Source organism: Suncus etruscus, chromosome 5 (genome assembly GCF_024139225.1).
Source record: "Suncus etruscus isolate mSunEtr1 chromosome 5, mSunEtr1.pri.cur, whole genome shotgun sequence".
In the NCBI taxonomy this organism is placed as follows: Eukaryota; Metazoa; Chordata; class Mammalia; order Eulipotyphla; family Soricidae; genus Suncus; species Suncus etruscus.
Window position 1 is genome coordinate 149306005 of NC_064852.1, and position 72089 is coordinate 149378093.

Consider the following 72089-nt stretch of genomic DNA (forward strand, 5'->3'; position numbering starts at 1 on the left):
TGTGGGCCCCTGAACCAAACCAAACCAAACAAACAAAAAACTCTCACAAACTAAAAGGCAGTGGGGATAAAGAAAAGAACCTCACAGCTAGATCAACATCTTCCATTTGATTTCCAGGGGGACACTATTTCCTTCTGTTTTGTTTTTATTGTTTTTTTTGTTTGTTTGTTTGTTTTGTATTTTGGTTTTTGGGCCACACCCCGGCATTGCTCAGGGGTTACTCCTGGCTGTCTGCTCAGAAATAGCTCCTGGCAGGCACGGGGGACCCTATGGGACACCGGGATTCGAACCAACCACCTTTGGTCCTGGATCGGCTGCTTGCAAGGCAAACGCCGCTGTGCTATCTCTCCGGGCCCCACCATTTCCTTCTGAATACGTGCACAGCAGAGTTCACACCTGCAGAAGGCTCAGACAGTGTGGCAGTGTTTGGGGGGCCGCTTGGACCCCAGCAGAGAAAGCACAGTGGAACCTCCTGGGTTTTGGTACAGACTCCCCCTTTCCCAGGACTTCATTAGCAAAGAGAATCCAAAGAAGGTCTGGCACTCTCCCAAGAAAGGCTGGAAACCTGCGCTGCCAGTTCTGTCTCTTGGCTCAGTATCCGCGTGTTTTCAAGCAAGCACTAAAGTTCTCTGACCCCACACAGCACCGCCTGGCATGTGGTGGAGACGAGAGAATGGGCTCTCATTATTAATGCAAGATGGCCTCCAGCAGACCTGAGGAGACCAGGTTCAATCCCGGGCGGAAACCAGGATGGGCTCAGTCCTAGAGGTGAACCAGGCAGCTTCTCCTCTTTGGCCTTCACACACCACATTGGCGTCTGTCTATCTTGCAATTTCCGGCTGGGACGTGAGTGAGAAAGATGTTCTCCTCGGGACCCTGAGTCTGACTGTGGCTTCTGCCAGGCCCCACTTCTAGAACTGAGCCCCAAAGGCTTGCAAGGTGCATCCTTGTTTTATAGGACAGGACACAAATGGGGCTACTGGCTCTAAAGAACCTTCTCCTAGCTCTGTCTGGCACAACCATGAGGGAAAAAAGATCTGGACTCCAGGCCCACAAAGCCAAACCCATGGGGCTCAACCTGATACCACACTCACCATTAGAGGGAAATATACCTTGAGGGAAATATGCTTTGCCAACACAAATAACATCGATGACCCCATTTTACAGTTTCTGAAGCTCAAAAAAAAAAAATTGGAGAAAAACAAGAACCCAGAATGGGGGCCCTAGCAATAGCAAAACCTTCAGGGCAATGTACACTCTGCCCACATACATGACACCACATAAGGTCCCCGAGCCCCACCAAGCATGATCGCTAAGCAGAGAGCCAGGAGTGAGCTCTGAGCACTACTGGGTATGGCCCAAACAAAACCAAAAAATATAAAGAAATGGCTGTGGTATGTCCTAAATACATCGAAGACAGAGAAACTGGCCAGGGAATACACAAACATTTCTTGAGAATAGTAACTGGGAGACGTGGGGAAGGTCATATTTTCTTTACAGAAGCCTGTATTTGTTGGTGGTTAACAATGACTTGTGAAATAAAAAGGAATTTGAGACAGCTCATCTAAGCTCTGCAAGGGAAATGCAAACCCCACCTCTCTCTCTTTTTGCTAGGAGCACCCCAGAAGAGGCAAATAAAAATCTCCCTTGGGGTCAGGTATATCACTTATATATGGTATTTAGAGTAACTGCATGAGAGAATGCAGCGGTTTAAATGGGGGTTATTTAGAACACTCTTCATCCCATAGTATAGTGTGGAAAAGGAAAGAAATAGAGTGGAGGGGAGAAAACCATGTGAAATAATGGGGGACCGGGGCCACAAAGACTCAGTTGCATTGGTGGTGTTAAAGGACAGAACTAAATATCCAAACCATGAAGTCAACAACAATGAAATCATGAGAGTACTGGATGGACTCTGGAAACACTGGTGGAAAGAGGCTGACACTGGTGGTGGGATTGGTGTTGAAACATTGCATGTCTAAAACTTAACTATGAAGAACTCTGTACATCACAATGGCTTAAGTAAAAAATAATAACCAAAAAAAAAAAAATCACCATTTTGGCTGGGAGATACTCGAGGTGGGCAGGTGCTTCCAATACCTCTTCTCCCTCAGCTTGCCATCATAACAGGCACCTTTCTAAGTTAGGTGGTTAAAGCTTGGGTCTCATGATTTCATTGTTGTTGACTCCATGGTGCAAGCCCAGCATATGATCCCACCCCTGCACTGCTGGGTATGTCCCAAGGGGGGTACCCCATCATCTTGGCACCCAAACCAGAAACCATCTGGTCCAGTTGTCTATGTAGTGTCAAGAGAAGCTCCTTGAGGGCTTTGAGGATCACCCCAACCAACCAACCAACCAACCAGCCAAAAAACTATACTAAATAAATCCTTCATCTCAGAGGTTCTTTAAGGCCAGATTTTATTTTCAGAGGATGATGCAATGACCTGAATGTCAGGAGAAAGGATTTATGATTATCTCTAGATCCTAAAAGGGAAGCATGCTTGGATCGGGTCGAAGGCAGAAACTAGGAGTCATTGCAAGGTTTTGTTCTGAACAAGCCTGAGTCCTCACATGTTCAAAGGAAACCAACATATAAGGTCCCACCGGCATGGGCCTCCAGCTTGTGCTCCAGGAGGAATGGGGCCCAGTCCAGTCACACCCCAGCCACCTTACACTGCCCCACCTCAGTCTACACCCGCACCCTGAGCATCCAGCCCTGGCGGCACACCCCACATTGATCTACACTCTTCCCAAGGTACACATGTCACCACCACACACCTTTGCACAGGTAACTTTATTCTCCCCTGTGGATGGCAACAGTGCTCAAAGGTGGTAATTTGAAATATTCAGCAATCACATCACCTGAATATTGTCACATTTCTTTACATCACAATTCAGGAACTATGAAAACAGGGAGGTGAATCCAATGGCATACACACTTACACCAGTACCTTGTAAATAAGGTTGTTTTGTGCACAATAGCAATATGGAATGAATGCATATCACAAAATGGATGGGGAAAGGCCTTCTCTTTAAATAAACTATTCTGTTTATAAATAAACTCTGATATTTTTTTCCTTTTTTAGGATACATTTACAGACCTGACCAACAGAAAGAAACAAGATGCATATTTTTTTCTTGGGAAGAAAAAAAAAAAACTCTGCAGAGGAATGGACCATTGTGGGGGACTCACCGAGGAAAGGGGCTGAGAAGCAAAAGGAGGGAGCTAAGAGTTAGGGGTTGTCCTGCCGGTGCACATGGCCCCTACAAGGAGGGCTGGGCCGGCGCGGGAGAGCATCGTTTACTTGAATTCCAGCAAGTTGCAATCGATCTTGTAGTACACGTAGGGGTAATACTCCTGCTGGCTCAGGTTCAAACCCGGAATGTCCATTGGGGCCTAGGAAGAGATCAAGGAATCAGTAAAATGCTCAGGGAAAAAAAGACAAGGGGAAACCAAGTCTCATACCTACCTGCTGTTTCGGAAGGGGGGCTTTGGTGTCAGAAGGCTACTCCTGGCTCTGCTCAGGGGTCAGTCACTCCCAGCGGAGTTCATAGGACCCCCCCCCCCCCGTTGATGCTGGGGGACCAAAGTGGCCAAGAAGAGCCTGCACTTAGCCTGGAGAGGTGTCACTGCACAGCTTCTAGGCTAAATTCATGTAGCTCTTATCATTCCCATTTTATATGGAGGAAATTATCTCAGATTCATTTGTCTTGGGAAGCAAACAAATAAGAAAGGAAAGGTTTAAGGGCCCAGGATACAGCTCGGGAGCAGAGGACAAGTTTTAGCAAGTGAGGCCCAGTGTTGACACCAGCACTTCAGAAACTCAAAGCTACTTTCAAGCCATGTTCTCTGAATCTAGGGAGACTGGGGGTGTGATGAGCATGAAGTTAAGAGTGATGAGAGAGTGAATGGGGAAATTGGTGGCAGGATATAAACACATGTGTATAAATGGGTGTTAGAAGACTGTATGACTGAAACTCAGCCAATAACATCTTTTTAATTAAAAGGAGGAGGAAGAGGGCACAGAAGAAGGAGGAAAAACAAATTTCAAGAAGAAGAAGAAGAAGACTAGAATAAATTTCCAAGGAGAAAAGGAAAGAGAATAAATTTCTGAACCCTCTCCCACAAAAAGTCTCTGACTCCAAACCATGACCATACCATTCTTTTCATTATGTAGATATACTATAAAAATTCTGATTTTAAAATCCCAGACTTGCAGTACTGAGTTTATGGGCTACAGGGCATAGAAAATGTTAAAGTATGGCTTTCAAAATATCACTTATTATATAATTTATTGATGGTAAATTACGATTCAAATAGACTTAATATTTGAGGAAAATTTTCATGAACATAAAGTCATTACCTACATTTTCTTTGACCAAAAACCTAACTTTTCATAAGTATTTTTCATAATACGACCATTCAAAATTAAGGAAGACTCAAATCAGTGATATCGGAAAACAAAATTATATAATGGGATGGGGGAGGACAGCTGCAGATATAGTAGAGGTTAAGGTGCCTGCCTTGCACGCAGTCAACCTGGGTTCAATCCTGGCACTTGTATAGGGGTTCCCAAGTCCTGCCAGAAATCCCTGAATGCAGGGCTAGGAGCAAGCCCTGAGGACAATAAAAGTGCCCCGCTTCCATCAAAAATAACAAAACTAAAAAAAACTAAGGGGGGGGGCCAGGGAAGACAGTACAGCAGGTAAGATATTTTGCCTTAAACGTGGTAAACCCAGGTTTAATCCTTGCTATCTCCATATGATCCCCCTGTCCATCAGGAGTGATTCCTGAGTGCAGAGCTAGGAGTACGCCCTAAATATCACCAAGTGTGGCCCCCACAAAAACAAAACAAAACAAACACAAAAATTAAAACCTGAAAACAAAAGTTTACATTTTCCCCCTGGAGGCCACAGAGACAGTAAAGGGGTTAAGGCACTAGCCTTGCTCACAGCCAACCTAGTTTACTCTTCAGCATTGCATAGGATTCCCAAGCCCCTGAGCACAGCTCCAGTGAACCCTGAGCAGTCCTCTGTGTGGCCCACTAACAAACCAAAGATCCAAAACAACAGGGATAGGGAGACAACTGAGAGAACTGGAGGGCCTGCCTAGCACTCACAGGAACCCCAGTCCACTCCCCAGCATAGCACAGCTTCCTCAACATCACCACAACCAAAAATATTGATAAAATAAAAACCCCTGAATTTGAAACAGCAGCAACAACAAAACACATTTTGTTTAGACTGCCTGCTAAGATTAGCTCTAAACATCATTTCAGAAAGAAAATTCCCTTTAAAAGGCCCATCTAGGAACCCCACTGGTTCTACCAAAAAAAGTTACATGACTTTTCTTCCCTTCTACAATTTCTAGCTTTTGTAAACAACGGCAAACCAGTTTGTTTCTGTGTTTCTGCAGCTGTAAACATCTGCTCCACAACTACAGCAAGAAAATGACGGCAGCTTTGAAGCAAAACAACTTAGATAAAGGGGATGAACCAGGTCAATCATTTGCTGTTTATCAAACAGTAATCATTAACTTCAAAGCAATGTTTGCAGAGCTACAGCTACCATGATATTTACTATCCCTCTTTTTTTTTTAAATATGAACGCTTTACGAATTTGCGTGTCATCCTTGCACAGCGGCCATGCTAATCTTCTCTGTATCATTCCAATTTTAGTATATGTGCACTTTTTTTTTTTTAATTTTTCAAGCATTAACTGCTCAAACACCAATCTCACCTTCAGTGTGATTTTTCCCCTACCAGTGTCTTCAATCTCCCACCCACCATCATGGCCTGCCTCCTTGCAGGCACCAACAAATTTACTTCATGTTTGCTACAATGCAAAGGAAAACAGAATTATAAAAACTCAGATCAAGACAGGTAAATTTGAGATCACTGTTCTCTCCCCCTGGTGTTACTGATGTCAGTGTCTGAAATGACTGGGCCATAGTCCTTGCAAGTAGAACCTTCATTACTGTTTAGGCTCACTGAAATTGCGAGATTTCTAGGGAACTTTCCCATCCAGTTTCCCAAGACTATGCTTTTCTATCTTCCTCATATACATTTCTCTGAAATCCACTCTGGGCTGCGTATTCGATCCTTACATCAATGATAGCTGCGGCACTGCTGTCCAGATGCTTATACAACTCGTATAACACTTCTCGTAGCTTCTTCATCATTTTCTTGTTGGGCTGAAGGAGCATTGCCTGGAAGTTCACTGGTAAGCCATACCTGGTAAGGAGGCAGAGAGTTATCTGCACATACCTCACACACATTGTCATCTCTGAGTAAGACAATACCCTCCTGCTGTTCTTGAATCAGGAGAGGGGACAGGGAATCGATGCAAAGTTTCAACATGTTCAAGGTAAAGCCTGACATATTCAGGTCTATACCTATAAAACTTAGCCCCCTTTTCTAGCGCACAATCAGAATCTTTCCTCTAAAATGAGGATCAGGGCTGGAGTGCACATGGCTGCCTGATAGGAGGCCTGATTCCTAATTCTGGTACCGCATGGTCCCCACCATCTTAGGAGTGACCCCACTCCCCACCCCAGCCAAACATTGAGCTGCAAGTAGTCTCTAAATACCACTGTGGCCCAATAACCAAATTGAATGAGAGTCAACTGTCAACAGGGAATTGTTTTGCATTACTCTTCAATTTTGTTTGTTTGTTTTTGGGTCAACCCAGCAGCGCTCAGGGGTTACTCCTGGCTCTATGCTCAGAAATCGCCCTTGGCAGGCTTGGGGGACCATATGGGATGCCGGGATTTGAACCACCGTCCTTCTGCATGCAAGGAAAACGCCCTGCCTCCATGTATTTCTCTGGCCACTACTCTCCTACTCTTCATTTTTTAAGGCAATTTATGAATAAGAACAGTAATAGAAATGAACATTTTCTTTTTTTTCTTTTGGAGGGGGACCCACACCCGGTGACGCTCAGGCGTTATTCCTGGCTATACGCTCAGAAATTGCTTCTTGCTTGGACGACCATATGGGATGCCACGGACTGAACTGAGGTTCGTCCTAGGCTAGAGTGCACAAAGCGTGCACAAGGCAGCCACAGCTCCGGCCCCAAGAAATGAACATTTTCATTATAACAAGTAAGCATAAGATCACCTACATCTGTTTTTATTTTTATTTATTAATTTTTTGGAACATAACCCAGTGGTACTCAGGGCTTACTCCTGGCTCTGTATTCAAGAATTACTCCTGGCAGGGCTCGGGGACCATATGGGGTGCCAGGGATGGAACCTAGGTTAGGCGAATGCAAGGTAAGTGGCCTCCCTGCTGTGCTATTACTCCAGTCCTTCCCTACATCTATTTTTAAAAGTCAGAGGCAGTTTAAAACTGAGCAAAGCTAAGAAGCCACATTTTTAACTGCTTTAATAGTCCAGCCATAGGATCATATAAGATGACCAAGATCTAAAGTATCTCCAAATAATAAAATAGTCAAATTAATCCAAATCGAGTTCTAATAAGCCACTAATAGGCTGTGCACAAAGCTGTAAAAGAGCTGAAGACAGTTTGACTTCTCTTTTGCTTTTGTTTTGAGGCACAGCAGGTGGCTCTCACAGGTCTCTCCTGCCAGTTCTGCCAGTGTCCTGGATGGAACACAGGTCTCCTCCATGGTCTGATGTGCTCAGCCCATTGAGCTCTCCTGCCACCCTAAAAGGTCTTTCAAACTAACAGTTTGTATTTTACAATCTAGTCTACTCTATGAGTAGAGTCCCCTGAACCTCCTCTTCCTTGTGTTAAGGGAGAGGACTAATGATCTACAGTCAGGGATTCCCCCCAACTCAGAAGGCTGAGTTCCTCCATCCCCTAAAAGCTCGAGGTGCCCAGACCAGACGTTCCCCAGGGCTTCTATTCCAGGACCCCCACTGAATCCCCTTACCTCAGCACAGACTCCACGAACACTCGGAGGGCCTTCACGTGGATCCAGGCGATGAACGCCTCACTAAAATTCACTTTCAGCCACCGCACAAGTGGTCCCTACAATAAAGAGGCAGGAAGGACAAATCAGCACACATTTGGTCTTGAAAGTGGGAATCAGAAGTCATAGAATTGGGAAAAGGGAGGTGGGTCAGGGATTTTTTTTTTTTTTTTTTTGGGCCACACCGTTTGACGCTCAGGGGTTACTCATGGCTATGCACTCAGAAATTGCCCCTGCCTTAGGGGCACAATATGAGACACCGGGGGATCAAACCGCTGTCCATCCTACGCTAGCGCTTGCAAGGCAGACACCTTACTTCTAGCGCCACCTTCCCGGCCCCGGATCAAAGATTTGAGCCACAGTTAGTAATGCTCAGGGGTTACTCCTGGCTCTGCAACTCTGGCATTACTCCTAAAATGCTGAGGGTGGGGGATGGGGAGATCATATGGGGTCAGCGCATGCAAGCCAAGTACCCTCCTCAGTGTACTATCGCTCAGAGCCCCAAATTAAATGTTTTTAAAGGAATGTTTTTAGGTGAATCAAATCATACACTGGAATTCACTTTTACAATTTGTGTTACTTTCACCATCCTGGATTTTTGTTTGTTATTTCTGGGCTATACCCAGCATGATCAGGAGGGGTTAGTCCTGGTTCTGTGCTCAGAAATTACTACTGGTGGGATTCGGGGAAACCAGAAGGAATACTGGAGATCAAACCTGGATCAGATGCATGCAAGGCAAATGCCCGACTAGCTGTACTCTCTCCCAGGCCCCTAATCTGTTCTTTAAAAGGGTTTCTAAAACCTTGTTGACAGGTTGGCTTTGCTACACCAAATTTTGAGCTCCGTTTCTCCCACCTGAGACGGTGTGTGTGGCTTAGGAACTATTTCCCATGGCATCTGCTTCTGCGACCACTTTCCTGGTTAGGGGAGCATGTCCCCTCTTCTCAGTTCTGTTTTGCACTTGCCTTGGATCCCGCACACCCCATCCTATGCTGGACGCTGTCAAATGGACATTACCTGGGCATCTACATCCACCATCCCATCCCCCCAACACACACACACACACACACACACACACACACACACACACACAATGCCTAAACTAACTCTATAAAGGCATAAGAACATCAGTAGGATTTCTAGAATCACCCACACCAAATGAAGATGACTAACAGAAAAGAGAGAGGGATTACCCAAACCTCTCACCACAGGGCATCCCTCCAAACATGCCCTTTTAAGCTCCATCTCTGGGGACGAAGGGAGTTTTAAAAAAAATTAAAAAGCCAAACAAATATTAATTTTGATGGATCAGAGTGAGAGTTCAAAGGGCTAAGTAGAGGGTTTTTTTTGTTTTGGGGCCACACCTGGTGACGCTCAGAGGTTACTCCTGGCTATACACTCAGAAATCACTTCTAGCTTGGGGGACCATATGGAACACTGGGGAATCAAACCGTGGTCCATCCTAGCTAGGCTAGTGTGCGCAAGGCAGACACTTTACCGCTTGTACCAACGCTCTGGCTCTGAATAGAAGCTTTTTATGGGGGTTTCCAGGACTCAATCCCTGGTCTCCCATGGTCCTCCATCCAGTATCATAAAAAGTGAATCGCCCCTATCCTGCAAAGAACCAGAAGTAGTCCCCAAACATTGCAGGATGTGACCCAGCCCTACTGACCTAGAGAGAAAATTTCATTCTAAATGTCTCTAGGGAAAACTCATTCTAAGAGGAAAATAACACCAAAAAGCTAATAGCAGGGCTGAAGAACACTCAAAAAGTTTGGGCTTGTTAATTAATTAATTAATCATTTTGGTTTGGGGGCCATACCTGGCGCTGCTCAGGGCTTAATCCCAGGTCCATTGATCAGAAATTACTCTGGGAAGGCTTGGGGATCACAAGGGATGCCAGGGATTGAACCTGGGTCAGCTGCATGCAAAGCAAATGCCCTACCCACTGTGCTATTGCTCTGACACAGGTTTGGACTTTTATCCCTGTTACTCAGGGTATCCCGAGCACTGCCGGGTGTGGCTCCTAAACCAAACCAAGCATTTGCAAAGCAGAATCAAAGAAGGTTGGCTTGGAAATCACAGAGGAGAAAGATGCCCCTTCTCTCTGCTCCACACTTGGCAGCAACACATACAAACTGCTTCTTCTTGTCAGTCGAGAGTCGGGTCATCTCTTCTTTATCAGCTTTCATCTCCTCTTCATTATACTGGAAGTCACGAACAATGAACCTACATTTGAATGGGAAACACACAATTATCCCTAGGATGGTAGGGATGGGTGAGTTAACATGTAAAATCAAAGGGGCTGGTAAAGTGGGGAGGTGCTTGACTTGTACAGGGTCTACCCATGGTTCAATCCCTAGAATCCCATAAGGTCCCCCGAGTGATCCCAGAGTGTAGAGCCAGGAGTATGCCCTGAGCATCACTGGGGATGGCCCAAAAAGAAAAACAAACAAAACAGAAAGTCAGCCCTTACTTGTTTTCCCTGGCTTTGTGCCGGAAGTCATCAACAGCCTTTCTAAATAAAGTCACATTACAGAGGTAGCTATCCTGGTCCTCAGACAGAACACTGGGGAGACAAAGTCAGGGAGAAGTTAGAGTCTATAGCATTCCTAGGATCCGAGGGCAGAATTCAGAGCTAGGAAAGGGGTGAGAACAAGAGAGGGAGGACAAGGAAGGGGAGGGGCAGAAGGTAGGCAGAGAGGAGGCAGGGGAAGGGGGAAGAATGGAGAAAGGAGTACAGAAGAGGGAAAGGCCAAGGAAGGACCGTGGTTCGATCCCCCCAGTGTCCCATATGGTCCCCCCAAGCCAGGGGCAATTTCTGAGCGCTTAGCCAGGAGTAACCCCTGAGCATCAAATGGGTGTGGCCCGAAAAAAAAAAAAGAAGAGGGAAAGGGAGGAGAGGAGGAGAAACGAGGGGCAGAATGGGCAGGGAATGGAGAGGGACAAGACAGAGAGGAGGGCACAGAATGGGCAGAATGGGGAGACGAGGGGCCAAGGGGAGGGCACAGGATGGGCAGAGTAGGAAGCGGGGGGAAAAGAGGAGCTGGGTGGAGAGGTGCCGTGAATGGGGAAGCCCTTCCCTCTTCAATCCACCACCAGGTATTGCTCTGCACTGTCTCTAGCAGTGAGGACACTGAGGCTTTCAATATGGTACCTGGCCAGGAGTAGTCCTGAGCATAGCTGGGGTTGTGATTTCACAACACACACACACACACACACGCACGCACGCACACACACACACACGCACGCACGCACGCACACAGGTATGAGCAAGTAGCGAAGAGAGCAGATAGTTCCTTAAGCAGCAGGCGCTCTAGGGCAGAAAAAGGCTGTCCCCAGACCTTACTTGCTAGACCTGGGAACGACCATTTCCGACAGCGTCTCGTACTGCTTCATCCAGTCGTTGTGGTTTAACCTGAGGAAAGAGCCAGTAAGGACAGAAACAGAGAAATAAACCCAGAAAGGCAAAACACCAGAAGACGTCGAGGACAGGTGGCTGCTGTGAGTTTATTCTCAAACACTTCTGGCTGCAGAAATGCAAGTTTCCTTGGCCTTCAATGGGCCTTCATGTGTGCTGAGTAAAGCAGGAAATAGTTTTACCATGTACTTAGTTCGTTAACTTATCTATTATCCATAAGACATCTCCTAAAACCTGAATTGGAATGAAGGTAGAGCAAAATCAGAGATTCTATGCGATATAACAAGGAAGATGGGGGCCAGAATGATAGCACAGCAGCAGGGTGTTTGCCTTGCACGCTGCCGACCCAGGATGGGCCCAGGTTCGATACCTAACATCCCATATGGTTCCCTGAGCCTGCCAGGATTGATTTCTGAGTGCAGAGCCAGAAGTAACACCTGAGCATCATTGGGTGTGGAAAAAAAAGGAAGGATGACAAGATCACCCTTGACCTCAGAGTATATGGAAGAGGAAAGACATGCACAGAGAGAAAGGAATCAGGGGAGAAAGAAAATGAGCAACTAATGGGAGGGGAGACAAGGATCAGGGGCCTTAGGTACAACGGAGATATGGAAAAGTCGTATAATCCTACATCCAATGCACAATCTCAACAACACTGAAATGAGGTCCAAACTACAAACATCAAACTTTAATATGTGCTTGTCAAGGGTGAGAGAGAACTTAGGAACATTGGTGGAAGGGACCTAATAATGATGCTAGGACTGGTGCTAGAACCTTCAATGTCTAAAGCCAAGATATAACTTTGTAAATCATAGTTTTTAATCACGGAATTTAAATCACACTAAATGATAGTCAAACCTACAGAGAGATGGGCATGATTCTTCGTGTAATAAAAGAAAGAAAAAAAAAAGGAACATCAAAAGCACTATCGTTTCTCTCTGCAACCACAGAACGGGCCTGGTAAGGCATTTGGGGATAGAAGAGACGCACGTAAAACTAAGGAAGAAGAGAGAGAGAGGAGAGAGAAAGAGAGAGGTGGGGAGGGAGAGAGAGAACTTGTGAGTGTATTCCTTTGTGTGTGTACCTGTGTGTGTGTGTGTGTACCTGTACACAGGTCCCTCTTCTCTCACCAACACTAAGAGCTTGTTATTTTGCAAGGAAAAAAATCTATACATTATGGGTAGGATATAGCATAGAAAATAAGATTTTTGCCTTGTACATGGCTGACCTAGGTTCAATCTCCAATATCACAAATGGCTCAGGATTTGATCTTTGGAATCCTATATGGTCCCTCAAGACTGCCAGGAGTGATTCCTGAGCCTAGGTAGAGCCTAGAGTAATCCCTGAATATGGCCACTGGGTATGGCCAAAATAAAACAACAAAAATGGTTTCTTGAGCATCCCAGGACTGATTTCTGAGTGCAGAGCCAGGAGTAACCTGAGTACACTAAGTGTGGCTCCAAAACATAAACAAAAATCTATACATTGTATTTGAAGAAAATCTGCTTAATGCTATTTGGATTTTTGTTTGAATAAGGTAGCCACTGGGTATGGCCAAAACAAAACAACAAAAATGGTTTCTTGAGCACCCCAAGACTGATTTCTGAGTACAGACCCAGGAGTAACCAAAGTACACTAAGTGTGGCTCCAAAACATAAACAAAAATCTATACATTGTATTTGAAGAAAATCTGCTTAATGCTATTTGGGTTTTTGTTTGTTTGAATAAGGTAGCTTTACTAAATTGCTAAATGTGGTGCACATCTCAGATGATAACAACCAGACCTACTACCTAGCTACTGAGTTCAGAGAATATCTGCAGTCAAATGCTCTACCCCTAAACTATGGCCTCCTGTGAATTCAGAGATTATCTGAAAGGCAAACTGTTATATTATACTTTAGTTTACCTAAAACAAAGACCATCCCTGGTTTCTTCATATCTGTTTGTTTACAACTTGGTTTCACCACAAGCAAAGATTGTTTTATATATAAACTAGGTAGAACAGGCTCAGAATAGCTTGAGCTATCTACCCTTACTATGTCCTTCTGTCCTACCTAAGGTGGTATCTGTACTCAATAAAAACAGTTCTGGCAGGCAGCTTGTCCTATATACAAGGTAGAGGATTGCCAGACTATACGTGTTTCATCCTCAGATATACACGACAGTTTACAGAATGAAAAGAGCTATTCCCTGTATATTGAGCTTTATAGAAAACCTCAAATGAGAATATCAGAAACTGCTATCTATCTTGTACTTGAACAAATAAAAACCTAGAAAATAAAAAGCCATACTTGGGCACTACAACCAGTAGTGTGATGAGATACTCAGAATCGAGCACGAAGTCGTCCTTCTTCACGATTTCCGCTAGACTTCTAGTTAGCAAACTGCCCCTGAGGAGGCAGACAACAGGTCGTGAGAATCCCCTAAATAATCAGATGCTTCCATAACACAAATATAAGCACAGAAGTTCACTGTACAGTCCACAATTTTGCTAATATTTTTTTGCTTTATATAGAAAAAATGGTGCCCCACCCTACGTTCCAAGAAAGGTCAACATCGATCACTCTGCACCTCTGGGGTCCCCCTCTGTGACGGCTTTGATTTCTGTACCAAGGCTCTTCTCCTATTACCACACAGCGTCTTACAGAGGAGCCTGATGGCAACTAAAGCCTGTATTATGGCAATTATAAAATTTTGTCATCTAAGCACAGGCCATCCGGTTTCCTCCCTTCTCAAAGGGTATCATTTGCCACCAGGCAATTTGGGTGGGCAACCTAATAAATGGTTCTTGTTAGTCTGTCTCAGTGTGGCCTTCAAAGACTCATCTTTTCAGAACAAAATGAATGCCTGGCCCTGTTTGTCCCACCCAGAATACCCAACCAACTTTTCCTCTGGGGAATGCAAGCAAAATTTCAACAGGTAAGTATTAAAAAATACTTTTGTTTTTGTTAAAAACAAAAACAATGAAACAAACAAAAGAACCCAACACACACAGAGTTCTGTCATAGGGAAAACCAAAAATGTGTGTTCTGTTTTTAGAGGAAAAAAAAAACAGAAAAAAAAAATCTATACTTAAAACAAATGAAGATTAAAGTCCATGAGAAGTCTCTCAAGTAGCTGAGAGTTGGTATGCAATTAAACTATAATTTAATTGCACTTAATTTTAGACAACTTTCCAATGACGTACCCAAGAAGGGGACAAAGCAGCCTCTAATTCGCAAGTATCATTCACAAACATGATTCACAAAAACAAGAAAAATAAACCCGCTTGCAGTTTTGACTAACTTAATAAAGTGGCCAAGTGAAAAAAAAAATCACTGATTTAAGAACTAGAATAAACAATCATCAACATAAGTCCCAATACAACTTGTCACTTGGGGTATGCAGAAGCGCCACATCCTGATTCTCCCCCATTCCCCCCACCCCAGTTCTGAACATCTAATAAGCTTACGCATTCTTTCTTTCAAGGTTCTGAAGATTCCCTTTCAGGTTATTATAGGCTGATGCTCTTGACTTCAGGTCATTGTCAATTTGAGTTACTCCCTTACGGAAAAGAAAATAAATAAGAAAGAGTAAGAGGCAAAGTTCTCAAGGCACACCTAAGATGGTCAAAGTAGCTTTAACACACACACATACTGAAGCGCCAGGTGGGGTTGAGGGCGGGTGGTCACAGAAAAATCTGAAAAAGTGCACAGACGTTCAAGCTTTGCAAGGCCATAAAAATGCTGCCCAACAATGTCAATCCCTGTCCATTTGCCTTATTCTAGCTTCTAGTCTGGCTCTAATAATTTTTCTCTCAAGCTTGAATAGACGAGAAAAGGAAACGAGTCCATCACTCTGCGGGTTTATGAGTGAGTGGGTGTCTTGAAGAACAGGAACATGGACATATTTTTTTTTCTGGGAAAGAGGATCAAGATTAAAAGCCAGAAGTAGCCAGAGAACGTCAAGTTGACTGCCTGAAGCAGTTCAGTGGAGGCACTCAGATAACTATTGCAAACCAGCTGAACTCAGGCTCCAACCTGGCCGAGATTCCCATTTCCTGGTACTCTGAAAAATCTGTGTCAGCAGTAACTCCAGAATTCTAAGGCTTTTTCTCAAACTTAAACCATCCTCCTACAGTATTTCAGTTCACCAGACAGAAGAAAGTCCCGTCACAGCCTTGTCCACACAAGACAGTGTTGTGCCTTTGAGGACCTTCCTATTTACTAAGGTGTCAATATTCCCTCTCAGCTGTACCAGCCACAGTGAGGACAGGGCACCTCATAATGTTCTAATGCTGGCTCGTATCCAAAATCCTGCTGACCACAGATAACGGTTTCAAGAACCCATAGACCAAGTGAGGTGGAAAAACTCGCTATACTTAAGTTGTATTATCAAAACCTAAAAGTATTTATTTTAAAAAAGAAAAAAAATATATATATAAACCAATATGTCCTACCTTTGTTATTTGGGAGACAAGGGGAACTGGGCCCCATTAAGCTATGCTCAGGTCTAACTCACTCCTGGCTCTGTGCCCAAGAGTGACTCCCAGGAATGCTGGGACCACCAAATCAAGGTGAGATCCAAGCACCTTACCCTGATCCTATGTCCCCAGCTCCTGGGTCATTTTGCTTTTAATCTTACCTTGGCAATTATTTCAGAAATATTTTTCAGAGATTGCTTGATTGGATATTTAGCCATGTCCCAATGGAACCTTGTTATATACGTGACCAGGTCAACTGAAATAAGTAGATGATAGAATCAGTAAGGAGAAGAAACAAGACTTTTAATGCTTACTACATCATTAATACTGATACTAGCTCTGAAAAAACAAACAAGTAAAGGTGTCATTTCTGAAGGATTTCTGATTAGGTAAATGTGCCACTATATATAGTAAGTAACATGGGTTAATCAAAATCTTTACCATGGCTTTCTTCTTCTTTCTCAAAAGGTTATCTATGAAACTGACGGCAGAAAAAGGCAGAACGTTACATACAAAACCACGCTATGCTTCAGCTGAAGAAGAAAGAGATAAAGATAAAGAAGCGACTTCAAAGTGCCTCAGTCATAAAAGCATCTTCCTTCTTTCCCAACTTACCTAAAAAAGTACAACGGGCTTGTCTACTAAACCACCTAATGACTGTTTTCGGGTTTCTATATTTCAACAGTCTCCCATCTGGATCCTTCAGTTTCCAGTGAAAAGAATGGAAAGATCCAGAGTCAGGCAGCTAATTTCCTGGAAGTCTTGGCATCAAGAGAACTCTGCCAGATCAAGGTCCTAGGAAGTCCAGTGAAGTACCTTTTGCAGCTTCACTGCTCCCTGGGGACCAACAGTGAGTCCGCCAGAGTTGCTTCCAGAAGTAACTCCAAAGGCAATGTCCTTTGGTAGCTGGGGCCACATAAGCCTGTGAAATCATGTGGCCTGGCCCCTGCGATATGACCCCACAGAGACACAGATCTCCTCGTACACTGCCCCTGGCCTGTCTGCTTGTATCATATGCCTACTCAGACTGCGCTGGTCAAAGCTGGCCTGTATCAGTCGCCCTGACTAACAAGCCTGCCTGCTGGCCTCAGGCCCCAGACCCAGCTGTCCAAACAGGAAGTGGTCAAGCCAAGGATCACTACCAGGATGAAAAGTGACTGGCTCGTCAGGTTTGTTTGGCTGTTGTCATTGCTCACACACTGGAGCTGATCCCTAGGGGAGAGGAAGGTGGTGGTGATGCAGATACACATGGGCACTGCTGTTCTGACACTGTCCCTGGCACCGGGGTTGGGCATCAGGGCCTGCAGAGGTGCTTAAGGCACTTGGCCATTCCATCATTTCCTCCACAGCAGCCCAGCAACAGCAAATGTCTCTGATGACTGGTTCCCCCACAGGACTGTGGGGATAAGCATGCCCCCCGCCCCCAGCTAGTCCAGGCCCATTCCCTGTGTGACCCCTCCAATTAAAGAACTCCTCAAAGCTTACCCAGAACCCATTCCTTGTGTTACAAATTGACCCGTTCACCTTTGTTCAGGAAGCCCAAAGCTTGGCACACATGAACACCACCCCCTGCCAAAATCACTGTGGCCTAGGTTTTGCCTCACTTTCTCAGGAAAGGAAGGAAGGAAGGTCCCTTCAAGGAGGGCTGTGAACCCCCTCACAGCACAGGAGTTACAGACTGGGGTGTCCGTGGGACACAGTGGGCCCACACATGCTCTGACAGAGTGTCCCCTGACCATAGGAGGGAGACAGTACTGAGAGGAAAGAGACGGGTTACTTCCTTCTTAGTGTGACAATGTCAAGATCAGCCTCAGTTGAAATGGAGCCAAGGCTGTAGTGACAGTTCAGAAGCAAACATATCAGATGTCACTGCCAACTTCAGCAAAGAGGTCAAAATGTGCTTGTGGTTTTGTTTTGGGAGACACACCAAGCAATGCTCAGGTTCTGTGCTTAGGAATCACTATTGATAGTGCTGCGGGGACCCTACGGAATGCTAGAATGAACAGCATTTCTTAGGCAAGCACCCTACCTGCTGTACTATTGCTCTACGCCCAGCCTGCTTATTTTGATCTTTTGTTGACATACAGATGCTTAAGGACCAGGGGATCACTCTTGGCAGTGCTGGGGAACAACTATAAGTCAGCTGTGTGCAAGGCAAGTGCCTTTCTCTCTCTTTAGAATTTTTTTTTCAGGCACACCTCTGAGCACTGTGTTCAGAGGAATCTTCCACTCTGTGCTGGGGTCACTCTCAATGGCAGGATGGGGGACCGTGTGGTACCTAAAACTGAGCTGAGGCTCCCCCATACCAGGAATGCAGTACTCAGCCCTTTCATATACTTTGCCCCAAGGCCAAAGCTCTCTTCACAGGGCCATCAAGATGTACATCCTGGGCCGGAGAGATAGCATGGAGGTAGGGCGTTTGCCTTTCATGCAGAAGGACAGTGGTTGAATCCCGGCATCCCATATGGTCCCCTGAGCCTGCCAGGAGCAATTTCTGAGCACAGAGCCAGAAGTAGCCCCTGAGCGCTGCCAGGTGTGACCCAAAAACCAAAAAACCAAAACAAAAAAAAAGATGCAATCCAAGGTGAGGAGCCCAGGTAATGTCCTTCCCCTCTACTCAATGGGCTTGAGCAGCAGGAAGACAAGAGATATAGACATGAAGACACAGAGAGTAGTCAACTGGGAAACTGAGAAACACACTTGCAAAAAAAAAAAAAAAAAGTGAATACAACAGTCAGTCTCTCTAAGATTGCTCTGGTGGGACTTATAAATTATCAACTAGTTCACACCATGGATGAAAATCGTAACTGATAACATGTTTCAGGGGGGCAGGATGGGGCTGGCTTCACCAAATTCAGTGGCCATCATTATATTTTTATGACTTCCTTTTTCTAATATCTGGATCTACAGGTTTTGCTTTGTTTTGTGTATGTGTGTTGGGGGGGGGGGGTGTTGTCTACACCAGGCCGTGCTCAGGGATTACTTTTGACTCTGTAACTCAGGAATCATTCATGGCAGGCTCCAGGAGACCATAATGGGTTGATGGGAATTGAACCTGGTTTGGCTGCATTGCAAGGCAAATGTCCTTCCTGCTGTGCTATCGCTCTGGCCCTGATCTACTTAAGTCTTTCTAAGTAGCGAAGTCATCACATTTCACTAGAGCAGGACAGGACCACACCCATCACCCCAGAGGACACAATCAAACACATCACCCCCGCTTACCTCCGTTGGCTAGCAGGTTCTCCTGCACTTTGTCTTTGCTATCTTCTAACACATCCGCCATGTACTGAGCCACTTTCTTAACCACCCTGGGAGTGTGGGAGAAGAGAGAAGAAACCACGATCATTTCTCAAGAAAAAGCCATGAATTTCAAGCAGCACATATATGAACTGTGTGTCTTTATTTGTAGAGATATGAATCTGACTATCCTGTCATAGATATGTGGGTATGACAGAACAAACGAATCCCACCTTCGAAACAGAGACTGAAGGATAAACGGACCAATATTCTGTTGCATGCATAATTCAGTTGAGTTTTAAGGGAAGTCCACACAATGTTTATGAGCCTTGAAAGCAAGCAGGGGAAGGCTAGAGATGGGAGCAACCTAAAACACTATTTCCTACACTGACCACATTGGGCAGCTGTGCAGACTCTGAGGAGAGAGCAGAGGCAGGGAAGTGCACAGACAGCAGACACAGTGCTTTTAGTGGGCACAAAGGGCCCAATGGCCATAGGATACAGAATACAGTAATAAGAAAATATGAGACTGCATGTGATTTTTTGTTGTTGCTGTTGTTAGTTATCTTTGTAACTTGTAGAGAAGCAGTGCTTTCTACAAGGCACACTGCTGAGGGAAGCATGGCACCTCAGCCACAGAAGTGACTGGCCCCTCCACTCTGTACACAAGAACAAGGAATGAGGAGAAAAAACAGCTGACCCAAGATACAAACCCAATGTTTCTCCACTGTGATGAGGACTGGTGTCTAACTCTGTGTCCAGGGCTCAGGCTCATAGGTAGAAACACAGGAGACAACCCCAGGTCACCTTGCTCGGCATCAATTCAGAGGGACATTAGGAATGGTCATGGCTCAAAACAAAGCAACCAACTGGACACTAATGCCAGCAGAGGTGGCCAGGCTTAAGGAATGGAAGCATAAAGGAGAATGGGTTCATTGGTTCATTGGTTACTGCAACCAAGAATGCGCCATGTCCTGACAGCGGGGCAGGGGAGAAAACGATGAGGAGATGCAGGGAGAAAAGTAGACTTTGGCCATGGGGGTTCTACGCATCAAGATCCAGGGTGACAGATAAGGAGTAGGGTTGCAGCAGAGACTGCTCAAACACCAGCCAGAAGTCGGGGAGGGCGGCTAGTTAGGGAGACGGGCAGGCCCAGACTCCAAGGGACAGCCTCTAAGGGCAGACATGGGAAAAGTGGGGGGGTTTACTTTCCATATAGGATACCTGACAAGCAGTCTCAGCTGGGTAGTAGCAGGGAAGCTGACCCTGCAGACAACGAGACATCTGCCACATAATCCAAAAATAGAGAGGGGCTGGGGTGACAGTACATACAAGAGGCATTTGCCGGGGACAAGAAATAGCATGGAGGTAAGGCGTTTGCCTTTCATGTAGAAGGTAACTGGTGCAAATCCCGGCATCCCTTATGGTCCTCCATGCCTGCCAGGGGCGATTTCTGAGTGTGGAGCTAGGAGTAACCCCTGAGCACTGACGGGTGTGACCCAAATAACAAAAAAAAAGACGCACTTGCCTTACATGGGACTGACCTGACCTGAATGCTATCCCTTGTATACCATCCCTGAGCTGAGAGTTGAGTCAGGAGTAAGCTCTGATTACTGTTGGGTGTGCCCCCACACCACATCAATGATGGATAGGAACCTCTAGAACCTAGAGACTCTATCCTAGACCCTGACCTATAACCTGCGCAAATACCAAAATCGCTAGCTACAGTGGCTTGAATTTCTCACACACAACCGAGAGGAAACTTTCCCGGCATCACAAAAAAGCCTTTGGGATGGGGTAATGAGTATATATGGAGCCAGGAGTTGATCCCATGATGGTATGCTTCAAGGATGGAGAAACCCTGAATCTCTTAGGCCACGGGAATTCCCTTTCTTCCCCAATGCTTACTGTGCCTATGCAAAAAGAAAAAAAAAAAAGTGGGGGGAACACCAAACCCCACCACCCCAGCACCCATACTTTTTCTTGTTTTGTTTTGATTTGTTAGTTTTTGACTTTATTTTTCTTCTCTTTGTTCTTCCTCTTTTCTCTTTCTTTTTCACACGTGTGGTTATTATTTAGAGATTTATTTTTATTTTTATTTGCTGGGTCCATTTTTTTCTTTTTTCCTCCATTTTTCTTTTTTTTTTTTTTTTTTTTTTTTTTTTTTTTTTTTTGGGCCACACCCGGTGACGCTCAGGGGTTACTCCTGGCTATGCGCTCAGAAGTCGCTCCTGGCTTGGGGGACCATATGGGACGCCGGGGGATCGAACCGCGGTCCGTCTCCTAGGCTAGCGCAGGTAAGGCAGGCACCTTACCTCCAGCGCCACCGCCCGGCCCCTCCATTTTTCTTTTTTTTTTTCTTTTCTCCTTTCTTTTTTTGGTAGTTGTCACCAAACTTTTTTCTCCTCTTTTTCTTATCCTTTTTTTATCTTCAATGACAGTGGAATGGATGCTCAATCTACAACAAACTGTAAAGTGGAGACCAGTTGCATTGGCATACTGGGGTGTAGAGGAGGGAGATGTGGGAAGTATGCTGGGAATAGGGACGGAGGGAAGTCAGCACTGGTGGTGGGAATGCCCCCCATTCATTGTCACTATGTACCATAAATGATGCAGTGAAAGATTTGTAATGCACAATAAAAAAATTAAAATAAGGGGGCCGGGCGGTGGCGCTAGAGGTAAGGTGTCTGCCTTGCCAGCGCTAGCCTAGGATGGACCGAGGTTCGATCCCCCGGTGTCCCATATGGTCCCCCAAGCCAGGAGCGACTTCTGAGCGCATAGCCAGGAGTAACCCCTGAGCGTCAATGGGTGTGGCCCAAAAACCAAAAAAAAAAAAATTTAAAATAAATAATAAATAAATAAATAAATAAATAAATAAATAAATGACAAAGTACTTGCTTCCCTGGAATGGCAGTGCAGACTAAGTGTGAGGACAATTTCAGGGTGAATGAAGATGGCTGTCAGTCCAAAATCATGCTGAACTAGGGGCTTGTGCATTCATTCACATGTCTCCAACATTTGCCCACTTTTTCCAAAAAAAAAAAAAAAAAAAGATGAGCTATTATTCCCATGTAGCTCTCAAGCTCCTTGTAAACAGAGCCATTTGCAAGGAACTTGTATAGATGTTTACCATAAAAAAAAATAGCTCATAGGAACATTTATAATGTACTGCAATCTGGGGTCTTGGGGGACAAAGTAATTGTGCATGGGTTCGGTTTTATCGTTCTTTGATTGTAAGTTTAAAATTAGAGTGTCAGCAGGGGGATTTCTTCTGAGAACTCTGTTTTTGGGTGATTGTCCTTCCACTGTAACTTTACCTTGTCCTCTTTCTTTGCATCATTGTTCACATAATTAAAAATAAAAAATAAAAAAATAGCTCATAATCAAATCCCCTCAAGTCAAATTTATCCATTTAGGGGCTGGAGCAATAGTATAGTGGATAGGGCACTGACCTATACATGTGGTCCAGACAGGTTTGATTTCTGACAACCCAGATGGTCCCCCTGATTTCCACCAATAGTGATCAATACCTGAGCATCACTGGGTGCAGCCCACTCCAGAATTGATAAACTTGGTAGTGTACAACTCACTATCCTAATCTCTTGGTACATCATTCTGGGTCAATCAAAGAACACATGACCCCCCCAAAAAATGCTCCAATGATGGATTGCTGAAAAAAGTATAGACTATGCTAAAACTATAACTAATGATTACAACAATTTACATGTTCCTAATTTTTAATGAAACACAAATTATTAAGCCACTGTCTACCAATTCTACCACAGTCTGAGAGTCTGAGAGCTACATGGTTTTCCTCTTTCATGAAGAATGAGACTATACAACAGTGCAGAGATGAATGGCACAGGAAACAAAATTCTACAGACCACACAATTTACATTTCCTCAATACAGTCAAGCTTTCTTTCTTTCTTTAAAGGGTATACAGAGGGACCAGAGCGATAATTAATACAGCAGGTAAGACAGTTATGGTCCTGTCCATAAAGTCCCCATATGGTCCCCTAATCTTCCTTAGGAGGGACCTCTATTTGCAGAGCCAGGAGTAAGCCTTGAGCATAGCCAGATGGGGCCAAAAAAAAAAGTGAGCAGGGGCTGGAGGTAAAGTGTTTGCCTTGCTTACAGCTAACCCAGGTTTGATCCCCAGCATAGCATATGGTCCCCTGAGCCTGCCAAGAGTAATTTCTGAGTGCAGACAGGTGTAATCCCTGAGCACCACCAGATGTGGCTCCAAAACCAAAATAAATTAATTAAAAAGCAGACAGGTGTTGTATTTGGATTATGTGCATGAGAAACCATTGTTACAGTACTTAAACCACAGAATTCAATCAATAAAAACAAAAAAATGAGTGTGGCCGGAGCAATAGCACAGTTGGGAGAGTACACTCCCAGGTGTGACCCAAATAAAAAAATAATCTGGGGGCAGCGAAAAGCTATAGCACAGGGGAGAGGGCGTCTACCTTGCATATGGATGACCCAGGTTCAATGCCAGACATCCCATATGATCCCCTGAGACTGCCAGGAGTGATTTCTGAGTGCAAAGCCAGGAACAACTCCTGAGCACTGCTGAGTGTGGTCCAAAAACAAAAAGGAAAGAAAAAGAAAATGGGCAAAAAACCCAAACTGACATTTCTTCAAAGAGGAGACACACACACACACACACACACACACACACACACACACACACACACACACACACACAATGAATACACTAAAAGATGCTCAAAACATTGTGAGCCATAATGCAGGTAGCTAATAGCACAGTGCCCCCCTGAGGGCCATGGACACACAGACGGATCTGACAAGGATGAGGAAGCCAGAATGGACACACAGGAAGAGACACCCTGGGAGGCATCAAGATGGGGGCAAACCCTTTGGGAAATAATCAGTGAAACCTCAAAGGATTCCCTTTCCACAGTCTTGGCCCATCAGTCCCACTCCTAGGTCTGGCCTATAGGGAAATGACAGAACAGGAGTCAGAACATTCATTGCAGTATCATTCACATTTCAACCAAAGAGCACATGTCAAAATGCTCAGTGGTGAGGAATGGTCTGCAAAATGTGGTTTGTCCACACCCAGAGCAGGATTTGGTTACAAAAGAGCATGTAATACTGACATTCAAAAATGCCAATTAGCCAAAAAAGGGAAGAAACAAAAGAAGCAGCTATGGCCAAAGACCCCAGATCCTCTGCATCCACCATGACAAAATCCCCAGAAGAGACAAATGTATAGTCAGGAATTTCATGGAAAACTGAGGACAGGGAATGAGAGCTGATGCCAGCTCCAAATACACTGAGAATCCCTGACTGGACTCAGACAGAGCAAAGAGAATTAACACAGCTGGAGTGACAGCACACAGAGTAAGGGCTTGCCTTGCACATCACCTACTGTGGACTATGGGTTGCCATATCACAATAGGGAATGCATGTGTGTATGTGTGAATGTGCACGTGTGTGCCATGCATGCATGTATGTTCCTGACAATGCAGCTGTCCAAACAACAACTGCCCACTATCAGGCTCAGATAGGTTAGAGCAAAGAAAGGAAGCAGGACTCCTGCACCCAGATGAGGAGACTCAGAAACTGCCTGATAGCAGGGGCAAGGAGGGGCCCTGTGTGCCCTTCCCCCACAAAGGAGCAATGAGGCCTGCCTGAAGGAAAAGGAGACTGTGACTTCCTAGGTCCCCAGACACCACCAGGTGTGACTGAATGTAGAGCCAGGTGTGGCTGGGTGTGGTCCAATGCACCCTCCCTCCCAGCTCCCAACAAAGACCTTCACACCTTCACACCTTCCCACTTCAAACAGGTCCTTTCATGTCAGTCAGCCAACTCCAACTCGGGGAAAGGAATTTACAGGGAAAAAGGCTCTGTCCGCTCCCACCCTCCCAACAGTGGAATGCTCCGGGCTACCGTGACAGGGTAGCTGCTGGTGGTAGTCTCCAGTGAATACCTTACCCTTCTACGAATGCGTCCAGCTTGGCCAGCTCATCCGACAAGCCCACCAAGACGTCCAGGGTGCCAACCTGGAAGGTAAGAGTGCAGCTCACTAGTCACGCACGGTTAACAAGGTGACACTGGGTCAGGATCCGAAAGACTCCACATCTCCAGGGGTCTCAAACTCAATTTACCTGGGGGCCGCAGGAGGCAAAGTTGGGGTGATCCTTGAGTGCAAAGTCAGTAGTAAGCCTTGAACATTGGGGGGTGTGACCCAAACAACTAAAACAAAACAAAACAAGATTCCTCTAGGGCAGGGCCACAAAATGTTGTACGGAGGGCCACAAACGGCCCATGGGTTGCGAGTTTGAGACCCCGGTCTTACACGCTTCCTCTCAGAATGCAAAGCTATGACCACAACAGCAGCTGCTGCAAATACATTTACACAGATGAACTTCTGAATTTGGGGCACAGCCACCACCTAAAATGCGTAATTGCAAAGGTGCAGGCCTGCCCAGAGACATAGTTGAGGCTATCCATCAAGACAGTGCATATAAGGGAAGGACTGGGCCCAGAGAAACATACCAGGGTAATGTGCTGGCCCTGCACATGGCAGACACCAGATCCATCCCGCCACTACTTCGGGTCCCCTAAACACCACCCAGAGTGAGCCCTAAGCTCAGAGCCAGGAGTAAACCCTAAACACTATCAGAAGTGGTCCAACAATAAATAAATATTGGTTTTTGGGCCACACGTGGCAGTGCTCAGGGGTTACTCTTCGCACTACACTTAGACTCAGGGACCGCCTGGGATGTAGGAGATGGAACCTGGGTCTGTCCCAGGTTGGCTGCGTGCAAGGCAAATGCCCTACCAATGTGCTATCACTCTGAACCCTAAAAATTAATTTTAAAGTAACAAAAACAATAGTGATAAAGGAGATGCCTGTGGCTATGTACCACAGAGGCCGGGGCTGAATTCAACAATAAACTGTGCTATGTGCTAAAGGTGTGCGGGGGACCAGAAGGGAAATCCAAGGTTGTTTCTCTAGCACAAGCACCACCGGGAGTGAACCACAGTACCAAGTCGGAAGAAGCCCCATACACCTCCCAGTATAGCAAAAAAAAGTGTTATCAACTCAAGACTACTCAAGGTTTGGGGCTACACCTGACAGTGCTCAGGAGTTACTCCTGGCTCTAATGCTCAAGAAATTACTCCTGGCAATGCTTGAGGGGCCATATGGGATGCTGGGGATCGAGTCTGGGTCAGCTAGTGCAAAGCAAACGCTCTCTCCACTGTGCTATGCTCTGAGCCCTCAAGGAATTCTTAACTTAAACTAAATCTTGATTACATGCAGGCCTTTCTGGTAACACCTGGCCAGGCAGTGCAGCTGGTGGGTTCGGAACTCACAAGCTGTGGTATGGTGGGGGTGAGATGAGAGCCCTCAGGACCATATCCAGAGGTTCTGAGGAACAGGGGAGGCTTGTGGGGCTCAAGATTGACCTCCAGGCCCTGCACACACCACGTTCTTGAACATGTCTTGAATGGATGCTGTGTGTAACTGCGTCACTTGGATGACCGAAAAACTCATCACCTCCTTTCTTTACTTTACACAAGTCGATCAACTGGCTCATTCTGATGCTGGCAAGTTATTGATATTTAGTAAATGTTAATGATGAGACCGAATACCTTGACTAAATCTCCTAAGTAGGATGAGGGGGGTGCTATGGTACAATCTTTACAGTGTCATCATCACAGGGTCTTAACCTCACAAGTACTGATCCACGTTTAAGACAACAGGATACAAAAACTCTTCACTTCCTGTAATGCAAGATACCAACTATTTTTCATCAGGCTTTAAATAACAATTCAGAAAAGCAAATAAACACAAAAGCTCAAAAAAGAAAGAAACGTTACTTTGGGGGGGGGGGGTGTCCAAGGCACAGGGGTTAAGGTGCATACCAGTGCATGTGGCCTGGTCCCAGAGCACCACCAGGAGTAAGCCCAGAGTCATAACAAGAGGGTAGCCCCAAAACCAAACTAGAAGTTACTTGCTTTTGGCTGGGGTTACTTTTAAAACATTTCCTCCTTATCTAAAACCTCAAGGGTGAAAAAAAAAAAAAAAAAACTTAGCAAGATTTGTAATGATGCCACCAGCAAGAAAGATGGAAGCAAGGAATCTAGCGGCACCGAAAGCTTCGTAGGACAACTGTGCTAACACACACGCACGCACGCTCTCTGACACATGACTCGTGCTCAGCACATGTCTCCATGCTGCACAACGCATGCACAGATATACACATTCCACACTGCAGGGTGCATGCTCCAGTAGGCACACTCAACTTGCTTCACACTGCAAGTTCATCCCGTCGATAAGCTCCATTCTACTTTATTTTTTAATTTTTTTCTCTATCTCACACACGGTAGATGACGCACAGCGCGGGCTCTATAATGCACACTCCACTCTACCCACCCCACCACAACACATGCATGCCACAACACATGCTCCACTCCACTGCAATCTGCACAGCCAGCGCTACCTTTAAGTCAGGAATATCGAACTTGGAAGAGGCTGCCAGGTTATTGTTCTTCGTCGTTGCTGCATGCAGTTTCTCCCAGGTCTGCTGGCATGTTTTCTCCCCAGGGGCTGAGATCAGCCAAAATTCCGTCATGTTTGTTACCGGGGATTTCTTCTAAAGTCAAGAGGGGCTCTGTAAGGGAAAACAAACCAAAACACACGAAAATAAAACATGTATCAGCAATCCAAAATGTGTATGTATTTAGGTGTGGTCCCACATCACATGCATGTCTCAAACATAAGCCATTATTTAACCTGAGGGCGGTCCATCCACAGCCAAGCGGTAACATTCCAATGTTATCCAATGTAAATGTAGTCAATTTACCCCCCAGTTTCACTAACTGATGTGACATTCATGCCCTGGCTCCTCAGAGCCTACAGTCTGGAGACAGGCAAAGTTGGAACCTAAGACCCTTCCTCCCTGCAGCCCTGTCCAAGCCTGGGGCAATGACAGAACCAGTCCTTTTGCCCCAAACAAATCTGATTGTCCTTCCTCTCCTTTTCCCATTTATCAGGTTATCCCAATATGCTACTTAAATTAGACTGAAGGCCACACACACCCAGTGGAACTCAGGCACCCTGCTCAGGAATCACTCTGGAGGTGCTTGGAGTCAGCTGCATGTAAGGCTAGCACCTTAAACCCTGACGTAGTAGCTCTTCAGCCACCATCCCAATACAGATACGTATGTTCTGACCACTTTGAATCTACCAGCATCGTCCAAAGGTGGACAATGAACTCATTACACAACTCCCGGGTAAGTGGGGAGGAGTCACAAGTGGGACATCAAGGCACGAAAAGCACTTCATATGTGATGCTATGTATCACATCACAGTATGTATCCTATGCTCTGCCGTAGAAAGCCAGCGCATCACATTCCAATTAATGTGTTACACAAGCCCACGCACCTTCTAGTGACAGTAGTGGTTTGTGATTGATGATCACCTTCCCAACACACTACCTTCGGGGATAAGCACAAACCACAGCATTAGAACCTGGCACACAGGATGGTACAGACACTCCCAAAAAGAAAGCGTTTGCTGACCATTTTGAGTAATTCTGAGCAATCAAAATAAGATGCTGGAGTAATGGTACAGTGGTTAGGTTGTTTGCCGAGCATGTAACCAATCTGGGATCCATCTCAGGCACCACCTCTGGTCCCCCAAGTTCTGCCTAAAGTGATCCCTGAACACAGAGCTCAGAATAATCCCTAAACACCACCGGGTGTGGGAAAGAAAGGAAAGGAGAGAAAAAAGGATGGATGGTTGGTTGTAAGGTTGGTTCAAGTTCCTCAACCTAAAACTGATTAGCTCTTTGCTATCCCCACATTTTTTTAAAAACAGCTTTTCTGAAGTAGTATTTTATTAAAGTATGGTATGGTATGGTACGGTACGGTACAGCATGGATGGCATACACTAAAAAGCTCTATTAGTCTCAACTGTACAGTTTGATTGTTTTTTTACTGTATGTATGTAACTGACCTGTGTAACTCCCTCCAAAACCAGGATGAAAAAGCCTCTCAATGATCTCAAAGTCTTGCTGTCCCCCAATGCCAGTCATTCCTGCCCCTGACAGTGCCAAGCAGCAGATCTGTAGTGGGTTCTGAAGCCAGAGAACCAAGCCGTGAACAGAAATTCTTTCACATCTGGGTTTTTCTGCCCAATGTGACTACGACATTTATCCAAGTGGCTTTCAGGAGCTTGTTCTGTTTTCCAGCTTAGCACTCCTTTTTATAAATATACTCCCGGCTATCCATCTATTCATCTGTCAGCAGATGTCTCAACCAGAACTGCGGGGGAGGGGGAAGTTAAGAACAAAGGTAAGGGCCTGCAGCAGTAGTAGAGGGAGCTGGGCTCTGGCCTTGCACATAGCTGACTCAGGACAGGGTCCCCCCAAGCCTGCTAGGAGTGAACCCTGAATACTCAGAGCAAGCCCTAAGCACAGTCTAGTGTGGCCCCAAAACAAAACAAGGCCTGTGTTAGGTTGAATTCTCACAAGGCTGGAGTACCAGCTTTGCACAAAGGAGCCCTAGACTCAGTTCCCAGAACAGTATGGTCCCAGGACCAAAATAGCTCCAGAGCATCACTAGTATGAGTCCCAATCCCCCCACCACCCCAAAAGAAAAAAAAAAAAAACGCCCTCCTTATACACCTTGGACAAATACCCGGAGCTGAGCTTTTGGAATTGAAGAATGAGTTAAGTATTTGAAAAATAGCTGTTGGGGCTGGAGGAAGACTAAAAAGGCCGAGCACAGACTTCACAAGCAGGGGACCTGGTTCAACCCCCAGGCTATACTGTTGGGTATAGCCCCTGACTTCCTTTGGGTGTGGCCCCAAAATAAACAAAAAAGAAGCCAGTTCCTATGGGCTGGGGGTGGGAGTGGAAGGCTCAGTGGCAGCAGGGTTTATCTCCAGCACTGCCCCACACAGCTGGGCTGCAGGAGTGGCACTGCTCGCCGGGGATCCCCAAAACCATATCATGGTGCAAGCCACATGCACTGCAACTACACCAGCAGACCCCAACGAGTGGCACAACCAAACACCATTTTGGATGTGTACCAGCACGACAGCTGAGGGGGGCAGCTCGGGCCACAGCAAACACCAGAAACAGAGAAGGAAAGGGAGCAGGGCAGGAAAGGGCATCTTTATAAGAAGCTGCAGAACCTTTTCTATGGGCCTCAGGACATTTTGACAGTTCCCTCAGTGACAGTCTGTGCAAGGTCCAGCAGGGATGGGATGGACGGCCTCAACCACAGGCCATGAAACCACCAGTTCTGTGCGCCCTTCACTTAAGTGCTCTCCAAGGCCCAAGGGAAGCCCATCTACCACTAGGTCACAGGATTTATCCTGCTTGGGCTTCTTTGGGCTTCATGAAAGTGCAGCTACAATTTCTATCAAATTTGACAATTTTATTTTTTCTGATTTTGAGGCTATATCCAGTAGTGCTCAGGGCTTACACCTGGCCCTGTCCTCAGTGACCACTCCCTGCCAGTGCTCAGAGGACTACATATGGTGGCCAGGACTGAACCTGGGTCACTGGAAGCTAAGCAAGAGTCTTGCACTATATTTACTATCTTGGTGGTCCAACTCTGGAATTCTGCATCACCTTTTCTCCCTAATTTCTTGCCTCACTTCCTCTTGTGGGGAAAATTGGCACCTTCACAGGTCAATCTCTGATCTGTTTTTCCATGGGTGCTTCAGTTTGGATACACTCTTACTCCACCCTCTTCTAGATTATTGCAATTTTCTTGAATCTCATCAAGATAATTCCTCACTTGAGCTGTAATTTAACATATGTTGTGTTATAAATTCAACATCTGTTGTGTTACAAAGTTATATAAGTCATATAAAAGATAAATGTTTTATAAAAATCTTCCATTTCTGTTATGCACATTTTCCTGGTAGATCACTATGCATATTTTCTTTGTTTAATTTTGTTTTGGGGTCATAGCCAGTGGTCCTCAGGGGTTACACCTGGCTCTTTATTTGGGATGCCAGGAATCAAACCCAGGTCAACCTTGTGCAAGCCAAGCCTCAATTTTCTGAACTACTGCTCCAGCCCCCAATCACCGTGCATATTTCTGATGATAATATGGCTCACTGGATTTACCTGTGTTCCTTCTCAGGGGCTGTGGAAATTTGTTCCACAAGTTCAGGGTAATAAAGTCAGGGCCTCTTTTTAAACTTTTGAGGGATGGGCAGTTAATTCTGGCCCAGCTGGTAATGGCTAATTTTGGGAGGCTCCTACTGAATGCCTAGGAGCTGAGCAGGTATTTAACTTTCTCCTTGGGCTGGAAAAATGGACCAGGCTAAAGGTATTTGCTTAGCATAAGACCGATGCAGAGTCAACCCCAAGCACTACATATGGCCCCCTGAAACCCACCCCCAAAGGTTGATCCCTGAACCAGAAGTAATCCCTGAGCACTGTCAAGTGTGGCCCCAAGGGGCCGGGAAGGTGGCGCTAGAGGTAAGGTGTCTGCCTTGCCATCGCTATCGTAGGACGGACCTCGGTTCGATCCCCCAGCGTCCCATATGGTCCCCCCAAGCCAGGGGCGATTTCTGAGCACATAGCCAGGAGTAACTCCTGAGCGTCAAACGGGTGTGGCCCAAAAACCAAAAGAAAAAAAAAGGTGGCCCCAAAACAAGATGAAACCCTCCCAATCCTGGCACCTGGCAAACATTCTGTTTAAAGCTCCTAAGTCAGTCCTGGCAGGTCCTGCAGAGACACAACACCCATTTCTGGGCTTTTTGGTTCTCTCCTATTGCCCTCTTTGCCCACTGAACCCACAGCCCTGTCTGCTGTGCTTTATCTGACTCGCCTCTTCCACTCAGCAAGACCAGAATGCTCCATGGGGCTCAATGTGCAAACAACATTATCAAGAATGCAAACAGGAGGGATTCCTGAGTTCATTTCCCAGAAAGTAACGACAGTAATAATACTAATTGTATGGGTCCGGAGAGAGGACAGCAGTTCAGGCAAAGGCCTTGCATGTACCCAACCCAGGTTCAATTTTCAGCACCAAAAGGTCTCCTTTGGTGAAAAAATGGGCATTGACCCAGATGGCTCAGGGTAGCTCTAGCACCGGATCCCCCAGATGATTCAATGCTGCACCAGATCCTCAAGCCCTCTACTGGTTGAGAATCACAACCAGGTTCCTAGCTAGGATGCTCTATAAATATAAAACTACAACTACTTAGGAGCTAGTGAAATAAATGAAATAGCTCCAGGGGCTGAGTACATGCTGCAAGTGCAGGAGCCCAGGTTTGATCCCCAGGTACTGGACAGTCCCCTGAAGCAGCCCTGAGTAATGCTAGGTGTGGTCCCACACCTCCCCTCCCTCCCTCCCTCAAAAGACACAATTTTGGGAAAGGCAGTGTGGCATTGTTGATCAAGATCATAAATCAGAAAAAACATGCACATCTCTTAGTCCAGCTATTCCAACTTTAATAACGTCAAATACACATAGGTATAAATATGAAATTATTTTTAATTGGTTGAGATTATTTCAGGAGTGGACTGAAATGGTAGCCCAGTGGTAGGGCATTTGCCTTGCATGCAGCTGACCCAGAACAGACACGGGTTCCATCCCCAGCATCCCATATGGTCCCCCGAGCCAGGAGCAATTTCTGAGTGCAGAGCCAGGAGGAACCCCTAAACGCCACTGGGTGTAGCGAAAAAACAAAAACAAAAAATAAACAAAGATTATTTCAGGAGTACAGAAGAAATGTTTTTATTTTTCATACACCTATTTCCTAAATTTGTAAGTCAGCACATGTCAGCACCAAGAAAATAACAAAAATACATACGTTCCTGAAGACCATCTCTCAGCCCTGAAGATTTGTGGAAAGGCAGGGGAAGAGAGACAGAACCAAGAACCAAGAACCTGGGAAGAGGGAGCTCCCATATAGCGGGGGTTGGGGGAATAATTGATCAAGGCTGGTTATGGGAAATCAGTCAGAGAAAACCCAACTGCCAGCATCAGAGGCTCAACTCCCTTGCCAGGGCATGGCATCCTGCTGTCTCCTCCCATTTCTGCAGGGGCATCATCGAGTGCCAACTAGAGAACTGCCTTGCGGTATCCAGGAGCCTGCCCTACCATTCGGTCTCGACACTGGATGAGCTAGCTCATGGGCCTCCTAAAGTCCTCAATACTCTCAACACTCAGTCAGATCCATCCGCAAATGCAAACATTCTATAAGAAGATACCTAAATGCGCCCTTATCATTTCCAAGAAATCTCATAGTACCATCAGTTCTATCATGCAGAATAATTTAGGGGTAGGGACCAGAGAGAGGCTTGGGCCACAACTGGTAGTGCCCAGATGCTATTCCTGGCTCTGTGCTCAAGGGCCACATGCCATGCCAGGGATTCCAACTAGGGAATTCCCTTGGTCCCACTACTATCTCTGGTGCCAGAATGATTTTCATTTATGAAATTTAGAAACCTTAAATAGACCATAGCATGTTTTTTATATACTTTCCATGGCAGGTGACAAAGTTTATGGAAAACAAAAGTAAAACTAGGGACCGGAGAAATAGTATAGTATAGTGCATGAAGCACACTTGGGTTTGATCTTTGGCATCACATATGGTCTCCCAAACACAACCAGGAGTAATTCCTAAGTGCAGACTCAGGGGGTGACTTCTGAACACCCTGGGTGTGGCCCAAAAAGAAAAATATGAGAGAGGAAGCCAAGCAGAAAACAAAACACAATCCAGATAATTGCTTACTCCAGAAATACAATCTTGAGTTTATGCAGGACAGACTCTGGAGTGTTTTTAATGTCCCTTGTACTGTACCAAGAGCAGATGGCATGGTGACCAGGTAAAAACCTGATTCACTCACTAAACATCCTGCACGTTTTCTGCAACTCCAAACATCAATTCCACACGATAGGACAGTGAACACACACACTTTAGTCCTGCAGCTTTCTTGGAAATAAAACACAAACCTGCCGATCTTCAGCCACTCACCTCCATGGAGCCCAGCCCTCTCCTCCTTCACAACCAACAGACCTCACTCCAACCACCCTGAGTCCCCTCCCGCCTGGGTTCACACCCTCTGTGAGGGAGTAAACTTCTCTCCTCCAGCTTAAACCGACTCAAACTCCCCTTAACCAACCTCCTAGCCAATGCTCCAGCCAGGTCCTTCAAGGCCCTGCTTGCAGGGCAGGTGGAGTGGGAAGGGCAGGAGTAGACAGTGGCAGCAATAGAAAATGGGGGGGGGGGGAGGAGCAGTGGTAGGTCATAAGGGGTAAAATTATGCCAAGACATAGGAGCACAAATCCAAGCAAAATCAAGTCCCACTTTTAAATGCTCTATTTTGTCTGCCTGCAATGAACATGCTGCTTACCCATAAAAGATTTCAATAGCTCTTTTTTCAAAATAGGAAGAGGAAAGAAAGGAAAACCTGGGGATCAAAGAGAATAGAGGAGTTAAGCACTAGTAAACTCCAATAGGATCCCTGGTACTACCAAGTGTGACCCCTGAGCACAGAGCTGAGAGTAATCCTTGAGCACAGTTGAACGTGGCCCAATATCCACTCCTATCACACACATACGAAGAAGGGAAAACCTGGACCCAAACCTCTGAAACTCTTTCTCTACCACATCACCCACTCTCCAAGCTGGGGACTGTTTACTTGGCACCAACAATCTAAATAGAAATAAAATAGTTGACTCCAAAGGCCAGAGAATGAGGAGCTGGAGTAGTGTATGCAGGGGACCCAGGTTTGATCCCCCAAGAACTGAGCCAAAAAAATACCTTTCTGGATTCCCCAGATTAGCCTGCTTCTCTGCAATGGGCAACTCAGCAGGGCCCACTCCACTCGCCTGCCCGGACCCACGACCTTTCCTCCTCTGCACCCAGGGCTCCTAACACTGGACTTCCCTTTCTTTGGTCATTCGTAACAGGGAATATCGGGGTACTAGTGACTCATCCAGATGCAGCCAGGCACGGTCACTACGCGAGACACAAGATATAGCTGGAAACGCACCAAGCTCAAAGCTGGGGATGGATGTGGCTCAGGGGACAAGTGTATATGCCTGGCATACAGGCAGACCACGTTCCATCCTGAAATGGTGTGGCTGTATCATTGCCTCCAGGGAGCATCGTGTCGTACAAAAGCATAATAACAAAGAACCAAAGTTTTATTTTCCACAATTCATCAATCCAGAAAGTTTGAGATTGTGTTGACAGATTATACAATCATTCTAATCATTCTAAAGATGTACTTAAGTGTACTGCAAACTCACACAGTAATGTCCCACTCCAACCAACTTTCCACTTGCAAAGAATCTTGTTTGAGAGTCTAGACTAGAGAGATTAAGAAGACTGTCTTGCATATGGCCCACTCCAGTTCAATCCCCATCATGGCACCCGATATGTTCCCCTAAGCACATCAGGAATGATCCCGAGTACAGAGCCAGCTACCCTCAGTAACACTGGGTATTTCCCTAAAATCTCTCCCTCCTGAATGAGACCGTTTCATAACCAAGACTGTAGTTTGAAATGTTTAGCTCCAAAGGTAACTCCTGTTAATCCTAAATTTTAAATCGACTAGGCTAAATGCCTGCTGCTAACCATATCTACTATACTTTAAAAGGCCAGAGCAATAGGACATCAGGTCGCGTATTCGCCTTCCTTGTAGCTGACCAGGGTTTGATCCCCAGCATTCCATATCCAACACCATCGCTTGATGTGGCCCCAAACTCAAAAATAAATAAATAACTGAAGGGGAAATTTAACACAAATTATCTTTGAACTAACATGGCATAAAATGATTCCACATCCATGGGACCAGAGCAATAGCGCAGTGTTAGGGTGTTTGCATGCCTTGCATGCAGCTGACCCAGGACAGACCTTGGTTTGATCCCTGGCGTCCATATGGTCCCCCAAAGCCAGGAGCAATTTCTGAGCGCATAGCCAGGAGTAACCCCTGAGCATCACCAGGTGTGGCCCAAAAACCAAAAACCAAAAAAAATGATTCCACATCCTGCTGATAGATCAAAATAGGCTGAAGAGGGACTAGTGTGAACTTAAAAGGATTTATAGGCAGGAGCCCTGAGTTTGAGCCCAGGACCACATGGTTCCATACACACACACTAGAATGGACAGAACAACAAAAGACACCCAGGACATACTGAGGGAGAGAAGAGAATCTATCACTAAGCAGACTCAAGCGCAAAACCAGAGTGAATTTGAGGTGGAAAGACCATGAGATTCCCTGAAACAGGTTTCTTCTGGCATTCTGGTTCTACTCTACATTCCTCAGAATTCTTTCGCAAGCTGTGGAGATCATCACAGGAGGGAATTTTTGGAGCCCAGCAATAAACTAGGCAAGACAAACCACCAAAGATCCCAAGGTTAGAACTCCAGAACCGGAAAAACAGCAGGCTTTGCAAGTCGGATGACCATCTCCACAGAGCTCTCAGCATATGCTCTGGTCTGCTTCCCAGCTTGGATTCTTTCTACTTTATTCAGGTCCTGCTTACAAGGTACATGGAGAGGAAGGAGAATTCAGAACAGGAAGACAGGCTCAAGGCGCCAGATTCTAGCCTGAGCGGCCGCCCGCAATTCACTGTGATGGCTCACGAGCTGCTCCAAGGCCCCCAAAACACTCCCTGGAATCTTCCTGGAAACCTTTAAAATAGGTCTGGCCACCACTGCCATACAGTAAAAGAGGTCCCGAGTACTGACTCAACTGAGTACTGACTCAGGCAGCTCTCCTCAGATAGGGCTGGGCAGGGCAGGTGGGTGGGAACTGGCCAACAGCAGAGGATGGAGGATATCATGGCCAGACCTGAACTAACCACTTTGAATGCATCACGGAGGACAAGGGCAAGGCAGGTCACCAATCTCCTCCTAGCAATGCTTCGAAGGTCACAGCACCAGAGAAGAGATTGGGAAAGCCAAGCCCCATGTCTGTGCCTCTTCAAGACTACGCAGGTGCCCCTACTCCCTTCAGTTGAGAACACAGAGAATCTGATTGGTCTTTCCATTCCTTCATTTCTTAGTCCTTCTAAAAAGCTAAACATAACCCGACAGATGGTCCAAAAAGCTAGTGTACAGACTATGTATATGGAAGGTGAGGATGGATCTCCAGCACTGCATGGTCCTGAGTACCATGGGTGCAGGCTCCCCCCACAAAACAAAAACAAGTATAAAATATCTTAAAAAGAGGGGCCGGGCGGTGGCCCTGGAGGTAAGGTGCCTGCCTTGCCTGCGCTAGCCTAGGACGGACCGCGGTTCGATCCCCCGGCGTCCCATATGGTCCCCCAAGCCAGGAGCGACTTCTGAGCGCATAGCCAGGAGTAACCCCTGAGCGTCACCGGGTGTGGCCCAAAAACCAAAAAAAAAAAAAAAAAAAAAAAAAAAAATCTTAAAAAGGTAAACAGGGGGTGGAGTGATAGGACAGCAGGCAGGACACTTACCCTGACCCAACATCCCATATGGTCCCTTGGACCCTACCAGGAATAAATTCTCAGTCAGAGCCAGGAGTAATTCCTGTGTTTGATGAGGTGTGGTCCTAACACCCCAATATTAAACATCCAACTTAATTCCTCAGTAGAAAGAAGCCTTACTTTCAGTCACTTCCATTCTCTCCACTTGTAAACATCTTACCTGCTTTCTGTATCTCTTAACCAGTTTGCAACATGTCCCCCACAAGGGGGTCCTCCCTGGTCCTCCATATTACTCCTACTTAATTACTGCAGTGCTGGGTTCTGCAGGGAGACACACACACACACACACACACACACACACACACACACACACAATCACTCCAACATCCATGATCGCTGATGGCTTCCCTGCTTATTGCTTCCCTCCATATTACCCCTACTTAATTACTGCAGTGCTGGGTTCTGCAGGGACACACACACACACACACACACACACACACACACACACACACACACACCCCACTCCAACATCCATGATCGCTGATGGCTTCCCTGCCTTCTTTCAAGTTCAAATTAGAGGGTGCAAGGGGAAGGCTCCAGAGGCAGCCAGGGCACACCACCTTGCTCAGCTGGGCTAGCTCACTCCCCAACAAAGAAATATCACAAGTGTCCGAAGCTTTATCCCTCCTCAGACCTCAGGGTAGATGCAGCAGATAGCTAAGTGCACATCTCCAAGCTTCTACTTTCCTTGTACTCTTGTTCCCTGCACAACCCAGTGCCTTCTGCAAGGCAACCCCATCCATCAGTGTCTCATTCAAGTCTTTCCTTCCCTGGCCTCCACAGGATTCTCACTTCACAATTCAAACTCCAACTCATTCCCCCCCAAAGCCCACTTTTCCTCCATGCTCAGCCCTTTCACTCCCACGGTATTCCGTGCTGAGAAAAGTTCTCCCCCACTTCCTTGCATCTGTCCAAATCCACTGGCTGGCCAAGCAAGCAAGCAAGCAAGCCCCAGTCCTGGTTATCTTTTCTCCAGGAAGTGGCCCGATGACTCCCAGCCCTTCCATAGGCCTCCAGCTCCTAAATTCCCAAGTGCTACCTCCTCTCCTCGATCTTCACAGGAGCCCCTGGTTAACCCCAACACACCACCACCACCGACTCCCCCAACACATCAGAGTTTTCCTCGGAAACGACTAATGGTAGGAGTAGTTCCTCTCTTGAATCCTCTTTGTCAGATGACTCCATGTGCCTTCGATGACTCTCCTCCTCAAGTTCTCTAGGAAGGTCGAAGTGGGGGGCTGGGGGATCTTGCCAACTGCAAGCGCCCCATTCTAATTCTAATTCCAACTTAAAGAGATGTGGCTTGAGGGCTCCAGATTCTTCCCCCCGCCACCCCCAGTGTCTGAGAGCGTCCAGATGCTCGGAAAGGGCTTTTCCTCCGGCCCACACACAGCACCCCAGATGACCCCCCAGGCTCCCCCGCAATGAGGCCTGGGCGGGTCTGTCACCCACCGATCTCCCATCCAGGGCTCCAAGTCCAGGCCTCGCTACGTTCCTCTGTGCTGCTTCGGCCACCTGAGCACCCCCCAAGGACCCTTTCTGCCCCCCGCTTTCCTGTCCCCGGGAGCCCGAGCCAGGCCCGAAATCGCGACACACCGGACCCCGCCAGCCCGGCCCCGATGGCCCGGGCCTGGGCCTCGGCCCCGGCGTCGCGTCCCCTAAGGCCCTGGGCCCCCCGGCCGGGTGCACGAAGGCTCACTGACCCCGGCGGCGTCACTCGAGGAAGCGGCGGCACGGCAGGTTCGCAAGCGGCGGCCCGGCTGACGTCCCCGCTCAGCGCTCCATCCCGCCCGGCCCGGATCCGGCCTCTCCGGCTGTCCGCGACCCCGGCGCGCAGTGAGCGGTCACGTGCCCGCCAGAGCAGTCAGCTGACCGCGCGCGCCGCCGCCTGCCAGTGCGCAGGCGCGGCGGTGAGCGGGAGGGGAGGGGAGGGGGAAGAGGCGGGGCCTGGTGGGCCGGGGAAGGGGCGGGGCCAGTGGGGCAGGGAAGGAGCGAGGCCCGGTGGGTCGCGGAAGGGGCGGGGCCTTGTGGGTCGGGAGAACGGGCAGGACCTAATGGGCCGGAGAAAGGGGCGGGGCCTGGCGAGTCGGGGAAGGAACGGCCCATGGGACGGGGACGGGGCGGGGAAGGGGCGGGGCCTGGTAGGTCAAGGAAGGGGCGGGGCCTGGTCGGTCAGGAAAGGGGCGGGGCCTGTAGGGCGGGTCTAATGGTCGAGGAAGGGGCGGGGCCTGTAGGGCGGGAAAGAGGCGAGGCCTTTGGGGCGGGGAAGGGGCGGGGCCTGTCGGGCAAGAAATGGGCGTGGCCTGTAGGGCGGGGCCGGAATGGGCGGGGCCGGCGGCCTGGTGGACTGGCGTCTGGCCTAAGCAGTAGCTGGAGCCAACTAGACCCTTCCCCGTGGTGTCACACTACCACTGGGACACAGTGTCTCTCCAGCTTCTTGGGGTTTTCTTCAGACACTCCTGCTTTCTTTTCTTTCTTCAAGAAGCTCTTTATTCAAGCACCGTGATTTGTAGTTGGGTTTCAGTTATACAAAAGGACACCCTCCCCCCCTTCACCAGTGTAACCTTTCCGCCACCATTACTATACCCCTCATCTTCCTCCTCTCTCCCTCCCTCACCCCATCTCTGTCTTCCAGACAGGCACTGTATTTCTCTCACTCACTACCATTGTCATGATAGTTGTTAGGGTAGTTATTTCTCTAACTTCACTCGCCACTCTTGGTGGTAAGCTTCCTTTCATGGGCCTTTGCTTCCAACCCTCTTCTCTACTGTGTCTGGGTGTTCTTAGAATAATGTCTTTTCTTTTTCTTAAGTCCTACAGATGAGGGAGACTATTCTGTGTCTAGCTCTCTCCCTCTGACTTGTTTCACTCAACATAATAGTTTTCAGATCCATCTATGTACAGGAAATGTACATGGCCTCTTCTCTTCTGATGGCTGCATAGTATTCCATTGTGTATATGTACCACAGTTTCTTGAGCCACTCATCTGTGGTTGGGCATCTGGGTTGTTTACAGATTCTGGCTGTTGTAAATAGTGCTGCGATGAATATAGGTGTGCAGAAGGCATTTCTGTGTTATGTTTTGAGCTCCTATCCTAGGGTATATCCCTAGGAGTGGTATAGCTGGATCATATGAGATCTCAACTTTCAGTTTTTTGAGGAATCTCCAAATCGTTTTCTATAAAGGCTGAACAAGGGGCCTGAGCGGTGACACAATCGGTAGGGCATCTGCCTTGCACACATTAACCTAGGACAACTGCAGTCTATCCCCCGGTGTCCCATATGGTCCCCCAAGCCAGGAACAATTTCTGAGTGCATATCCAGGAGTAACCCCTGACCATCACTGGGTGTGGCCCAAAAACAAAAACAAAAACAAAAAAAAGAAAGGCTGAACAAGACTGCATTCCCACCAGCAGCAAATGAGAGTTCCTTTCTCTCCACATCCCCACCAGCACTGATGATTCTTATTCTTTTACTCCTGGTTTGTGAACTCTCAAGTGCACTTAGCTGATACACTTTTTCTTTGCTATCCACTTCTGATTGATTTAATCAAAGTTTTCCATGCCTTTGCTGCATACCCCAGGACTTTGCTTATTTGTTTATTGTTTTCTTTTTTTGATTATTTACAAAATAACATGTGGACAACCTTGGTTTTTTTCCCTGGCACCAAACAGAGTCCCCAGGAGAGATCCCTGAGCACAGAATTGGAATAAATCTTGCACACTGTGCAACTCAAAAAGTAGTGGTCCCAAACTCAAAAAGTAGTTGTCAGGAAATAGATGGCTAGAACATGCATGCCTGGCATGCGATCAGCCAGGGTTTGACTCTCTGAACTTCATGGATTCCTAAGCAGTGTTGGCTGCAGCCCTGAAGACCGCAGCTCTTCTAGATGCTGAACAGAGGCCCCCAGCACCACCTCTTCAGCTAAACATCATAGTTCATTGCTTGCATTGCCAATGAAACTCAGGACTACTGGGCATCACTTGGGAAGGTCCTTCCTACAAATACTAAAATATAGAAGGAAAGGAAAGAATCTGGATAGGTAGGGGCCGGAGATATAGCACGGAGGTAAGGTGTTTGCCTCTCATGCAGAAGGTCAGTGGTTCGAATCCCGGCGTCCCATATGGTCCCCTGAGCCTGCCAGGAGCGATTTCTGAGAGTAGAGCCAGGAGTAACCCCTGAGCACTGCCAGGTGTGACCCAAAAACAAAAACAAAAAAAAAAAAAAAGAATCTGGATAGGTGAGAGAGCTCAAAGTGCAGTTAATATAAATGAAAAAATTACAAAAAGGTTCTTTCTTGGCATCCCCAATTCTCCTAGTGCCTCAGCCATTCGTGTACTGAGTAAGAGAGCATGGCCAGATAAAGGAAAGGAGAGCTTTCTGCTGCCTTGGGGGTTCTAGGGGCTAGGCAGGGACTCTGTGTAATGAGTAAGGTAGGCTGACTCTACCCTGTGCACCATGTATGAATATCTGTAGTTAATTCCTTAGAGACTGATGGAGATGAAAAAGGGAATGCTTGGAAGCAAATAGATGACTTCTCACACACACACACACACACACACACACACTAGAAAGAGAAAATATATACAATGCATGTACACACACATATCCCAATCAAAGGGAGAAGAAACCAGAGACCAGAAGTAAAAGGCAATTAAGAAAGGAAGGCAGTTACATTTGAGAAGGTGTTGTGAGCAGATACTTTCTGTTCTTTTTTTTTTTTTTAAAGCAAAAAGTCCATGTGCATATATACTAAAAGCAAACAAATGCTTTAAACTTCTAAGCCCTGAGCTTTACCCTTTTACTATTGGAACACAAACCCAGAAGAGAAAGCTCGGGCAATCAGTGAGTTTTGTCTTGATGGTCCTCTGATAAGAACTATAAAGTGTATCTGTGTGTATCCTAACAACCACTTTACAAATATTAAAAGCTAAATTGCTAGTTCTTTAATTTGAAAACTCATAAAATGAGAAGTATTCAAGCCACACTTTGATAGCTACTCTCCCTATTAGCCAAGGTTCGTGTATAGTCACAAATCCCCTTTCCAAGGTTCTTTTTTTAATGCTGGTAACTAGACTGGGAACTGACTCAGAAGGTAGGAGGAAGTGCTTTGCATGCAGGAGCCCTGAGTAAACCCCCTACGCCACTCTGGCCAGTAAGCGTTGTCAGGAGTGAGCCCTGCTGAGCCAGAAGTGTGACCTCCCCAAAACATGTTTGGGGCTCAGGAAAAACACTGGATTCTGGGAGTGCATGTTCAGAGAACCTCACCAAATCTGATAAATCACTGTACTAGAAATAGTTGGGCAGCCTTCTTCTGAGCCAATATGATTCAAGTAGTATTTAGGGTCTGCTAATAGATATTCATTAGTCCATCCATCAAATATTTGTAGTAACTTACTGCGTTCAATGTGATACTAAGAATTTCACCTACTTTTTAAAATGATTCTTATCAGCTAAATGAAAAGGAATTGGACAGTCCCCTCTCAACAATGCAAGGTTCAAACAATCCGCAATAGAAATAGAAATGGTCCATAAAATGTCTATCTGAAGGTGTTAGGGGGTAGGGAGATAGGCTGTAGGACAATAGTGAAGGTTTTTTGACACTAGTGGTAGACATGATATAACAGCTCTCAAGAACAAAAGAATATTGGTGCTATTTTAAAACATAATGGGAGTTTTTAATTAAAAATAAAAATAAAACATTTGTTTTTGTTTTTGTTTTCAGTTATTTGTCATTTAAATAACAAAGTTCATTAAATAATATGTACTTCCAGTTACCCTAAACCATTTCTTTCTACTTCTAGATAATGCTAATGTACCTCCCTAGGACCTAGTTCCTCCTTCTTTTCTAACATGCACCCATTTTGTTCTGGAAACCATCTGCTATCGCCTAGTCTTCCAGAGGAGAGTGGGCCATATCCTTTAGCAGTGATTGGTTAGGAATTTGCATGTGACCGATTTCTGGCCTATGAGGCTCAAGGGGAAATCAGCTGCCAGGCTTCAGCCTGTTTCCTCAACAGAAATAGAGGTACTGGGAAAGGGGAAAAGGGCAGGGATGGTGTTTCTCTCATTTCCTGCCAAATTTTTAAGTGTCCATTGTGGTCTTGGAACTGCTGTTCAGTCTTGCTCCTTGCCTGAAGAATCAGCTTCCACTGGGGAGAGAAGAAATGACAAAATCCCGTTCCCCCAGGATGTTTATGGCGCCTCAATTAATCTGCTGCAATGTCTACCGGAGAACTCCCCATATGCTTTTCGTACCATGTTGAGTCTGAAGCAGGCATGTTGTCAGGTAGGGGATACTTGACAGTAATAAGACCAAGATATACCCTAAAAAATAAGCTTCTACCTGGAGAAAAGTACAGGGGGTAAGGCAGTTCAATGCCCTGCCTGCACCGTAAGCGCCACCAGGACTAATCCCAGAGCACAGAGCCAGAAGTAAACCCTAAGAACCTCCCCAGGTGTGGCCACAAGGAAACTCATTGAGTTAAAATTTACAATTTGAATGAGCTACCAGAGTAGCTCATCAGTCTCTTTGCCAGCAGAAACTGGGCCATTTGGATAGGCAGGAACTAAGGTCTGAGGAGACCATCTCAGAGAAAGCCAGACCCCTCAGGAGAAGAGAAACTTCAGCAAGATCAGAAGATTGTAATATGGATATGAGAGAAAGTCACTCAAAGTTTAAGTATTGACAAGGCCCCAAAATAGTATTTTAGTATTGACCAAATTCCAAGCCTGGGCAGTTTGGGGGAAAAAACCTATAAACCCAAAGCAAACAGCACACATGCATTTTGTTCTGGGACTGCCTGGACATCCACCGGAGAGGTTTAGTTCCTTTCTTAACTTTCTTTAGGTTTCAGGGAAAGAACTTATTTTTTCAGTTATGCTGGTGTTCCCTCTTCTATTTCCTTCGAGTACTCTGCCTCACTATTTGTCTTTTGAAATTCTTCTCTGATAGTAGACTATGAACTTAGGGAACCTGGGAAGAAGTCAAAATCGACTTCCTTTTTCCTGTTAAGAACAAGCCTCATCATGCCTGAGAATTGTGGCTTCCTGAAAACTCAGGCAGAGGGGAAAGTCCCCAAGCTACTCACATAGATCAAGAGCTCTTTGGTGTGGCTTGACAGCTGCCTTTCAAGGCTGATGGGGGGCCCTGTGTCCACTTCATGTGGCTGCTAATTTTATCAATCCCAACTGCTATGGGTTCTTCTCTGGTAAGATCTAGGAGAAGCAAGCAGGGACAGTTACCCTCTCTCTGTTGTGATTACTACCTCTCCACTCCACACACTTTGCTAGAATTTCGTGTATTATCAAGTGACAAGCTTGTTCCTTATGTGACTACTATGTAATATATCATTTCCTAGTCCTAGACACCCAAATGCAGAATGTAGACAGTCTCAGGAAACAAGTTCTTTACAATATGGCAGGACTCAGAGGTTATTCCTGACACCCCTGAGCCCTGCCAGGAGTAAAACCTTAGCACTGCCAAAACCAGCCAACCAAGAACATAAACAATATGAATGGTCTGAGACTTACACAGAGACAAAAGGAAAAAGGGTTTCTCTGCTGGCCCAGGCTTTTCATCAATTTTCATTCCCTTATAAACAAACATTAGTTTCCCCTTCTCTCTTAGTTTGCTCTTGAATGTCTCAAATCCAAAATCAATTCAAAAGACAACAGCTCCTACTCAGGAATGTTAAATACATGGATGGCTTCTAGCTAAATCCCCTTTTCTCCCTCATCACATTCCAGAGCCTGGAGATTAGCAAGGGAATCTCTTAGAAGCTCACTTATAGTTACTGTTAGGGCTAAAGTGATAGATAGCACAATGATAGGGCGTTTGCCTTGTACTTGGCGCAGGTTGGGTCTCTGGCACCACATAGGTCTCCCAAACACCCTGCCAGAAAGGATCATTGAACACAGAGCCAGGAATACAGCTGAGTGTGGCCCAAAAGCCAAACAGTGAAATGAATAAAAATAAAGTAAAACTGGGGCCGGAGAGATAGCACAGCCATGTTTGCCTTCAAGCAGCCAATCCAGGACCAACGGTGGTTGGTTTGAATCCCAGTGTCCCGTACCTGCCAGGAGCTATTTCTGAGCAGATAGCCAGGAGTAACCCCTGAGCACAGGCTGGTTTGGCCCAAAAACCAAAAAAAAAGTAAAACTACAGATTTCTGAGTCTTGGAAGAACAGTATAGAAAGTAGGACACTCACCTTGCATGCAGACAACCCAGGTTAGATCCCCAGCATCCCATATGACCACCCCCCAAGCCCATCAGGAGTGATACCTGAGTACAGAGCCAGGAGTAACCCCTGAGTACTGGGTATACCCAAACAAAACAGATTTCTGGGATCAAAGAGATAGTACAAGGTTAAGGCACTTGTCTTGCATGTTGCCAACCCAAGTTCCATACACAGTTTTACACATGGCCCACCAGTTATTTCAGGGTACAGCCCCCTTGGGTTCCAATCACACAGCATCTCAAGCCTCACATTGACTCATTAGCCCTGCTATGATCCAGAGCATCCTGAGCATTGACTGGGAGAACCTATCCCCCCCAAAATACAGACCACCACACTCTATCTGTGGCTTGGGACTCTTTATTGGGGGTGGCTCACATTGGGGGTACTCAGGAAGTACTCCTTCCTTTGCACTCAAGTGTTGAATTAAATAATTAACGATGGGGCTGGATGGAAGTGGATGCCATCCCAGGCCACGTGGCTCCGCAACCCCCATCCAGCCGGCGGGTCCCAGGCCCAGGTGAATGGCGGAATCAGATTCATCCAGAGACAGGCATCACGAAGCATCAACTTTATTCATGCCCTATTCACCACATGTGTGTGGCCTATCTTATAACCTTTCAAGCATTTAGCCATTCTAGGCTACCCTGCATCTTAATTCCTTTCAGCCATCTTCCTTTGACCTCCATCCTGGTCAAAGACCAAAAGAGGCAAAGACCCAAAAGCCAGAGAGCCCAGCAGGGCAGACGGCCCTAATCCCCTGGCTCAAAGGGTTATCTACCTATTCCAAGACCCCTCCCAGGAATGGGCGGGGTCTTGCAGGTAAGGTCACACCTAATATTCAGTTCCCAAGACACCTCCCAGAAATGGGCAGGTCTCAGATAGGTACACCTACACTCAGGGATCACTCCCAACAGTGCTCAAGGGATTACATGCGGTGCCAGAGTTGGTCATGTGCAAGGCAAGTACCTTAATTTCTGTACTATCTCTCCAGATCCAGGGTATTTTTTTATTTGTTTGTTTTTTGGGGGTCACACTTGGCAGCACTCAGGGGTTACTCCTGGCTCTACACTCAGAAATCACTTCTAGTGGGGCCGGAGAGATAGCATGGAGGTAAAGCATTTGCCTTGCATGCAGAAGGCCGGTCCCCCAAGCCTGCCAGGAGCGATTTCTGAGCATAGAGCCAGGAGAAACCCCTGAATGCTGCCAAGTGTGACCCAAAAAAACAAACAAACAAACAAACAAGAAAAAAAGAAATCACTCCTAGCAAGCTCGGGGGACCATATGAAATACCGGGATTAGAACCATTGTCCTTCCGCATGCAAGACAAATGCCCTACGTCCATGCTATCTCTCTGGCCCCCATATTCAGTTTTTATATTTTGGGGCCACACCTGGTGATGCTCAGGAGTTACTCCTGGCCCTGCACTCAGAGATCATTTCTGGAGGTGCTCAGGATGGGATGCTAAGGATGGAACCCAGGTCAGCCATGTGCAAACATCCTACCTGCTGTGCTATTGCTTCAACCCAGATCCATCTTTTTTTTTCTTCCATTTTTGGTTTTTAGGCCACACCCAGAGGTGCTCAGAGGTTACTCCTGGCTCTATGCTCAGAAATCGCAGCTAGCAGGCTCAGTATGCTATCTGGGATGCCGGAATTGAACCTGAATCCATCCCAGGTCAGCCATGTGCAAGGCAAAAGCTCTATCACTGCTATCGCTCCAGCCCCAGTCCATCCTTTTTTCTTTTCTTTCTTTTTTTTTTCATAAAAGACTGCAATAGCAATGCTCAGGGAAAATCCAGACAGATTTGGTTTCATGACAGATTTGCAGGGTTGGTTTCATGCAAAACAATCCCCTTAATACTGGACTTTCTCTTGGAGGAGGCCTCCCCAGCAGTGCCTGGAAGATCCATGGGATCCTCCCTGCAATGCTACATGAGCGAAACCACATAGTGCCCCCCCCTCGTGGAGCTAATGCTGGGATCACCAAAGCCACACCCAACTAGAATAGGGGGCTCTTTGGTGCCAGGGATCAAGCCTGGAGTTTGGCCCATGACATTTGAGCTCTTTCCCTGACCCTTCAACTGTTTTCAGGTGTAGAGGCAGAGGAGAAGATGCTTGACTCGCTCAAGACCAACTCAGATTTGATCCTTGTATGTCCCCTGAATTCACCAGGAGTGATCCCTGAGCACAGATCCAGGATAAGTCCTGAGCAACTCCTTGTAGATATAGCTAAAATCAAATAAACAAGCCAATAAAAACAACCAAAAAAGATGTCGAACCATAATATGTGTTCTTTATTTCTACATCAGAGAACAAGAGCTAGGAGCAAGTTTAGTCATTTTCTTTCTTTTCTTATTTTTGTTTTGTTACCAAACCCAGTGGTGTTCAGGGGTTACTCCTGGTTCTGTGCCCAGGAATCACTTCTGGGGTGGGTTCAGGGGACCATAGGGGCTACAAGGGATCAAGCCTAGACTGGCCTATGCAAGACAAACACCCTACCCACTGTACTATCGCTCTGCCCCCCTCTAGTCGTTTACTTAATTCTGTAACATGGTGACTGTATGATGTTTTGAAATTTTCACAGCAATGTAATATAATATGAAAATAGAAATTTTTATTACTGTAAAGGTTTGTTGGTGACAATAATAAAGAACATTTCCATTTAATGATAGTGACAAGAAAGTTCAAATTTTCCTCATCCTAGTTCACAAACTTCCCAAATTCTAGGTCCCAGGTTAAGCAATCTAGCTGTGTTAGGAAAATCCAAGCTATAAAGCATCTTCACGGGGGGGGGGGGCGAGAGATAGCATGAAGGTAGGGCATTTGCCTTGCATGCAGAAGGACAGCGGTTCAAATCCCGGCATCCCATATGGTCCCCTGAGCCTGCCAGGAGCAATTTCTGAGTGTAGAGCCAGGAGTAACCCCTGAGCACTGCTGGATGTGACCCAAAAACCAAAAAAAAAAAAAAAAAAAAAAAAATCTTCACAAAGGCAAACAGCATTCCCTATCCTGGGGCTTTCTGAATGTCAGCTGAAATGTTCACTTTTGGCGTTTTGCCCTCTGGAGAATCCCATATTCTCTCTTTGAAGTGGCACCTATCTACCTACTTCATATTTCTCTAAACTAAAAAAGTGAAAAGAAATGTATCTGTAATGGGTACCGTGGCTCAGTGGTAGACTGCTGTCTTAAATGTTTGAGATCCTAGATTGATCTCTGGCATCACAAATAATAATAAGAATAGGGGCCGGCGAGGTGGTGCTAGAGGTAAGGTGTCTGCCTTGCAAGCGCTAGCCAAGGAAGGACCGCGGTTCGATCCCCCGGCATCCAATATGGTCCCCCCCAAGCCAGGGGCAATTTCTGAGTGCTTAGCCAGGAGTAACCCCTGAGCATCAAATGGGTGTGGCCCAAAAAACAAAAAACAAAAAAAATAATAAGAATAAGAATAATAAACAGTAAGGATAATGATGATGATGATGGTGTAACTCTTTGTAATCAAATGACTTGTTGAAGTGTATATCCCCTGGTTGCTCCTCAGCCTTCCTCACTCCCCACCCCTTAGCTCTGCAGCCACACATACAGACTATGCTGGGAGATTCTCAGCCATAAATCTCTACTAGTTACCACCCCATTACCCGTCACTTAATAAGTGATTACCTGTGGGGAGCCTAGCTAATGAAACCTAGAACATAGGACACCTCAGTAATTCTAATCTGGTCACCCACGTGACCAAAGGCGCCCATGCCTTGAGAACAAAGGAAATAGACAAATACTAAAGTAATTCAAAGCAGCTCAATACATCCATCCAGAAAGAAAAATATAGAGCCACTTGTCTTTGTGTTAGCAAAAGGTTACTAGGATTACAGCTGATGTTTTATTTGTGCTTGCTGAGTGGAATTTGTGGGACTCTGTTTGGATCTTGTGTTTTCTATATAAACTCTCTTAGTATAAACATGTGCTCAGGTCTACCTCTTTGCCCCTCCCTATTACCTGCCCCCAGCTTATGCTAATGAGTGCTCACAGTTGTAATTGGTGGAAAACTTGTAACACCCTCTGACATATTTCAGCCCTTAAAAGCTGATTCCCCCCGACAATAAATCCCTTTTTGAACAGCATGTGTTGTCTTGAGGGCCCTTCTTACTAATTTCTCTAGTTCTTCTTTACAGGTCGGTTCTGCTCGAGTGAACCCACTAATAACTAGCAACCTTCATTTCCACACCCCCGAGGGTCAGGGGGTCTCCCACAGGAGGTTGCAATTACCAGTTCTTGTTCTTGTTGCTCTCAGGTCTTACTCCTGGCTCTGCATTCAAGAATCCCTCCTGATGATGCTCAAGGGACCCTATGCAATACCAGGGATTGAACTGGGGTCGGGTGCATGCAAGTCAAGTGCCATCCCCTTGGACTATCTCTCCAGCTTATGGTTAAATTGTGAATATTTCTCTTTCTTGTGTATCCACCTTGTTAGGCTGTTCCACCTTGTTAGGCTTATGGTTAAATTGTGAATATTTCTCTTTCTTGTGTATCCACCTTGTTAGGCTGTTCCAGCCTTTCTACCCTCTGATGGGATCTTCAGCTCTTCAGCTCAGAACCCCCAAGATATGTGAGCCCAGCCTTCTTCCTCTCCTTTCCCCATCTGCTCCCTATCACACTTGATCTTTGGCTTGTGCCTATTTATTCAGTTTCTGTTTCCTATCAGATCCCCTACTCTGGATGCTGGCTCAGTTCCACACATACAAGTCCACCAAACTCTTCAAACTCCTCAGGAGCCAAGAAGTACAGAGAAATGCCCTTCCCCACAGATTCACTGAAAAGAAACTACCAGGGCACATTATTTGACTGACAACTCTGCTTTCCAAAGACACTCCATGTCGTTGAGAAAACAAGATGATTCTCCACGCTGGGGAGAAAGATTCCATATGAGAAGCTCAATAACACGTATAAAGCCCATCAGTAGGAGACAGGGCTCATGTGTCTGCACATGAAAAGGGTGAGCTGGCCTCGTTCCATTCATTAGAGTCCCCACTCCAACACATGCACCCTGAACCCTGTAGCAGGAAATAAGGTAAAACTACTTCTTAGGGAAAAGCTCAGATTTTCAGATATCTTTGAGCCTAGAATTGTGCAATGACCTCTCAAACTCTCTGGAAAATTCTGGAAAAAAAAACCCAGGGAGATTCTGATGAAGATTTTCAGAAATGAGAACATTCATGGGAAAGAAAGTCCCACAAATATTCAAAGGCACAGGAACAAACTCTGTCAAGGACAGATGATCCAGAGAGTTTGTGTTCTGTACAGATACATCATAGTCCTATGTGGCTGTGAAGAGATCATCCATAGTGGACACCTCCAACTGCTCTGGTCCGCTATCAGTCCCCCCCCCCTATCTAAACTGATGGTCTGGAGTTCTCTGAGGGAATCAGAGAACAGTCCCCTGCTAAAGGTGCATGATGTATGGCTGCGTGACAAGGAATGCCAAGTAATTGCTTTCCCAAAGGAAGACAATTAAGTCAAAGAGGTTTCACCAAGGTTTCCTGTTGCAAGGTTCCACATAACACATGTCCAAGAAAGGGTGCTTTGGTTTGGGTTGGGATTCCCAGGAAGCATATTCTGAGACAAAGAAAGTTAGGTATTAGGGGGCATTTTAAAAAATCATGAAGAGAATAAGTAAGTGGGTCAAGAAAGAAAAGAGAGTCAAATAAAGGGGTAAGGCAGAACCGGGTGACACAGGAAAGACTTGGATCTCTCAGAAATGTCCCTTCAGAGGAAAGGGACCAGAACAGCATGTGGCTGCTCTGGGTATATGGAAGGGAAGAACACCAGGGAATGTTGGCTCTTCAGTAGCACAAGCAGTGAAGACTGTGGACAAGGAGGCCTGGTTGGTGAAGCTATTCTCATTGACAGCATCTTAGAAGCAAGGCTTTCATGAGAAAAGAGAGCACCACTCCATCCCAGACACAGCTCTTGTTTCACTGTCTTCCAGGTTCATAGGGTTAGAAATACAACTTTATGTCAAAGAGAATGTGACTTAAAGAGAGATATGCCTATTCTTACATTCAGAGGCTTGCACTTTGCTCCTTCTTTTGTCGAAGCTTCATGACATTGGGGTGTTATTGAGTGTCCTGGTACTTCCTTGGCCTCATATGCAGCTCTAGAGGCAACCCTCAGGATGCAAACACTTGTGGGTTGGCTCAAAGCTTGCTAATATTTTGGTCCTATTGGAATTCAGGTCATGGCTAAGCTCCCTGCTGGTTCTCTAACAGGAAGACTTCCTCTCATTTTCCATGCTTCTGTTCTTCTCCAAGGGGAGCTTGCTTTTGTTGGTGTGATTCAGCCCTGTAGAGGGAACCCATGACAGTCATGTGAGATGTGCTATATTTTGTTCACTTTAACTCAATATTAGTAACAGGGTTGACCAGATGGCTATGCTTTTCCAGTGATCCTAAAAAGAAAAATTCATTCAAGGTACATTTTTTGTTTGTTTGTTTGTTTTCTAGGAAATTTATAAGTGATGGTTTCCTTGGGATAGTCATGTAATAAAATGAATAGTACATGAATGTTTATATTAATGACTATTCATATAAAAGTGAATTGAATGCTGACTATTTTTCTATCTCAGGATGACATTTCTGTGGTTCAACCTGGCCTCTGTTTTCATGACAATTGACAGTCATTTTGCAGCCAGATTAAATACTTGTCAACGTTGTTATTCAAGGCATAAAATTAGCTGTGAAGACATGCCCCTAAGATGTGGCAGAAATGGAAGTGGCACCCAGACCCACTTAGCTTCTAGAAAGAACACACAGCCCACCTGACCAGCCCACAGCAGCTCCAGCCACTCCACGAAACATCATGGCCTGAGCAAGGAACCCAAACAAGGAATGTGATCTCCATATTTCCTTGGTAGGTTGTCAAAGACTCCGTAGGTTGGACAAACATTGTAGTTCTTTCTTAATACACTCCTGCTTCTGTTGACATTCTTCTTAGAAAGTGAAGGGACTGGGCCCAGAGAGATAGCACAGTGGCGTTTGCCTTGCAAGCAGCCGATCCAGGGCCAAAGGTGGTTGGTTCGAATCCCAGTGTCCCATATGGTCCCCCGTGCCTGCCAGGAGCTATTTCTGAGCAGACAGCCAGGAGTAACCCCTGAGCACCGCCGGGTGTGGCCCAAAAACAAAAACAAACAAACAAAAAAAAGTGAAGGGACAGATTTGGGTCACATTTGTTGATGCTTGGGACTAATCTGGGCTTTGTACTCAGGAATTGCTCCCAACATTGATGAGAGGAGTATCATGCCATTGAACCAGGGGATTGACAACATTTAGGGAGAGCTCCATAACAACCTTGTACTATCTGTCCACTCTCATGCTCATATTTTTTTCCATAGGAGCCCATCTCCAATGAACATTTGTATCCAGACTATCACCTGCACCATTTGGCAATGGGAATGATTACAGGAATCAGGGAATAAAGTGGGGAGACAGCACTGGGGCACCTGTGAGGACCTCATCATGATAACAAGCCCTCACACATCTGGTAAAAGTGGCCAATCTACAGGGGTGAAGTGTGCATATGAGCCAGGAGGAGCCAATGTATTAGCAGTGTCATGTCACTATGTCACAGGCAGTTAAGACTTTTCAGGATGGGGCCAGAGAGATAGCATGGAGGTAAGGCATTTGCCTTTCATGCAGAAGGATGGTGGTTAAAATCCCAGTATCCCATATGGTCCCCTGTGCCTGCCAGGGGTGATTTTTGAGCATAGAGCCAGGAGCGATGCCGGGTGTGACCCAAAAACCAAAAAAAAAAAAAAAAAAAAAAAAAGACTTTTCAGGAAAAGACAGATGTTAGTAAAAACAATGAGATTGATAAGGATCCCCATACTAGACAGAACAGGGTACCACTGAGGGGCCCAAAGCCTGCAACCCAATGTAAAAAAAAATTCTGTCCTGAACAGGACAGAAATGGGGAAGGACTTTTTTGTTAATTTGTTTTTTTTTTTTGTTTTTTTTTTTTTTTTGGTTTTTGGGCCACACCCTGTGACGCTCAGGGGTTACTCCTGGCTATGCGCTCAGAAGTTACTCCTGGCTTCTTGGGGGACCATATGGGACACCGGGGGATCGAACCGCGGTCCGTCCTAGGCTAGCACAGGCAAGGCAGGCACCTTACCTCCAGCGCCACCGCCCGGCCCGTTAATTTGTTTTATTTTGGGACCACACCAGGTTGTGCTCAGGCCTTACTCCTGGCTCCACATTAAGGAATCACTACTGGAGGTGCAGGAGGACCTTATATAGTGCCAAAGGTCAAACTTGGGTAAGCATGTGCTCTCCTACTGTACCATCACTCTGGTCCCAAAGATTTATGATTCTTTTCAGCCAAGAAGCTAAAGGTAAAAAAAAATAAAGAGAGAGAGAAAGAAAAAGAAAGGCGGTCATTGTCAAGATCATGCTCAGGATTTAAAAAAATATTCAAAAACAGCTTCCATCTTAGCAGATAGTACCATTTCCCCAACCTTTGATGTTGGCCTTTCTGAGCCAAGGTGCATGCTGGGAAGACCATGATGGCCATACATAAAATAGTCTCGTGACACAAATAAACTTCCTTCCATCATTCAGAAACAGCCCTCATCTGGCACACTCACTACTCATCACCTTAAATATCTTAGAATAGTTTTCCCCTTCTCTCTTCTGGTCAAACTCAACCACTCCTCCCAACCCCCAAATAGTCTTAGCAGGAGAAGCAAAGATTACAGTTCTGTGACTTAATGAAACATTTTAATGGGGGCCTGAGAGATAGCACAGCAGTAGGGCGTTTACCTTGAACGTTGCTGACCCAGAATGAACCTTGCTGGATTTGATTCCCTGGCATCCCATATGGTCCCTCAAGTCAGGAGCAATTTTTGAGTACATAGCCAGGAGTAACCCCTGAGCGTCACCAGGTGTGGCCCAAAAACAAAAATAAAAAAAGAAAGAAAGAAAAATTTTAATGCTATTTATAAACAAATAGGGAAATAAAAAAAAAGAGAATAACAGTAATATTTCCTGGGTCTGGAGAGATAACACAGCAGTAGGGTGTTTGCCTTGCATGCAGGGTGGTGGTTCAAATCCTGGCATCCCATATGGTCCGTCTCCCACCCCCCACCCCCACCCCCACCCCTGTGCCTGCCAGAGTGATTTCTTTTTTTTTTTTTTATTGTAGCCAAAGTAAATTACAAATCTTTCACAATGATATCTAAGGTACATAGTGACAATAAATGAGGGGTAGTCCAACCACCAGCATTGTCCTCCCTCCACCCCTGTTTCCAGCATGCATCACGTATCTCCCTCCTATAGCCCCCAGAATGCTAGTGTAACTGGTCCCCACTTGTACAGCTTGTTGTAGATTGGGTATCAGTTCTGTTTTGTTTTGTTTTTTTATGGATTTGGAGTTCAAGTCTGATTTTTTCTTTTTCTTTTTCTTTTCTTTTCTTTCTTCTTTTTTATTTTTAATAAAAGTTTGTACAACTGTCTGGTCTTGGTTCTATTCATTTCCCCCCTCAATTTGTGAGACTAAGTAAGATGATTCAAGTTATGTGGTTTTGTTGGAGATAAAAAGAAGAAAGAAGGGGCCGGGTAGGTGGCGCTGGAGGTAAGGTGTCTGCCTTGCAAGCGCTAGCCAAGGAAGGACCGCGGTTCGATCCCCCGGCGTCCCATATGGTCCCCCCAAGCCAGGGGCGATTTCTGAGCACATAGCCAGGAGTAACCCCTGAGCGTCAAACGGGTGTGGCCCAAAAACCAAAAAAAAAAAAAGAAGAAATAAAGAAGAAAGAAAGAAAGAAAGGAAGGAAGGAAGGAAGGAAGGAAGGAAGGAAGTAAGGCAGGAAGGAAGGAATGAAGGAAGTAAGGAAGTAAGAAAGAAGAAAGAGAGAAAGAAAGAAAGAAGAAAGAGAGAAAGAAATAAAGAAGAGAGAGAGAAAGAAAGAGAAAGAAAGAAAGAAAGAAAGAAAGAAAGAAAGAAAGAAAGAAAGAAAGGAAGGAAGGAAGGAAGGAAGGAAGGAAGGAAGGAAGGAAGGAAGAAGAAAGAAAGAGAGAAAGAAAGAAAGAAGAAAGAGAAAGAAATAAAGTAGAGAGAGAAAGAAAGAAAGAAATAAAGAAAGAAAGAAAGAAAGAAAGAAAGATAGAAAGGAAGGAAGGAAGGAGGAAAAGAAGGAAGGAAGGAAGGAAGAAGGAAAGGAAGAAAGAAAAGAAAAGGAAAAAAAGAAAAAAGAAAGAAGAGAAGAAGAAAGAAAGAAAGAGAAGAAAGAAAGAAAGAAAGAAAGAAAGAAAGAAAGAAAGAAAGAAAGAAAAGAAAAGAAAAAAGAAAGAAGAAAGAAAAGAAAGAAAGAAAGAAAGAAAGAAGAAAGAAAGAAAGAAAGAAGAAAGAAAGAAAGAAAGAAAAGAAAGAAAGAAAGAAAGAAAGAAAAGAAAGAAAGAAAAGAAAGAAAAGAAAAGAAAGAAAGAAAGAAAGAGGGGCCGGGTAGGTGGCGCTGGAGGTAAGGTGTCTGCCTTGCAAGCGCTAGCCAAGGAAGGACCGCGGTTCGATCCCCCGGCGTCCCATATGGTCCCCCCAAGCCAGGGGCGATTTCTGAGCACATAGTCAGGAGTAACCCCTGAGCATCAAACGGGTGTGGCCCAAAAACCAAAAAAAAAAAAAAAAGAAAGAAAGAGAGAACGAAAGAGAGAACAAAAGAAAGAACGAAAGGAAGGAAGAGAAAGAAAGAAAGAAAGAAAGAAAGAAAGAAAGAAAGAAAGAAAGAAAGAGAAAGAAAGAAAGAGAAAGAAAGAAAGAAAAGAAAAGAAGAAAGAAAGAAAGAAAGAGAAAGAAAGAAAGAAAGAAAGAAAGAACTAGGAGGAGTCTATTTAGGTGTTATAAATAACTATTTAGAAGAGAAAAGGGAAAAAGGAAGAAAAAGGTAGCAAAACAAAACTAAACTAAACAAAAACACCAAAGCAACAACAAAAAAGACAAAATACAAAAAAAGAACAAACAAAAACCAGAACCAGCAACTACGAAAAACAAATAAGCAACCAAAAAACCAACCAAACAAAAAAAATCAAACCAGCAATTACATAAAAAGTTTCTGTTTCCTTTTTTTTTTTTATAGGCACAGTAAGTTTTGGGGAAATTAGAATGGGAATTCTCTTGGACTAAGAGGTCAACTGGGTTTCTCCGCCCTTGAAACATACTGCCAAGGGAACAACTACAGGCTCCATACTCACTCATTTACACACCCCCAAGGTCTTTTTATGGTGCCAGGCAATTTTCTGCTCAGTTGTGGATGATAAAATCAGGCCTCTCTAACTAGAGATCTTGGTATTTACTCAGGTAATAGAAGGGAGCCTAAGATAGAGTCTTTCTTTACAGTTCTAGAGGTTCTGTTCCATCACTGTTGTTGTAATCAGTCTTTTATAAATGGTGGTCTTGGTTTTTTGCACCGATCTTGGGCTGAAGCCTGAGATAGAGTTTTTTCATTGTTTCCAGAAGTTCTGTTCTGTCGCAGTTGTCAAAGTCAGACTTCTGGGATTGGAGATCTTGGTTTTTGTACAGATCCTAGGCCGAAGCCTACCTAGGCTAGGGTCTTTTTTATTGGTCCCAGAGTAAATACTGCCCAGTCTTTTTTTTTTGGGGGGGGGGTCGCACCCGGCAATGCTCAGGAGTTACTGCTGGCGTTATGCTCAGAAATCTCTCCTGGCAGGCTCAGGGGACCCTAAGGGATGCCAGGATTCAAATCACCGTCCTTCTGCATGCAAGGCAAACACCTTACCTCCATGCTATCTCTCCGGCCCCATAGTACTGGCCAGTCTTGGCTGTCAAAGTCAGTCTTCTGTAGTTGGTGATCTTGGTTTTTTGCATATATCAAAGGGCAATGTGTCTTCTGATTTCATTTTACGGTTAGGGCAACCCACTCTTAGATAAAGTTATTGCCGCTTCCTTTTTGTCAGGATGTCTTATCAAAACTGGTGCAAGTTGGTGCTAGAGCAGTATTAGGAATTTCCCAGGGGGAGTTCGGTTCCTGGTGCTGTTATAGGGAGCTGTGTCGATTCTATGTCAGGGGTCTAGGTCTCGAGATTGGACGATTGCTGCCTGATCATTTGGAGTCTAAGTTGGGTCCACATGACACATGTTCAGGGTCAGAGGTGCCCTGTATTATAAAATGTATGGGTTCTTATCCCTAGTAGATAAGAGCTTGTTTCTATATGTGAAATTCCCCCCCCCCCATTTTTTTAGTATGCCTTTGCAAATAATGGTGCCATATCATATTGCTGGTGCATTTGGGGGTAAGAATGTCAGGCCACACAATCCCTGTGCCCGGGTTTTGACCTTTTTATCCCAGGCAGGACTTTTTCTTGTAGGTTTTTGTATTAAGCAGAACCAAGACAGGTGAAGTTAAAGAGGAGAAAGAAAAAAAAAACATATAGTAGAAGAAATAACTAAAAATAAATTTAAAGAAGGAATTAAAGAAAACAAGTTATTTAAAAAGCTCTTACATTTTGGAATAAACAGACTAGGAGGTATTATTATAGAGATATTAAACATATAAAATACACACAGGCCTCCCCATTGTCTTGAGATATTCTTGTGGGGTGAAATCCAGGGCACATTTTCATCACACACTTTGGTCTTGTTGAGTTTGAGAAATGACTTGCTACCACAAAGGATCAGGCAGTGTCCTTGGGCTGGGGGTCCTTCTTGGGCTGAATCGGTAGCATGTAACAGTTCATTTTTGGAAGGATGAGAAGAAGGGCCACAAAGCATGAGTCATCAGGAATGTTGGTTGTAGTTTCTTGCTAGTGCATGAGATGTGGAACTGAGAGGGTGGCCTTTCACTTTGGGAGCTGGGTGGTGGCTTATTGGGGCAGGAGGTCGGTCTTGGTACCTAATAAATTAAGAACTGAGAGTAAAGAGGGTTAAATAAGGAGAAATATCGGATCAAGGTTGGAGGATGAAAGGATATTAGATTTCTGAAAGGGGGTGGGGGACAATATATAAGAAGGGCTATATACACTTAAGGCATGAATTGTTTGCATTTTAGGTTTGGCAATCAGAGGGGGAGTCCACTATCTACAAACTCATGCCCACATAAAGACAGATAATTAGTGATCTATTCTTAGGTTGTTGTTAGAGACCTGACCCTCATAGGCTGGATCTGAGCTCTTAAGAAATAATTGAGTTAAGAAAAGATAAATAATTGACTAAGATACAGATTAGGAGAGAAAGGAGGGGGGAAAATAAGAGGGAAGAGAAAAGAAAAATAAGTAATTACAGTAAAAATAAGTTTAAAAAAATATTGAATTGACAAAGAAGGACCAAGGAGAGAGGGAAAGAAGAAACGGGGGAAAAGAGAGAGAGAAAAAAAAGTAGTAATTTACAAAAACATGTTCGATGAATGGGACCTGTAACATAAGTCTGTGATGCGCCATTGACTGCTCAAGTGTCTGAATGATCATATGCTTTGGGTCCTAATAGAAGACATAAACAAAGGAAAATGGGTAAATTAGAGTATTTTATTGAGACATTGTCATAAAGGGCACTGTATATGGTATTCAGTATGATTGAACAGTGAGATTTAAAATTAGGGTGTCCACCCTATGTTTCCAAGGACCATTGTGGACAAAAATAGCTGAAGGGTTATTTTATACCAGATAAAATTGGGGCACTAAAACATATTGTTAGTAATTATTGCAGCAGGAGTCCCTCGCTTCCAACCTCTGTGGATAAATAAATTAGGACCTTGTTATTGGCCTTTGTAGTTAGAGGTTGATTGCATGCCTATTCACTCTAAACCGCTGTTTCTATCGTTGCTGGTTTCTTTAAGTTATAATGGATAGTCATGGCTTTGTGCTGTCCCCCACCCCTCCGCTTCATTTGAACACTTCTCCTTATATGCTGGGTACCTACGGTGTTTGGAATTTCTACCCTTAGACCTTTGTATTTGTTCATTGAGTACTATATGTAAATGTGACATCTATTCTATATACCTAAAAGAAGAGCTATCATTCTGTATTTATGTCTTCTTCTGGCTTACTTCGTTTAACAAAATATTTTCTAGATCCATTCATGTCACTGCAGAATTCATGATTGTATCATTTCTTTTTTTTTTTTTTTTTGGTTTTGGGGCCACACCCGGTGACGCTCAGGGGTTACTCCTGGCTATGCACTCAGAAGTCGCTCCTGGCTTGGGGGACCATACGGGACACCGGTGGATCGAACCGCGGTCCGTCCTAGGCTAGCGCTGGCAAGGCAGACACCTTACCTCTAGTGCCACTGTGCTGGCCCCGATTGTATCATTTCTAACTGATATGTAGTGTTCCATTGTGTATAAAAACCACATCTCTTTTTTTTTGGGGGGGGGTCACACCCAGCAGCGCTCAGGCATTACTCCTGGCTCTACGCTCAGAAATTGCTCCTGGCAAGTTCAGGGGACCATATGGGATGCCGGGATTCAAACCGCCATCTTTCTGCATGCAAGGCAAATGCCTTACCTCCATGCTCTCTCTCTCTCTGGCCCCTAAATACCACATCTTCATGATCCACTCATCTGTTGTTGGGCATTGAGGTTGGTTCCAAATTTTGGCTATTGTGCTGAGTGCTGCAATAAATAGTGGAGTGCATACATACTTTGGGATGAATATACTTCCTTCTTGGGGATAGATACCCAGGAGTGAGATTGCCAGGTCATATGGTTAATTCTGAGTTTTCTAAGCACCCTCCATACTGTTTTCCACAGGGGTTGAACCAGGCAGCATTCCCATCAGCAGTGGATGAGAGTTTCTTTCTTACCACATCCCCACCAACAGTAATTGGTCCATAATTTTTGATGTGTGCCATCCTCACTGGTGTAAGGTGGTACCTCATTGTTGTCTTGATTTGGATTTCCCTAATGATGAGTGATGGTGAGCATGTTTTCATGTGTTTATTGGCCATCTGTCGGTCTTCTTTCATTTCTTCTTCCCATTTTTCTATGGCTTTATTAGGTTTTGTGGAGCTCACCTTTCTGAGTGCTTTGTATATTCTAGATCTCAACCCTTTATCTGATATGTTGAGTGTGAAAAAATTTTTCCATTCTGTTATCTGTCTTCTAGTTTTAGCCAGTGTTTCTTTAGTTATACAGAAACTTTTTAGTTTGATGTAGTCCCATTTATTTAGGTTTGATACTATTACTCTTGCCATTGGCATTCCATCACAAAGACTTTTTGAGGTATAAGTCTTGTAGTGTTCTGCCTATCTTTTCCTCATTGAACTTTATAGATTTAGATCTGACTTCCAGGTCTTTAATCCATTTTGAGTTTATTTTTGTGTAGAGTGTGAGGTATGGATCAATCTTTAGTTTCTTACAGGTGGTTATCCAGTTGTTCCAACACCATTTGTTGAAGAGACTGTCTTTGTTCCATTTCAGGTCCTTTTTGACAGTATATTTGGGGGTATATCACCAAGATTGATTTCTGAGCACAAAGCCAGGAGTAACCCCTGAACACCGCCTTGTGTGACCCATAAAACAAACAAAAAAGTAATATTTCCTTAGTATGCTGTTACTATGCACCATCAAGGACACTGTAACGGGGCCCGGAGAGATAGCACAGCGGCGTTTGCCTTGCAAGCAGCCGATCCAGGACCAAAGGTGGTTGGTTCGAATCCCGGTGTCCCATATGGTCCCCCGTGCCTGCCAGGAGCTTTTTCTGAGCAGACAGCCAGGAGTAACCCCTGAGCACTGCCGAGTGTGGCCAAAAAAAAAAAAAAAAAAAAAAAAAGAACACTGTAACAATGATGATTTATTTCTCTACCAGTGGTCCTCAAACTATGGCCCGCGGGCCACATATTGTATTTGTATCTGTTTTGTTTCTTCATTGCAAAATAAGATATATGCAGTGTGCATAAGAATTCGTTCATAAGTTTTGTTTTTACTATAGTCAGACCCTCCAATGGTCTGAGGGACAGTGAACTGGCCCCCTGTTTAAAAAGTTTGAGGACTCCTGCATCTAGACTCTAGAGTCTAGAGCCTGAGCAGTTCATATAGCTGAAGAGAAGCATCTATTATGGCCATATTGTGCTCTTTACTATTTGGCAGGGCAGAGACACCCAGTCATGCTTCTGGATTTTTCAAGGCTCTAAGGTCTGGAGGCTGTAGTGGTGGCACATTTGCTCACCAGAGCCCACACTCTTCATTATGGTGCACAATGTGGCTGTCCCCAACAGGGGCCACTGTTGTATCCATGTGCAATGCTCAGGGGAAGTCTTCCTGGCCACAATGCTTACATACACTTTTAGTTGCAGGGTTTGCTGGGGGCGTGCATCCCTTTACACACACACCTGGTCACACCTGGCCATTCTCAGGGGTTACTCCTGGCTCTGCACTTGGGCATCACTCTAGGAAGATCACATGGGGTGCCAAGGATTCAACCTAGATTGGCCACATGCAAGGCAAGTGGCCTTCCCCACTGTACTATCCCTCTGGCTCTAAGAATTTTGTACATTAGACTTATTTTCCCTTTCTCTCTTTCGATGGTTACTAGGATCTGGAAACTCACAATTGTTTTATTGTGAGTTCTTGGTAGTAGCAGTGCTTGCTGAGGGCTACAATCTCTTGGTTGTGGTGTTGTCTCACACACACACACACACACACACACACACACACACACACACACACACACACACACACACCAGTGCCTACACATACCTGTCTGTAGTACAGCCAGAAAAAATCTCTTGTAGTGCCAGGTATTACAGACAGAAGAGCTGCTGGGACTTTGGTAGGTGCATGGGGTGGTGTTAGGGATTGAATTCACAACCTTAGATAAGCAGGGCAGGTGCTCTATTCTGCTCACTCATCCTAAAAGGCAGGAACTGAGAAGAGGAGGGTCTCTGAAAGTCAGCCAGAAAGTCATGCACATGCTCAGAGATCTCTCCAGCCTCAAGATCCATGATACTACCCCTGTTCTCTTCTCTGCTCAGAGTGGACTGATCCCTGAGCATTGCAAGACATGAGAAGGCCCAATGCTTCAGATTTTCTAGTCTAAGCAAGAAAGGACAGTCTTCGTGTTTCTGTTGGCAGTCACGGCTTTCTTGGCCCTCTCTTCTTTTGCATAAACTGCTAAAAACAGCTCCTCTGGAGGAGTACCCGAGTGCTGGCTCACTCCAATTCATCATTCCAAATTTTACTGAACAGATGCATTTCTTGTTGCTCCCCACTGACCAGGCTCTCCCCTCCACCCACCACTCCTAACTATACTCTTGAGTTGGAGATGTCCACGATCATCCCAGCTGCAGACATTTGCAAATAAGTACCAAGAGTCCAAGGAAATACTAAGTCCAAAGGGAATTTAAGGACTTTGAGAATCTAACTTTGGTCAAAGGGGTCATGGAGAACAAGTCTGCTTCATGACTGAAAAGAAAGATCTGGGACCTGAGCAATAGGAAGGCAGGTAGGGTGCTTGCCTTAGATGTGGCCATCCCAGTTTGATACTCTGCACCACATATGGTCCCTCAAGTCAGGCCAGGAGTGACTCCTGAGTGCAAATCCCTGAGCACTGCTGGGTGTGACCAAAAAAAAAAAATTTTTTTTTAAAAATGAAAGATCCAATTTATTTCACAAGAGTGGACATTGAGAACTAAGTGAAATTTGGTGGTTAGTGTGGCCAGTGGTTGGCACACTCTGTCCTTGAAAATGGTCCTTCCCATGGTTCGTGTGTGTGTGTGTGTGTGTGTGTGTGTGTGTGTGTGTGTGTGTGTATTCTTTTTTTTTAAGGGGGGGCCACACCTGGCGTTGCTCAGGGGTTCCTCCTGGCTGTCTGCTCAGAAATAGCTCCTGGCAGGCACGGGGGACCATATGGGACACCGGGATTCGAACCAACCACCTTAGGTCCTGGATCGGCTGCTTGCAAGGCAAACACCGCTGTGCTATCTCTCCAGGCCCGTGTGTGTGTGTGTGTGTGTGTGTGTGTGTGTGTGTGTGTGTGTGTGTGTGTGTATTCTAAGTACTCTGATCCTCACACAGCTCAATCTCCTAAAAAAGCCTATTGGAGGAAGTTAATTAGTAAACCTCCCTGAGTATTATGGGATTAAAAATCTTTCTCTGGGACTGGAGAGATAGAAGAGTAAGGCACTTACTTTTCACACAACTTATTCCAGTTTGATCTCCAATACCACACAGGATACTCTGAGCAGTGCCAGAAGTGATCCCTGAGCATAAGCCAGAGTAAGTTCTGATTACCTCAAAATAAAACTAAAAAATTTTCCTTCAGTGGATAAAAATCACAATTTACATTTTCTCTGCCTCCCCCAGATGCCCATTACATTGCTGTTAACAGATCTCTGGGGCCAGAGCAATAGCACCATAGGTAGGGTATTTACATTACATGCTACCAACCACAGTTTGATCTTCTAGCATCCCATATGTTCCCCCAGCCTGAAGGAGTAATTTCTGAGTGCAGAACCAAGAGTAACCCCTAAGTCCCACAAGGTATGGCCCAAAAACAAACAAACAAAAAAAATAGAGTTACAGGGGCTGGAGAATTGTACAGTAAATAGAGCATTTGCCTTGCATGTGGCAGGCCCAGGAATAATCCTTGGCATCCCATATGATTTCCTGAACATTGCCAAGAGTAATTCCTGAGAACAGAACCAGGAATAATCCTTGAGCAATGCAGATTGTAGCCCCCAACGACAACAAAAAATAATGAATTAAATTAAATGTAGTTATAATACTCTTCTTGTTCAACTCCAGGAAGAAGGAATCGATTATCTCAAAGTTCCATCGCTATCTGTCTTATTTATGTTGATTTTTCCCCCTTCAGCCTGCTTCCAACATCTGAATAAATACAAAATAGTCTCCCGTAGTTATTACTCTTGGCTGTAGGGCGAGAAGCCAAGCCCTTGCACCTGTCCCCCTTCCCATGTGTACCCATAAAGGCCCAAGGGAATATATGGTGTGTGGCCTCCCGCAGTAACAGCATTAGTGGGGCCTCAAGGGGTCAGGGTGCACAGTTGGGCATGGGTTGCTGGGTGACCCAGAGGCAAATCTCAGCTCTGGTAGATTAACTTCTGAATGATGGTGCCAAAAGGCCCTGGGGCAGGAAAATGAGCTTGACATTTTTACCCTAGACACAGGGGACTCTTTTGCTCCTGTGGTTTGGGAGAAATGGAGTGACTGTAATCCTATAAATAAACTCAGGTTTAAAGTCCTCAGCTAATCCCCCCACTCACAGCAGATGCCACGTACTAAAAGTTTTGCAGGGACCCCCTTCTACAAAGTTGAAGCTCACTGGGCTTTTTAAAAATTACTTTATTTAAACAGCATGGTTTACAAGGTTGTTCATAATACAGTTGGTTTGTTTTCCACAGTTACAAAGTTCATGTTCAGGATTGAGTTTTAGTCATACAATGTCCAACACCCTCCACCAGGGCACATTTCCTGCCATCAAAGTCCTCTTTTTCCCTCCTGCCCTCTTCCTGCCTGCCTGTCTCTGTGGCAAACATTCTCTCTCTCTCTCTCTCTCTCTCTCTCTCTCTCTCTCTCTCTCTCTCTCTCTCTCTCTCTCTCTCTCTCTCTCTCTCTCTCTCTCTCTCTCTCTTTCCGCTAGTCCTTCCTTTTTCTTTCCTTTTAGATACTTTGGTTTGTAATATTGTTACTGAAGGGGTATCATGCTATTTTACAGTAGCCACAAGTGGGGGTTGTTTTGGGGAGCACATACTTGTCAGTGCACAGGACTTAATCCTGGTTCTGCTCTCTAGAATCAACTCCTGGAAGTGCTTAGGAAACCATATGGGGTGCCAGGGATTGAACCCAAGCCAGCTTCATGCAAGGCAAACACCATCCCTTTGTATTTTCTTTCAGGCCCTTAAGAGAGCAGATTTTTACTGTTTTCTCTCAAGAGGAAAATCCTTCTTTATCTATCTATAGTGAGGAGTGTTAAGTAGGCAGGGATCAAACCACCATATATACAAACATAGGAACATTATATTACTATCCTGGAATGAGCACAAAGTTGTATGTCAGTGATGTTTCAACCAAGTGCTTAGTGGTTGTTTTTTTTGTTTGTTTGTTTGTTTGTTTGTTTTTTGTTTTTGGGTCGCACCCGGCAGCGCTCAGGGGTTACTCCTGGCTCTATGCTCAGAAATCGTTCCTGGCAGGCTGGGGGGACCATATGGGTCGCCGGGATTTGAACCACCGTCCTTCTGCATGCAAGGCAAACACCCTACTTCTATGCTATTTCTCTGACCCCCAAAGTGTTTAGTTTTACAGAGTAAGTTCCCTGTGGTGCAGAGAGGGAGAGAGTATTATGTGTTTCAGACCACTCTAATGGAGAGTGTGGGGTTGGAACATGACATGCATGAAACCCTGTCATTAACAATATTGTACCTCACGGTGCCTAAAACTTAAGAATAAAGGGTCTAGGGCTGGAGAAATATAGTAAGAGGAACAACCGGACATGGCATATGGAGACCCCCCCCCAATGAATCCTGAACACTGTCTTGTGTGGTCCCCAAACAAACAAAAATTAAGCACAAATTCTTAAAATAAGGAGGTCACTGGAGACATAGCTTAGGAGTGAAGGCACTTGCCCTGGTGGTGGTGACTCCTGAGCACTGCCTGCCTTGGTCCACCAACAACAGTTAAATGAATGAGCAGGAGAAAAGGAGCCTCTCACATTTCATTGTATGAGCTTTGTAGTCCAGCCACCCCGTTGGCCTGAACACACAGCTTTCACTGTTCTGAAGAACATCCGAAGGGGCCTTTCACAATCCCAGAGCCTGGGAAGGAAGTGAAACGTTTCCAAGTGGAAAGTAAATTCCTGGGACTCCAATTACCCAGAAGAGCTCCCTTAATTGCTCAGAAACATTTGACCTCAGACACTCCCTGGTCAACATCGCTCTGTGCTTCCAAAGAACTTGGGACTTTTCTGGATTTCTCCAAATTAGCACACCTCTCCTCACCAACGGTCCCTAACTACTCTGTTTAATTCACACTGCAGAAAATATAGAAGCAAGGCAAAGTCAAAGTACTCCCTGTTGTGCTTCCCAGGGGGGGCATCAAACCCTATTCCTCTCTCTGCTCTGCCTGGACAGGCTTGTCTAAGGCAACTCCAGGCCGTAAGTGATTGGGTCTACACTGCCTACATCCGGGGCCTCAAACTCAATTTACCTAGGGGCCGCAGGAGGCAAAGTCGGGGTGATCCATGAGTGCAAAGTCAGTAGTAAGCTTTGAACATTGGGGGGGGGTGTGACCCATGCTGCTTGTCCTTTCTGCATTCTCCAGAGGATGTTTTGTTGTTGGTTTTTTGTTTGAGGGCCATACCCAGTAGCACTCTGGGCTTACTCCTGGGTTGTCTGTACTTAGAGTTCACTCTTGGCTCTGTGCTCAGGAATTACATATGCTTTAGGGGACCATATGTGGTGCAAGGGATCAACCCTAGATTGGCTACACTCAGCCAAGAGTCCTACCTGCTGTACTATCTCTCCAGCCCCACCCACCCCATTCCTCTCCTGCCTCTTGGCACCCTTCACACTTATTCCCACCTGCCTTCCGGGCTGCACCTCCCTCAGGAAGCATTCACTGCACCCCTAAATAGTCTCTACTTTGACCTTTTCCTTCTATGCTCTGTGCTTTGGAAAAAGACCAATAAGCTCTAAGATCAGTCTTCCTGATTCTGAGAAATACTTGTCCCTGGGGCAATAAAATCAGAGTAATAGCCAACCTCCTTTGTCATTCATCTGTTCCTTGTAGCCGTGTTAAGGAATACGTGTAACATATTGTTGATTTACACTATAACTTTTGGTGAGGTTAACTTGAACCAGTAACACAGGAACTTCCTTGGGGCCAATCACTTTACAGTATCTAATCAAATCAGGTTAAAGTGATATTTACTTTACCTCTCACCCTAAGAGGTAGAGGTAGATGGGTTATTTACATCCCAAAAGCCCAGGGTAGGAGTGGTAGGGGGTTGGGGGGAGCTTTCTTTGTAGTGTTCTGCTGCCCTGGGGCCAGAGAGATAGTACCGAGGTTAAGGCACTTGCCTTGAAGCATCTGCGGTTCTCTAGTTAGATTCCCCAGCAATTCACTTATATGATTCATCCAGCACAGCCAGAAATAAGCCCTGAACACACCAGGCATGGCCCCAAAAGAACAGCAGAAATAACAAAAAGATAGGAGTATAAATTGGTACAGCCATTTTAGAAAACATTTTATCAGAAGCTAAAGAGAGATCCAGCAATCATATTTTGAGGACATCTGTCTGAAGAGCATGAAAATATTAACAGAAAACTGACATACACCCCAGTGTTTATTGCAGTTATTCCCAAGGGCTAAATTACAGAAGTAATTGCAGTGCCCATCAATTAATGCTTGGATAAAGTTATGATGCATTTATATAACAGAATACTATTCTGCTCTGGAAGGAAAAGATCAAGCTTTGCCATTCACAACAAAATAGGAGCTCAAGGGAATTACAAGGAGCAAAATAAATCAGAGGGAAAAATATAAGTATTAGGTAATCTCAGCTAATAATGCCAACTAAGGAGAGATAATAAATGAACAGATGGAACAAATTTAAAAGACAAACCAGAGTACAGTATAGGCTTGCATGTATGCGTGCTACCAACCTGGGTTTGATCCCCAGCACCCCATTTGATCTCCTAAACTTAACAGGAGTGATTCCTGAGCAGAGAGCCAGGACTAAGTCCTGAAAACATCCGGATGTGACCCAAAAGCAAAAAATAGAAAAAGACAAACTGATACTAAAATCAAAGTCTCCTGAAAAGAAAGGGAGTGGGAAAGAATGATAAATAAATATGGAGTATACAATAAGAAAATCAACTTAAGGAAAGTGAGGGCCAGAGAGATCATACAGGTGGTTGGCACTTGCCTTGCATATGACTTAGTCAGCTGCTGTGAGGTAGGTTCAAAATCTTTTTTTTTTTTTTTTGTGGTTTTTGGGTCACACCTGGCAGTGCTCAGGGGTTATTCCTGGCTCCATGCTCAGAAATTGCTCCTGGCAGGCACGGGGGACCATATGGGATGCTGGGATTCGAACGGATGACCTCCTGCATGAAAGGCAAACGCCTTACCTCCATGCTATCTCTCCAGCCCCTCAAAATCTTGATAGTCCCTGGACTATCCCTTCAGGGCATCACTCCTGATCTTCAAGCCAGAAACAGTCCCTGAGCAGGACCAGGTGTGGCTCAATATCCCATCTCTTCACACCTGTCCTTTGCAAAATATTGAAAGTAAAATAATGAGAGTAAAACCAAGAGAACGATGAATTTTCAAATATGCTTCAAATCAATTGCTGGTCTCTGACCTCTGTCCAGCTATGAGCCTCCTTGTATGATGTTGCTGCTGAGGATGACAGTGATGTAGGAGAGCATGAGCAGGAAGCTAGAGGTGAGTTAGCTGATGCTTTATCCCTTTATAAAATTTTGATTCCAGGCCAAATACTATTTTGGGCACTTCCTACCCTCACCAATGTAGCCTCAAGACAGGCATTCTATTTCTCTCACTCACTACCATTGCCATGATAGTTGTTAGCGTAATTCTTTCTCTAATTGCACTCACCAGTCTTTGCAGTAAGCTTCGTATAGTGAGCCGGAAAGATGTTTTTAGTAACTGATCTGGCTACATTGGTGAGAGAGGAGAGAGATGGGGAACATTGGTTGTGGGAAGGTTGCACTGGTGACATTTTTTTTTAATAAGTGAAAAAAAAAATAAGTGAAACCCAATGACAAACATGTTTGTAATCATGGTCTTAAATAAATATATTATTTAAAAAATAAAACATTTTTAGGGCTGGAGAGAATGTACAGCAGGTACATTACCGTACATTACAGCAAGGTACATTACCTTGCATGTGGCTGACCTAGGTTTGATTTCAGCATCCCCAAAGCCCACCAGGAGTGATTCCTGAATGCAGAACCAGGAATATGTCCTGAGTCCTGCTGGGTGTGACCCAAAACAAAACAAAAGATAGAGATGAAGAAACTCACAATCTATACCAGAGGACTCATAAAGAGAAGACCCTTGCCACTTGGCCTGAGAGAAATGAATCCAAAAAGAACTTGGTCCATTAGCTTGAGAAGAGATTGCAAAAGCTGCTGGGCTTTTGCAATATTCCGTTTCATGCACTCGATTGTGGTGTCTAGAGAGGATAATTTCAGCAGGGGGGTGGATATTGTGTGGTATGGCGGTCCAGGTCAGTTGGAGAGAACTTCGAGGGACCTGGCACCTCTGGGCCCAGCTCAGTAGTGTCAGAACTCAGGCACTGAACCTGCCTCCAGAGGTCCTGGCAGTCAGAGGTCTGGGAAGCCACAACCGGAAATGACAAGGAAATAATCATTTTTCTCAAAAAATGAAGTGACTACATATTAACTTTGCCACCTGTGGGCTAGTTCAGCCTCTGCCCTGGGGAAGTAGTTTATCTGCTTCTCTTCTTCTTGCAAATTCTTAGGGCTCCTTCCCAGGGATCCCCGATGTTCAATTATACAAGTGTTCAGCCCCTTTCAGTTGCACGTGAGTGTTCCGACAGCTGCCAAGGCCCTGCTGTGCATCGTACTGAACTAGATCTACTGCACAGTGAGTGACAGGTCCCCTGAATGTGGTACACTTCCTCTGAACTAACGCTGCACTGACACCATGGACTTGGCTGAGGGCTCTGGTTGATGTCAGCTGACTGTCAGACTCCCCAATAAGCCCCCCAAAAAGGCTCTGCTCCCTCAAAGCCCATCCAATAAATGTCCCACACATCACCTCAGATGCTGGACTCTACCACGAGTGTCTGTCATGTAGCTCAGTGCTTTGAACCCACAGACTGGGTGGATCTGAAGAAACGTCTTGCCAGGTTGCAAAAATCCTCCAGCCATTCACCCATGGTTTCCACATGATCATACTTGATGTCATTAAAAGAATTTTTTTTTTATCACCCCTGGCAGTGCTCAAGGCTTGTTCTTGGTTCTGCACTCAGGGATCACTCTCAGAGGGGCTCAGGGGACCAAATGGCAGTGCTGGGGATTGAATCCAGGGAACATGCAAAGCAGACGCTCTACCTGTTGTATTCCCTCTCCGACTCCTATAATATTTGATTTGGAAAGAACAATACACACCACACTGTTATAAGTAATGGCCTTTATTCATGCCTTGGGGATTGAAAAAAAGACATTTTTCTACTTTTCTATGAACCTAAAGGAATAAAAAAAATCACAGGTCAAGATGGGAAGTAAGAACTCCCTCGTCTCCATGCATAGTCCTGTAATTCAGAGGAAAGTGTGGGTTTAAGGCCCTTACATCGATCCACCCATCTGTCTGTCTGTCTCTCTGTATCTCTGTCTGTCTGTCTGTCTGTCTGTCTGTCTCTCTGTATCTCTGTCTGTCTGTCTGTCTGTCTGTCTGTCTGTCTGTCTGTCTCTCTGTCTGTCTGTCTGTCTGTCTGTCTGCCTGCCTGTCTGTCTGTCTCTTACTCACTGCCCTAATTCCTTCTCCCCACCCCTTTGCCTTTTCCTTCTCTACTAGTCTGAGCACCCAGCACGTGCCAGCCCAGGCTGTGACCTCATTGCCAGCTGCATCAGCTCTTGTTCCACCAGCAGGTGGGGCTAGCGGCATCGGAAAAGGATTGGGGTGCGGTGGAAAAATCCCCACTGTTGTTCACTGACCCTTAACTGAACTTTCCTGGTTTCCTGGCCCAGAAGGCCAGACCGCTGACTCCCTCCAAACTTGGCTGTTCTTCTTTTCTGTTTGGGTGTTTGTTTGGGCCACACCCAGCTAGGTGCTAGGTGCTTGGTGGTGCGGGAGGAAAGTGGGGAAGGAGGCAGGTCAAGCTCTATTCTGTGCTCAGGGCTTGGAGAATCTACTGGAATTAGCCACTTGCAGAACCCCATGACCTCTCCCTGGCCCCCCAACATACTGCCCTCCAGCCATGGCAGAATGCAGGGGGTAAGTGAGCTGGTTCAAACTTTGTTCTATCGACTGCCAACCGGCTGACCTCTGGAGGAGCAAAACAAGTACAAACATGACACTTAGCTCAATGCTAATGTCAGACACACAATGAGGTTTATTTTTTCCCACTCTTCTCCCTTCCCCAGCTAGGTGCTGGGAATCTAAATACTGTGTTCTCATGTGCAAAACCTGTATTCCAAGACATTAAACCATCTTCTGGCCCCTCAATAAAGGGTTTTCTTAGCATCTGTTTACCTGTGCAGTAGTTCTTCTAACCCCATATCATTATTTATCATAATTACCTGTAAGTCCTGGGTTGGTTTTGCACCATGCTTAGGGATGCTCAGGGGTTATTCCTAGATCTACACTCGGAAATCTCTTCTTG

The 72089-nt window shown here is 45.4% G+C and overlaps 1 protein-coding gene and 1 pseudogene across 1 annotated transcript; both read right to left on the minus strand.

The window, feature by feature from the left end:
• Positions 1-2778: 2778 nt before the first annotated feature.
• Positions 2779-27712, minus strand: ATP6V1C1 (ATPase H+ transporting V1 subunit C1). The gene is made up of 12 exons (XM_049773909.1): positions 27545-27712; positions 25029-25096; positions 19045-19130; positions 15984-16078; positions 14812-14903; positions 13652-13750; positions 11289-11357; positions 10416-10508; positions 10075-10168; positions 7900-7997; positions 6110-6236; positions 2779-3400 (listed from the first exon to the last, which is right to left on the minus strand). The coding sequence occupies exons 1-12, from the start codon at positions 27674-27676 to the stop codon at positions 3305-3307; spliced, it is 1149 nt and encodes a 382-aa protein (XP_049629866.1). The 5' UTR covers positions 27677-27712; the 3' UTR covers positions 2779-3304.
• LOC126009768 (uncharacterized) lies at positions 5599-5692 on the minus strand (annotated as a pseudogene).
• Positions 27713-72089: the final 44377 nt, after the last annotated feature.

What these genes read in the sequence shown, in the direction of transcription:
- ATP6V1C1 (XM_049773909.1), bottom strand. Translation starts at nt 27,676, where the DNA reads ATGACGGAATTTTGGCTGATCTCAGCCCCTGGGGAGAAAACATGCCAG. An exon ending in CTGGACGCATTCGTAGAAGG is followed by an intron (nt 19,131 to 25,028) that starts GTAAGGTATTCA and finishes CCACACTCCCAG; the next exon opens with GGTGGTTAAGAAAGTGGCTC. An exon ending in CTACTGGTTGTAGTGCCCAA is followed by an intron (nt 11,358 to 13,651) that starts GTATGGCTTTTT and finishes CTCTTTCCTCAG; the next exon opens with GTTAAACCACAACGACTGGA.